The 60948-nt window shown below is 42.7% G+C and overlaps 1 protein-coding gene across 2 annotated transcripts; it reads left to right on the forward strand.

The window, feature by feature from the left end:
- The first annotated feature begins 13854 nt into the window (after positions 1-13854).
- CCK (cholecystokinin) lies at positions 13855-49504 on the forward strand. 2 transcript variants are annotated; one of them, XM_063924878.1, is made up of 3 exons: positions 13855-14162; positions 17184-17438; positions 49293-49504. In XM_063924878.1, exons 2-3 carry the CDS (start codon positions 17186-17188, stop codon positions 49430-49432), a joined length of 393 nt encoding a protein of 130 aa, XP_063780948.1. In that variant the 5' UTR covers positions 13855-14162; positions 17184-17185; the 3' UTR covers positions 49433-49504. The 2 variants fall into 2 exon arrangements, with proteins under 2 accessions (XP_063780948.1, XP_063780947.1); XM_063924877.1 differs by having other exon boundaries at positions 13869-14162; positions 49290-49504.
- Positions 49505-60948: the final 11444 nt, after the last annotated feature.

Raw genomic sequence — 60948 nt, forward strand, 5'->3', positions numbered from 1 at the left:
GTATATATGCATTTTTACAAAACTGTGTAATTACACTGCCAGGAACATTGGGAGTGCAATTACCGAATGAGGATCGGAGAGTGTGCAAAGAGTGGGCAGAGTTTCAGCCAGCTGCAGGGACTGATTGGCCGATACCCCCCTGTCTCTGCAATTTTCATATGAAATAAGGATCTTTCTTCATATAACAGCAATCTGAGATGGCATTATATAAAGTAAGCTTTTACACATTTTTGTTACATTTTCCTGCTACAGTACATGAATACAGTTGCAGAGTGCTGTAGAGAGCAATGGCTTGCTCTCTACAGTGCGATATCGTAGGAGCGATGTACTATATTAATGGAGAAGAGCTTCTCCGTTAACTGTTTGCTAATTAGCGGGGATACTTACATTATGTGGAAACACTAATTTCTGCATTATTTCAGTAGAGATTTGTTTGCTGAATACAGTCCTCTGTGTGATCTCACATACAAGATAGTACAATTAGATATGCAAGTATTAATTGTAATCATATGAAGAATAGTTCCTCTCTTCCAAACCACGGGCCTGATTTATAGATGTACACTAATTCTGCAACAGATGTTTTGACTCAGAGGCAGGGCCGGCCCGAGCTTAATTTTTTTGGTAAGCAAGTTTAGACTTTGGCGCCCCTTGATGGGATCAAATTTTAAAAGGGGTGTGGTCTCACAAGAAAGGGGTTTGGCCTCACAATAGTACCCCCAAGGGTACAGGGAGTTAGTGTGTGAGTGGGGAGGCATAGGTGATGGAGATAGTCGGTGACTGAGGAGGCTGCCATGAGAGGGAGATAGTGGGTGACTGGGGTGGCTGGAGTGACAGGGAGATAGAGTCAGGAAGCTCTGTCTCAGTGCTTTCCCTCCCCTGCTCCCAGGTGCACACTGACACACACACACGTTACAGGGACCAGGGACACATACACACAGTGTACAGGGACCAGGGGCACACTGACACACACATACACTGTACAGGGAACCCCCCTCCCCAGGACGAAAAGTACGTCTGGTGTCGTGGAGTGTAACCTGCATGCGGTCAGTGGGGTTTGTGACCCAGCCAAATGCAGTACTATCACTGACCTGATTGGAAAGTGTTGTGGACTCGGGGCTTCTTCCGGTGACCGGGAAGAGGAACCGCTACTGGGTCGCAGTAGAGATGGCCGGATGTAGGTCTTCCTCATACAGGATTAAGACGGCAGGCAGGAGGCACGGAGGAATGCTTGAAGGTCTCCTGGAAGACAAGACTTGTAAAGATGCTGAATGCTGAGGCACTGAGATGCTGGAGGCACAGGTATTGAGGCACGGAAGTGCCGGAGGCACAGCGATGCTGAGTGCTGAGGTGCTGGAGGCACTGAGGTGCTGGGGGAACAGGTATTGAGGCACAGAGGTGCCGGAGGCACAGGTATTTAGGCACAGCGATGCTGAGTGCTGGAGGCACAGGTATTGAGGCACGGAGGTGCCGGAGGCACAGCGATGCTGAGTGCTGAGGCACAGAGGTGCCGGAGGCACAGGTATTGAGGCACGGAGGTGCGTGGAGGCGCTTGGGCGCTTGGAAGCACGGAGGTGCTTGGAGGCATGGAGGTGCTTGGAGGCACGGAAGTGCTTGGAGGCACGGAGGTGCTTGGAGGCACGGAGGTGCTTGGAGGCACGGAGATGCTTGGAAGCACGGAAGTGCTTGGAGGCACGGAGGTGCTTGGAGGCACGGAGGTGCTTGGAGGCACGGAGACCGCAGGAACGTGGGAGCTCTGGAGATCACAGCTTCTGACAGCAGAATTGATGATACTCAGGCACCGGAGCTCTGCCCGGCGTCTGAATTTAAACTTCCCACCTCTCTCCGATTGGCGGAGAGCGCCGATGACGTCACCCGCCCATCTGACCCCGGGGACGCCAGGCGCACCCGCGACGCCCATTCCCCGGACATCCGCCGGGACCAGCGCCGACAGAGCAACAGGAGCCGGGGACCAACAGCGGGGACGGCCGCCAGGAAGCCCAGCGCACCCGGAGGGGTAAGCGCAGCGGCCGCGGCGGCATGACAGTACCCCCTCCTCTAGGAGTGACCTCAGGACACTTTCCTGGTTTAGTTGGGTGTCTGGAATGAAAGATCCGAATTAGTCGGGGAGCGGTGACCTCAGAAGCCTTTATCCAACTTCTTTCTTCAGGTCCATAACCCTTCCATTCCACCAAATATTGTAAACCCTTGTGATAGTAACGAAAGTCTAGAATAGTTTTGATCTCGAAGTCTGTCCCTGTTTCAGTCTCCATTGAGGTGGGGCTAGAGGCCTTTGAATGAAAACGATTAAGGACAAGAGGACGAAGAGGAGAAACATGGAAGGCATTAGGTATACGTAGGTGAGAAGGCAAACCCAGCTTACAGACCACAGGATTCAGGACTTGTAGCACAGGGTAAGGACCGATGAATCTTGGAGCAAACTTCATATTGGGCACCCTCAACCGGAGATTATGTGTGGACAGCCAAACCCTGTCACCAACCTTGTATTGAGGAGCGGCTCGCCTTTTCTTTTCTGCGAAGAACTTGTACCGGACTGAAACCTTCTTAAGATTAGCATGAATCTTACTCCAAATTTGTTAGAAGTGTCGTAGAGTGGACGTTACAGCTGGAACCTCTTCTGTCGGAAGGCTTGGTAATTCTGGAACACGTGGATGGAACCCGTAGTTGACGAAGAATGGAGATTCCCCAGTGGAAGAATGAAACAAATGGTTATGGGCAAACTCCGCCCAAGGCAACAACTCCACCCAGTTGTCCTGTGAAGGGGAGAGATAAAGACGAAGGAAAGTCTCTAGATCTTGATTGACTCGTTCCATTTGACCATTCGTTTGGGGATGATAAGCGGATGAAAACTTAAGTTTAATCTGTAGGTTCGAACAGAGGGCTTTCCAAAACCTTGCGGTGAACTGTACCCCACGGTCAGAGACTATTTCTTGTGGCAGCCCATGCAACCGAAAATGCTCTTGGATGAACAGTAGAGCTAGTTTCGGAGCTGTCGGTAGACCAGTCAAAGGCACGAAGTGTGCCATCTTCGAAAAATGGTCAACGATTACCCAGACGGTGTTGCAACCCTTGGAAGAGGGCAAGTCAGTGATGAAGTCCATGGAAATGTGAGTCCAGGGTCTCACAGGGATAGGCAAAGGACGAAGTAACCCAGCAGGAGGCAGGCGAGGAGATTTATGTTGTGTACACTGTGGACAAGAATTAACGTAATCCTGTACATCCTTCCTCATGGTGTTCCACCAGCAAGACCTTTGCAGAAACTTGTACATCTTCTGGGCACCGAGATGACCGGAAGACTTGGAGTTATGGACCCACTGTAATATTCTTGGCCGGAATCTAGCTGGTACGGACATTCTTCCAGGAGGAGGAGCTGGAGTAGTTAAAGCAGCGGAGACAGAAACTGGATTTAGAATTAAACTCCGCTCAAAAGATTCGTCCTCGTCTGTGGAAACTTGTGAACGGGACAGCGCATCTGCTTTAATATTGAGAGTCCCGGCCCGGCACTTGATAACAAAAGAAAATCGAGTAAAGAAAAGTGCCCATCTCGCTTGGCGAGGATTCAAGCATTGTGCAGATTTGATGTACAGCAAATTTTTGTGATCCGTGTAAATGGTAAACACATGTTTAGCCCCTTCCAAGAGGTATCTCCACTCTTCCAAGGCGGATTTAATTGCCAAAAGTTCCTGGTCTCCAATAGTGTAATTTCGTTCGGCCGGAGAGAATTTACAAGAGTGGAAGCCACACGGATGTAACTTCTTATCAGAGGAGTACTGAGAGAGAACGGCCCCAACCCCGACTGAAGATGCGTCAACCTCTAGGAAGAAAGGTTCATCGAAATTTGGTTGTTGGAGAACTGGAGCGGCCATGAAAGCTAACTTCAAGTGGGAAAATGCCTCAATGGCTTCGGGAGGCCACAAACTCGGATTAGAGCCCTTTCTTGTCAGGGCAGTAATGGGCGCGACAATGGTGGAGAAACCTCTAACGAATTTCCTGTAGTAATTCGCAAAGCCCAGGAACCTTTGTATTGCTTTCAAAGAGAGAGGCTGAGTCCAGTCACGAATGGCAGAAAGCTTTTCCGGATCCATGCGAAGCTCCGTCCCCGAGATGATATAACCGAGGAACGGAATTGATGTTACTTCAAAGGTACATTTGGAAAGCTTAGCATAGAGATGATTCTCTCGTAAACGGTGGAGCACTTCTTTGACTTGAGTCCTGTGTTCAAAAAGATTCTTGGAAAAAATCAGTATGTCGTCCAAATATACCACAACACTCTAATATAACATGTCTCGGAAGATTTCGTTGACGAATCCCTGGAAAACAGCTGGAGCATTACTAAGACCGAACGGCATCACCAAGTATTCGTAATGCCCATCTCAGGTATTGAAGGCAGTCTTCCATTCATCCCCTTCTCGGATGCGTATAAGATTATAAGCTCCCCTCAAGTCGAGTTTGGAGAAAACGCGGGCACCACAAACCCTATCAAATAACTCTGTGATTAGTGGCAAGGGGTATTTATTCTTGATAGTGATATCGTTTAAGCCGCGGTAGTCGATACATGGTCTCAACCCCCCGTCCTTCTTCTTCACGAAAAAGAAGCCCGCTCCAGCAGGGGAGGAAGAGGGGCGAATAAATCCCTTGAGCAGATTGGACTTAATATATTCTGACATAGCTTGAGTCTCGGGAAGTGATAGGGGATATGTGCGACCACGAAGTGGCGTCTTCCCTGGGACAAGGTCAATAGGGCAGTCCCAAGGCCTATGAGGTGGTAACAGATCAGCTGCTTGTTCCAAAAACACATCCTTGTACCCTTGATACGCCTCCGGAATATGCTCTTCATCCGTCTTGGAAGAGACACGGAGCAGACAAACAGGAGTGAGACAATTAGCGTGACAAAAGGAACTCCAGGACAGAATTTGTGAAGACTTCCAGTCAATGTGAGGATTATGAATTTTTAGCCAAGGCATTCCAAGGACCAGATCATGGTGCATTTCTGGGATCATAAAGAGTTCCAGACTTTCTTGATGTAGAGCCCCGACCTGCAGCTTAACTGGCTCCGTGCGCCACATTATGAGACCCTTGGAAATTCTAGTCCCGTTGATAGCCGTCAACGAAATAGGGTGCTCGATAGGCCGTAACTTTAAACCCATGCTTTGGACACAGGAGGAAGAAACAAAGTTCCCCGCAGCCCTGGAATCCAACAGGGCTTCACAAGACTTGGAGGCTGATTCGGTGACTAGATTTACAGGAAGCAAACAGTCCAAAATTGGAGAAGATTTTGTCGTAACCCCCAGCTTGACTCCTCCGGAACAAGCTAGGCCTGCCCGTTTCCTGGACGGGATTTACAAAACTTGAGAAAGTGATCTGCGGCTCCACAGTAAAGGCAAAGTTTACCCTCACGACGACGCTGTCGTTCTTCCGGAGACAGTCGGGATCGGTTAATTTGCATGGGCTCGTCCGAGCTAGGCATAGCCACCGGTCTAGGAGTAGGATTCCGGAACCTGGAATGATCTGAACGGCTACGTCCTCTTCCACGCTCCTGCATCCGAAGATCCACCTTGACGCAAAGGGAAATCAACTCTTCTAATGGATTCGGCAGATCCCTTGTAACCAGCTCATCTTTCAGCCGATCGGAGAGACCGTTCCAGAAGGCAGCTCTCAGGGCATCATTATTCCAGCGTAATTCAGAGGCAATGGTCTGGAAATGAACCACGTACTGACCCACGGAACGGGAGCCCTGACGAACACGGAGCAAATCGGAAAAAGCAGTGGTCATCCTGCCGGGTTCGTCGAAGATTCTTCGAAAGGACGTGATGAAGTTGGTGTAGTTGGAAACCACGGGGTCAGATCGTTCCCACAATGGAGACACCCAATCCAACGCTGATCCCTCAAGAAGGGAAATGATATACGCTACCTTAGAGCGATCCATAGGGAAGTTATGAGCGAGCAGCTCGAAGTGCACCTCGCACTGATTTAAAAAACCACGGCAATTCTTTGGGTTCCCATTGTAGCGGGAAGGAGTAGGAAGCTGAAGACGTGACCTGGTACCGGCCGGAGGTTGGACATTACTGGAAACAGCAACTGGAGCAGTTACGGAAGCTGGAGCCGGAATTGCGGAGGCTAAGGATGCTTGGATTTGATCCAATCGGCCGGACAGTTCCTGGAGATATTGCATCACCTGACCTTGTGTCGCCTCTTGAGACTGAACTCGGGAAGCCAAACTTTGGATGGCGCTCGACTCTGTGTTCCGATTCCCCGGGTCCATGTGGCCTGAGTATACTATCACTGACCTGATTGGAAAGTGTTGTGGACTCGGGGCTTCTTCCGGTGACCGGGAAGAGGAACCGCTACTGGGTCGCAGTAGAGATGGCCGAATGTAGGTCTTCCTCATACAGGATTAAGACGGCAGGCAGGAGGCACGGAGGAATGCTTGAAGGTCTCCTGAAAGACAAGACTTGTAAAGATGCTGAATGCTGAGGCACTGAGATGCTGGAGGCACAGGTATTGAGGCACGGAAGTGCCGGAGGCACAGCAATGCTGAGTGCTGAGGCACAGAGGTGCTGGAGGCACTGAGGTGCTGGGGGCACAGGTATTGAGGCACGGAGGTGCCGGAGGCACAGGTATTGAGGCACGGAAGTGCCGGAGGCACAGCGATGCTGTGTGCTGAGGCACAGAGGTGCTGGAGGCACAGGTATTGAGACACGGAGGTGCCGGAGGCACAGGTATTGAGGCACGGAGGTGCCGGAGGCACAGCGATGCTGAGTGCTGAGGCACAGAGGTGCTGGAGGCACTGAGGTGCTGGGGGCACAGGTATTGAGGCACGGAGGTGCGTGGAGGCGCTTGGGCGCTTGGAGGCACGGAGGTGCTTGGAGGCACGGAGGTGCTTGGAGGCACGGAGATGCTTGGCAGCACGGAAGTGCTTGGAGGCACGGAGGTGCTTGGAGGCATGGAGGTGCTTGGAGGCACGGAGACCGCAGGAACGTGGGAGCTCTGGAGATCACAGCTTCTGACAGCAGAATTGATGATACTCAGGCACCGGAGCTCTGCCCGGCGTCTGAATTTAAACTTCCCGCCTCTCTCCGATTGGCGGAGAGCGCCGATGACGTCACCCACCCATCTGACCCCCGGGGACGCCAGGCGCACCCGCGACGCCCGTTCCCCGGACATCCGCCGGGACCAGCGCAGACAGAGCAACAGGAGCCGGGGACGGCCGCCAGGAAGCCCAGCGCACCCGGAGGGGTAAGCGCAGCGGCCGCGGCGGCATGACAAGTACATGGTGCTCTTGCCAACCTGGCACCCTATGCGAATGCATACTTTGCCTAATAGGCCAGCCGGATCTGATTGTTATTACGCATAGAAGACCTGCTCTGCCTCCTGAGTCCTGACACTGCTGCCTACTGAGACCTGACCCCACTACCCCTTGACACCTAGCCAGTGGCGTAAGTTTGTACCAGTTGCCCGGAGGCAAGAAAATATTGGTGCCCCCCCATATATCATCCAATAAAATGTCGTTTTCAGATCCGAGTAAAACTGAACCCGCTCATCTCTAATTCTAACTATATGAAGCTTCTACAAAACCGTTGCAACTAGGCAGATCTATGTAGGGTTCCAGCCACACACTACATAGATCTACTCAGATAATTAATTTGCAAGTGTCATATACAGGATTAGAACCCACAACCTATTACACTGGAAGCATGCTCTTTACTGATGGAGATATCTGCTCTTGTATAGGGAGTATGAGAATTCTAACTATATGAAGTTACTTGTAATTGTCAGAGAAATAACTTCATATAGTTAGAATTCTCATGCTTCCTTTATAGGAGCAAATAGCTTCATAAGTAAGGTATCTGCTACCAGTGTATCTATAATAAAGGGGGTGTGATTTGTAAGGTGTAGTTACTAGTGGGGAAGTCGGCTACGGAAGAGATAACGGCTGCTGTCAGTTAAATTGATTAATGTCGCTGAACACCCGGAACAGGAGGAGAGGTGCCCCCTTCAAAGCAGGAGCCCGGCGGCAGCTGACTCCATTGCCTCCCAGAGTTCTGCCTCTGCACCTAGCACTGCTGCCCCCAAGACCTGACACTACTACCTGAGACCTAGCACTGCTGCCCCTGAGACATTAAACTACTACCCCCTGAGACCTAGCACTGCTGCCCCTGAGACCTTAAACAACTTCCCCATGAAACCTGCCACTGCTGCCCCGAGACCTTAAACTACTAACCTCTGACACCTGGCACTGCTGCCCCCTGAGACCTGACACTAGCAGGTCCAAGCTCCAAGCAGCAGCAAGAGAGTCCGGGGCAGCAGAAGGAGAATCACGGAGGTCAGCGCGGTGCCCGCACATCTGCAGGCTCTCGTCTTCCCAGCTCCACAAGTGAGATGTCCAAGCTGGGGCACAGAATGCAGCGGCAGCGGCAATAGGTGCTCCCGTGCACTTTCCAAGCTCTGATCATGACAGCCGTGCACTCTGCCTGCCTCCTCCTGCTGTCACAACTATGCCCTGTCACATGGGGGGCTGCCTGTCACTCGTCGTCACACACTCCCTATCACCAACTGGAGCTCCTCACGCTGGCCCCTGGCAGGAGCCGCCACTGCCAGAGCTGGCGGTATGCAGCATGGGCTCTTGGGTAGGCTGGGGCTGTGATCCACTCCAGGCTGCCAGAGTCCTCCTCACTGTGGCTCCTAACTCAGCCGCGTACCCCGTGTAACGGGCTGGCCCTGCTAAGAGGATGTGCAAAAGACATGCTAATGCTGGGATCTCTATAGAGACGCCCACCGGAACTCTCGCAGCTGCCCACAACTGCATACACATTCACAGCATTGGTGCAGATTCATAAAACATGGAATCCTCATGTACTGTAATTCTATGGTCACTCAGAATGGCCACCACAACAGAGACACCAGAGAATTGATTCTGAATACAGGATTGTAGTCAGTGGCTGAAACTGTCCTGACACGCCCAGATACTTGCCACCACTCCCCATTACCTCTCACAAAATGGCTGCTTCCTGTCAATTATTTGCAAATAAATCCTCACTGCAAGCATAATCGCAAATCAATCCCTTTGCATGCACATTGCGTGCATAGTTTATCAATAATTGCTCAATGGCAAAAGCATCTGCATCGTGACCAACTCTGAATAAGGCCCCATATGTGCTACGAGAATTCACAGCATTGCACTGAGTTTTGGTCCTTAGTCAGACCCTGTCACAGCTGATGCGATCGCACACACGCGCATCGGCTGTAGAGTGTGTGCGCAACCAGTCATTATGCGATCACATCCCAGGAAGATCCAATTGCATCATGATTGACAGTCTGCGGGCTTCCTGGGGTGGCGACATGGTGTCATGGGAAACGCAGACGTGCTTTGGCCATTTTCAGGGCTGGCTGATGACTTTTCCTGTGATTGGAAACATGGCAGCAGTGCCCCTGCATACACAGCCATGCTTGCCTAGGCAGGGGTCAACCTCTGTTTGAGGTTTCTGTGATGTGATCGCAATTGAATTGGTGGCCCCCAGCATGTGATTTTAGTAGTCGCAGATATCGCTAAAATTGCAATTTCTGCAAACAACTCTAAATATCCCCCTTTGTGTACTAATCAACGGAACTTAGCTTTGTGTATCAATATCTATTTCCCTATGAATGGTAAGTTTGGGAGCAGGGCCCTCTTACCTCTGTGATGGTCTGTTATTCCTCAATCTTTTTTCTTACTGTTTCGTTCCCAATTGCAATGAATAATGGCCCTCATTCCGAGTTGTTCGCTCGCAAGCTGCTTTTAGCAGCTTTACACACGCTAAGCCGCTGCCTACTGGGAGTGAATCTTAGCTTCTTAAAATTGCGAACGAAAGATTCTCAAAATTGCGACCACACACCTCTTAGCAGTTTCTGAGTAGCTCCAGACTTACTCGGCATCTGCGATCAGTTCCGTGCTTGTCGTTCCTGGTTTGACGTCACAAACACACCCAGCGTTCGCCCAGACACTCCTCCGTTTCTTCAGCCACTCCCGCGTTTTTCCCAGAAACGGTAGCGTTTTTTCGCACACACCCATAAAACGGCCTGTTTCCGCTCAGAAACACCCACTTCCTGTCAATCACATTACGATCACCAGAACGAAGAACAAACCGTGAGTAAAATTCCTAACTGCATAGCAAATTTACTTGGCGCAGTCGCACTGCGGACATTGCGCATGCGCACTAAGCGGAAAATCGCTGCGATGCAAAAAAATTTACCGAGCGAACAACTCGGAATGACCCCCAATAATAATAAAAATATAATTAGTAACTAAGAATAGCTGCAATTTCCTTTCAGCACCACAGACAGCTCCCAGGTAAGGACTTGGGGGGTAATTCTGAGTTGATCGCAGCAGGAATTTTGGCCCTCATTCCGAGTTGTTCGCTCGTTATTTTCCTTCGCATTGGTACGATTTTCCGCTAACTGCGCATGCGCAATGTTCGCACTGCGGCTGCGCCAAGTAAATTTGCTAAGAAGTTTGGTATTTTACTCACAGCATTACGAGGTTTTTTCTTCGTTCTGGTGATCGGAGTGTGATTGACAGGAAGTGGGTGTTTCTGGGCGGAAACTGTCCGTTTTATGGGAGTGTGTGAAAAAACGCTGCCGTTTCTGGGAAAAACGCGGGAGTGGCTGGAGAAACGGGGGAGTGTCTGGGTGAACGCTGGGTGTGTTTGTGACGTCAAACCAGGAACGAAACTGACTGAACTGATCGCAATGGCTGAGTAAGTCTCGAGCTACTCAGAAACTGCTAAGAAATTTCTATTCGCAATTTTGCTAATCTTTCGTTCGCAATTCTGCTAAGCTAAGATTCACTCCCAGATGGCGGCGGCTTAGCGTGTGCACTGCTGCGAAAAGCGGCTAGCGAGCGAACAACTCAGAATGAGGGCCTTTGTTAGCAGTTGGGCAAAACCATGTGCACTGCAGGGGAGGCAGATATAACATGTGTAGAGAGCGTTAGATTTGGGTGGGTTATTTTGTTTCTGTGCAGGGTAAATACTGACTGCTTTCTTTTTACACTGCAATTTAGATTGCAGATTGAACACACTCCACCCAAATCTAACTCTCTCTGCACATGTTATATCTGCCTCCCCTGCAGTGCACATGGTTTTGCCCAACTGCTAACAAAGTTCCTGCTGCGATCAACTTAGAATTACCCCCAACGTGCACTACTAGTCAGAAGTGACAGATACAGTACTACAAGGAAGATGCGGGTCTGCATTCTGCATCCAGTGCTAAAGCAGATTGAAGACGGAGATGTTTATCCCGCTGACACCGTTAATTCATTGGCAAGCACTAGATACACCTAGGCATTTGCTATTAGGTTAGGAGGACTGTCATTTAACATACATATTCATGAAATAGAGCATAGTGAGAAACAATAGTCTAGGTTATGTGTACAATTTGAGCTGTGATGGCCTGATAACTTCAACATTATTATGACGATGATATTACACAAATCGCCTTATAAAAGACACCTGTTAATGATAGCGCTTTCCCTGATCGATGTGCACAGATGCAATAGACAGACAGACAGCAATTTGTGTCTTGGGCAGAGGAGAGATGGAGAGCGTATAAATGGATTACACATCAGGAAAGAGGCTGCTCGTTATGTCAACACTATAGATCTTACAAAGCGGTGTAAATGATAATGTCATGTTTGGTGAAGGGATTTAAACTGACTCTTAAGAGCATCCACAGCTAACAATGACTGGGCTTATTGCTCTATGATCCTTCTGGGCAGCGATTAAAAGGAAGCAAAGAGCTGCAACTGTGTATAGATTTCCTGCGGCTTAACCCAGGCAGGTACCAGGTTGCTGAAACCATGGCATGCAGCAGCAAGAGTCAGGAACAATGCTTTACATGATGCTTAAATTATATTTACTATCACAGAACTATAACAACAACTGCAAGCATAACAATCTGTAATATTGATCCTGCTGTTGTGTAGTAGGATGCAATTTAATGTAGCAGCCCGCAGAGTTTACTTCAGAAGTATTTGGGCCGGGGTTTACATTGATTTAACGCAATGTACATTAAAAAGCATTCAAACAGAAACAGATAATGGTCCTTTGAGTTATTTATTGTATAAATGCAATCCCTTATGCTGCCATGTGGGTTTGTGTAAGATATGTGAGTCTTATTTTTCTTTAAAACTGGTTCTTAAGAATAATATGCGTAATTAGGACAGCCTGTAATATATGCAAAACTACTGTATATACACAAAAGGCTTATATCTGACAAAAAGGCATTAGGTATAACTTGCAAAGACACAACTGGTATAGTTACAGTAATATACATGCAGACTTCCCAGTTCACTCTCCGATTGAAATGTTTGCGTTTTAGCACCCTTTGGTAACTTACCCATATAGCAGCAAAATGTGTTCCATACACAATTCTGGAATTAACACACGACAAATCCAGTTACAGCACACAGAGCCCAAACTAAGTCATGAATTCCTAGTAAAGTGATAATACATGAGACACTTTCAGTGGGGCTTTATGAGACAGAAATGGATGGACATAAGGAAGAAAGAAGAAGAAGAAGAAGAAGAAGAAGAAGAAGAAGAAGAAGAAGAAGAAGAAGAAGAAGAAGAAGAAGAAGAAGAAGAAGAAGAAGAAGAAGAAGAAGAAGAAGAAGAAGAAGAAGAAGAAGAAGAAGAAGAAGAAGAAGAAGAAGAAGAATGTATGGTGTGAGAGTGTGAAAGCTGGCTAGAGAGATAATGAAGAACTATTTATATACAGAGAGGAAAGATCCCCACATAGACTGCATATAAAACAAATTACATTATTATAATTAAACGTTTCGTAACCTGTTATAGTTATGAGTGGAATATACAAACTAAAAGCCAAAACTACAAGAGAACAGCCTTGTTGAATGGCACGTGCGCATCAGATACTATCCACAACCAGTATTGGGCAGAGGGCTGACTGAGAAGCAAGTGATTGCGAGACAAGGATGATAATGTGCGTTTTTTAGGGATAAACTGTTATCCAAGCGGGATCTGTGTCTTATGGACTGTTACCGCGCCATGAACGTATCAGGTAGACTAGGTAAATACGTATCTATCGTTTATGATCACTTTTTGCAAAGATGTCTCCATCTCCCCAGAATAACAATTAAGAAGGGAAAATGGGTTAATTGCACATTACATCCTCCGTTCAAACAAAGAGGTCACTGGATGTTACTGGTACTAATATCTTTGCTCTATTTGTCTAACGTCTCAGCTTCACATCACCTAGAGAAAGGTATTGGCAACTCTTGCTAATTACTTCCAGTGGGACAAACAGTATTGGAGACACGTTGTTAGCATGATATTAATCGGTTTCAGAGGTCAGCCTGCTAGACTAGTTAAAGTAACAAGTTTAGATTGCAAAGCATCAATCTTATTGTGTAGATAGATAGATCAAGTAGTGTGTATGTGTACACTTATCTACATATACTGTATGTGACATAGACAGATAGATAGATAGATAGATAGATAGATAGATAGATAGATAGATAGATAGATAGATAGATAGATAGATAGATAGATAATACTTTACGATACCTGCAACATTTTAGCTGCCACGTTACAGTTATTGACCATACACTGTGAAATGTTAGGGGAAAGTAGCATATCTGTGTAATTTTCTGTACCCCAGTATACTGTTCTGTCCGTCTAGTACAGTAAATCGGAATTTCAATGAAGTAACATAAGAAATAATGCATGATACGAGAGTGCTCTCCCTGTTCTCTGAAGCAATGTGACCTACAGTAGAGTATGTGCAGGGAGCTGTCAGTCAGCAGTAATGATGAAGAGGATGATTAGCAGTGGCATCACTTCTGGGTCTGGGGCTGCACAATACAAGGCAAACATGGATATTGTTTGTAAGTAGTGGTAGAAAATAAAATGAGATATGAATGAAAACATGGGGTCCATTGGACTCCTTTTCGCCTGGAGTGAAATGTGTTCTGACCTTATGACATGCACTTGAGCATGCGGTGATTACTTGTTTGCGTCAGCCTGTGCAAACAGATGACAGTGTGGGGCAGTATATAAGCGGCTTGCATTGCTGCCAGGAGCACAGTCACTGCTGGGTGCTGAGCACTGTCTTCTCCTGACTGATCTGGAAAAGCAGATACTCACTGAAAGGTAAGCGTTCCTTCCTCCTCAGCACAGGCACTGGCATTATACACATTGCACCCTTACTTTATCTCTCTAATAAGGAAATTATATTCCTACATAGTGCACACTGTACAAGTACTATCCAGGTGCTACAACTTCTGTAACTTGAAACTAATGCAGGATATACTGCAATAAAACAGGGATGCTCAGAGTGGAAAGAACATTGACAGCATACACTGTAATATGCTTGAAGTTGATGGGAAGTTTGAGGTTGAGGTCTGTTTACATGACATGTCCTTTCTGAACTTAGTGGGCTTTGTATCTTTCTTCCCTTCTCTGAACATCTCTGGTCTGGCATGTTCCGTGCTGTTACTGTATGGGTGTGGCTGTGGAATAATCAGTTAGACTCAGTCTGTGGTTTATTACACTAAACAATGAAGTTGTGGAAATTAGGTTTGCAGAAGGTGTCCGCTACGGGGTATATATAATATGAACATAAGTGTTGGGACTTACACGTCATTTACAGTTAGACTTAACTTTTTCAGTTTTACAGACAATTCTGATGATGTTCTGAACTGCCGATAGAGTTACAGTAGCTGCCTATAAAGTCACAGTAGCTGCCTATAGAGTCACAGTAGCTGCCTATAGAGTCACAGTAGCTGCCTATAGAGTTACAGTAGCTGCCTATAGAGTCACAGTTGTTACAGAAGCTGCCGATAGAGTTACAGAAGCTGGCCGATAGAGTCACAGTAGCTGCCTCTAGAGTAACAGTAGCTGCCGATAGAGTCACAGTAGCTGCCGATAGAGTTACGGAAGCTGCCGATAGAGTTACAGAAGCTGCCGATAGAGTCACAGTAGCTGCCTCTAGAGTAACAGTAGCTGCCGATAGAGTCACAGTAGCTGCCGATAAAGTTACGGAAGCTGCCGATAGAGTTACAGAAGCTGCCGATAGAGTCACAGTAGCTGCCTCTAGAGTAACAGTAGCTGCCGATAGAGTCACAGTAGCTGCCGATAGTTACAGTAGCTGCCTATAGTAACAGTAGCTGTCGATAGAGTCACAGTAGCTGCCGATAGTTACAGTAGCTGCTTATAGTAACAGTAGCTGCCGATAGAGTCACAGTAGCTGCCGATAGTTACAGTAGCTGCCTATAGAGTCACAGTAGCTGCCGATAGAGTCACAGTAGCTGCCGATAGAGTTACGTTCATACATATCACATCTACCTAATTTGCCTAAATGGAAAATATAATATTAATTCAATGACATACAGAAACGCATAGCAGTATAATAATTTTATAACTGGCAAAGCTCTCTGTTAGCTGAATTCTGTTAGATCATCCTGAATTCTGTTAGATCATCCTGCATCATTATGGAAGTTACTAAGACAGTGGCAAATTTGGAACACCTGTCAAACCATAGTGCAAGTGTGCTAAGGCAGCTCAGGGAGGACCGAAACCAGCCCTGGAGCAGGAGGGTTATTATATAAAACCAGATGCTCTAACATTTTTCAGATATGAACCCAGTTTTATCTAAGCATACATTATTTCACAATGTTTGGTTACTTTTATACCATAATAGGTTGTAGGTATTGAAATGTATGCAGTTATTCAGATTGTTTGGAAATGTATGCAGTTATTCAGATTGTTTGGAAATGTATGCAGTTACTCAGATTGTTTGGTTCTGTGTTAATGCAGATATCAAAAATATAATTGCTAGAAATAAAATATCCTGGCACAGTTAGCATAAGATCTATGAGCTCACAGTTATCATACTGTATTGCGGTCAGTGAGCAGCAGAGAGCTGACTCCAGGATATCCATGCTTCTCTATTGATTTGATATATATTTGCACTACTGTGGATCCAAATTTTCCATCAAGAAATTGATTTATAGCTATCTTAAAAGCCTCTAAATGATCCCTTATGGGTACCATATTAAACAATAGCTAAAGCAATGTTATGTTAATAGTTCTATTTATTTTGAGATAGCGATACATTAGATTTACTCAGCATAACTATATAAATCCAGAAGAGCAACAATGTATTTTATATTATCTATTTATTAATAGCAGGATAACTTTTATGGGTGACATATATCTATGATGCTGTTGTCTGAGCATCATATACCAAATTAAAGGTCTTGGTCTGTAGATTTGAAGAAAAGTATTGGTGTTGTAATTGGTTGCTTTTTTTCAGAGTTATGTGGCAAAATGTCCACCTGCCATATACAATGCATCACCATTGTGCTCTGGAAAATGTGACAGTTGGTGAACTCTCCCTGTGCACCTGCTGGGTGCCCTGGAACATGTGACCTGCTGGGTGGTCTGGAAACTGGGACAGTTATTTGCAGCCTACCACTAAGCAGGGATTTTTCAAAAATTGACTCCTAAGGGGGTGAAAAGGAATAAAATGTCCCACCAAGCAAACCTTTGCCTGAATCAAACCAGGCACATAAGGTTGTTGTTGTTGTTGTTGTTGTTGTTGTTGTTGTTTTTATTATTAGTGCCACTATTGTGTTGAGTAGTTATAGTTCATTTAGCATATAAAGTGGCCACCACCATCAGCTTTACTGTGCTGATTTTAAGGTTTTTGTAAGTTATAATAACATTGGAAAAGAAATGGCCAGTATTCCAGTAGCATTACAAAGCGCAATATCTATGTGACTGTTTCATGATAACAGCCATACAACCACTGGAATCAGTGCTACTGTATATTAATGACAAATGGAGAGATAGTATCAGTACATGTTCTGGCTTACAGGTATATAAACTCACTACATAACAATAAAAAGAAATTGGATTTAAAAAGTAAACATTTTTTATTAAGCGAATAATTGAACTTGCATAACATATCCATGTTTTATGTTATTGTCTTGCTAATATTATTTGATGATCCTAATATGTTTTGGTGCCTGAGCACCACTGTTGTGATACGTGTGATGTAAGAATTGGGCTCCAATGCAAAATATTCATGGAAAAGATTTGTAACAATGTTTTTGTTTAAAACAGATCAATTATTAAAATGTATAATACTACTGTGTTCCTTTCCCTCAGCTATGTACAGTGGAATATGCATCTGCGTATTACTTGCTGTGCTGTCTACAAGCTCAACAGGGCAGCAAACTATGGGTTCTATGAACGAAGACCCAGGGGCCCGAGAAATAGAACAGCAGAACCTATTGCAGCACCCCCGACATATACGTGCCTCTTCTTCTGGCCAGTTAAAGACCTTCCAACGCATTGATGGTAATGGAGACCAAAAGGCAAACTTTGGTGCAATGCTGGCTAAATACCTGCAGAGCAGGAAAGGTAAGACCTTAGAAATTTGTCAAGATTTCAACATCTGATCATACAGTATCACATACATTTTCAGAAATATTTAATTGCTATATAACCAGAAGCATAATGGTAAAATACCCCACATCAGCAACTTGCATGAGTAGCATTATTAGGTTAGCCCAATAAATGGAGAGGATAATTGACACATAATAACAAAAATCTGGTATTGCCTGAGACATAGTAATAATTCATTACACTGTGTAGGCACAATTCCCTTGTTTTCAACAAGCTTTAGCCTGTAGCCGGGAATGCATATTTCTAAACATATGGATAAAATTGTGACCAGCTTATAAACTTTAACCACCATAAGCTTCATCCTAAAGTAACACCAACCTTATTTTTCTTTACATCATTCTACATGTATACCTACTACTGCTATAAAATAATGTCATGAATTCAATTTGTGCCGGTTCTTGATAATAAGGAAATAGTGTCAAAGTGCACGAGAGAACAGAAACAGTGAATGAAGGATGAAATGGTAGAAATAAAGATCAGAATAGTGAAATGGTAGAAGATCACAAGAAAAGAGAGGAATACAAGAGTAACAGAAAAAGCAAAGACACATAAATGAGTTGGGACAGGCAAAGTTAAATGAGCTGGGAAAAGAAAAATAAATTATGTAGGTCTGATATTATATACAAGAGACAGTAACCGATAGCAACCAATTATACATTTTCTTTTCTTAGTAAGCAAAACTAGATTATTTAATACAAAGTGCTACAACAGCCCTGAGGTTGCAGTAACTGAATCATTTCTTTCAAAGTGAAGCCTTCTGCTCAATCTTGGATCATTTTATAGACAGCACTCTTTAATAGGTAATGCCAATGTAATAGATAGCTCAATATAATTATACAATCCACTTAATGTTATGAATTATATAACATATAAATGTGTCTAACGGGCAGTATTTTGGATTGGAAAAAAAAGACAATTTAAAGAAATGAAAGGGGCTAGTCCATAGGGTGTAGGAGGCAACAACTGTGAGGGGATGTTTTTAATTTTGCAGATGTGTATGTTTTCATCATAGAGGACACTTATGCTAAAAGCATCTGCTTAAATGTAATATGCAAATGGGGAACCATATTTTTTCCCTGTGTAGTGGAATAGACAGGGCCGGCTCTACCATTAGGCAGCTTTAGGCGGCTGCCTAGGGGCGCCGTCTTCTGGAGGGCGCCACTGAATTCATCTAACAAAAAACTGAAGGATATGAATGTGGCCTCCTCCTTTTACACTGCCCTGGCTGCTGCTGCAGGTCTAATCAGGTGCAGCCGCTGCTATCAGGCTGTACCACATAGTGTCTCAGCGTTTCCTCTCTGCTGACGCATGTAACATCAAGTCATGTGAAGGCACATAGGGGCGGATGTAACTGTGGATCCGGGAGGGGGGTGCCCCTACAGTACGTCCGCTTCTCATAGCCCTGATGAACCTCCTCCAGGCCCCTGTAACCCGGCTCTCCAGCAGCAAGTAGCACCTGACTACATGTCGGTTCCCAGCAGCGTCGTTGTAATGCTGCTGCCGCCTGTAAGGGGAGCCAATTACCAGGGAAAACAAGGAAACAAATTTTAGGTAAGTAACCCATGGGGGTTCTGCGGCGCCACAGACCTTACAGCCTGATGGGTGGTTTGCACTTGTAAACAGCGTAATACGGATAACACAGACACAGGGGCACAATACAGTACATGTGGAGGTAGGGGGGGCAGTAATGAACTTACAGATGGGGGAATGGAATACAATAAGGAGCAAACAACTATATGTATGTTTGTGTATATATGTATGTATATACACATATAATTAAATATCCCCACCAGACTCCATATGCAGAATTGCAGATGCATATCTCGGCAATCAGTGTACTATACAATCCCAAACATGCCGGCTAGTGTGTATACATAGGCAGAAAGATTGGTCGCCACTCAAGGATTTGAAAGTGAAAGTTTACTGCGAACAAAGTCACAAAATGTAGTGACTTTGTTTACAATATACTTTTTCACCTTAAAAGTCCTTGAGTGTTGTCCCTTTTCTCTGTATGTGTATAATGATGCAATTCACCCCAGGCCACCTAGTGGCCACCTGCATCTCCCCTCCGACAGGTGGTGGTGGTGATGGGTGTTTTTCAGGTTAGGGGGCGCCAGGTTGAAGCTTTGCCTAGGGTGCAGAGAGACCTTGCACCGGCCCTGGGAATAGATCTTTTGAAATGTAGGGGGTAATTCTGAGTTGATCGCAGCAGCAAGATTGTTAGCAATTGGGCAAAACCATGTGCACTGCAGGTGGAGCAGATGTAACATGTGCAGAGAGAGTTAGATTTGGGTGGGTTATTTTGTTTCTGTGCAGGGTAAATACTGGCTGCTTTATTTTTACACTGCAATTTAGATTTCAGTTTGAATACACCCCACCCAAATCTAACTTTCTCTGCACATGTTATATCTGCCCCTCCTGCAGTGCAAATGGTTTTGCCCAACTGCTAACAAAGTTATAAAGTGGTAAAAATAACAACCTGGCAAAAACCTGCATGAAGAATATCCAGAAGAAAAGCAGTAATTCAAATTTGCCAAAATATTGGCAGCTTCATCTGCTAAAAGTACAGCGAGAAATAGAACTAATAATGAATTAAGAGAAGTAGAAAATGACACATTAAAAGTGAAAATGGTGAATGTGTCTGTTTCTGGAGCTGTTGATAGTAACTGAGATGTCTGGAATGCCATGAGCATTTTGTGGAGGAAATAATGCCAGTTCTGGTTTTAATAGATTTGTAAATGATGTATTGCTAAAGTGGCATAAAGTATATGCAGGATAAGGAGGAAACTAGGGATCTGAGATTAGAATATCATTTGTGATGTCAGCAGTATATGCAAAATGTTGATACTTATGTTGATACTTAATACACATCAGACAAAATGCCTCCATGCAAGGGCGTAACCAGCACTTTGTGAGAAGAGCCGGATTCATACCTCATGGGGCCCTAAACATAGCATTTCTATAAAGGGTGCAGTGTGTGCAGTGCATATGGGCCCCTGGGTCCAAGAGGGCCCACACTGCACACCTTGCACCCATATATTACACTTACCCCTATGGAGTCCTGTGGTGGCAGCCCTGCAGTGCGGACACAAGTCACTTGGAAAATGGCTGCCACTGCCATTTCTGAGTGATTTGCGCATATGTACAGGAGATGTCCCCGGGAACAAGGCACAGGTGCCATGTTCCCAGAGACTTGTGCATGAACAGTAGACTCTGGCATTAAGCCAGAGTCTACTTGCTGCCGGAGAGGAGGGGACCCGCGACGGAGGCTGCACGCGGGTCCCCTCCTCTCTTAAAACGCCCGTGTCCTAAGGCAATATATGTTTGGGGCCCCCTCCGTCAAACAATCCAAAGCCCTATATTTTTGTTCCTGATTGCAGGTGGGAAAGCTAGAGCACTTTATCGCTAAATGCTCAGTTGTGTAAACATCAGCATTGCATACAAATCTGAATCAGGCCCTAGGTCTTTTGAAAGTAAACTTAATATCTGTGTCACATTTAAACTGACTGCCCACATACAGTGGATAAAACCATTTTGTATGTCCAAACATTTCTCACCCTATCAAAGAACATCGCTTAACAACATTGTAACTAGTCCCTAGTAGGTCTATAGGCTGCGTTCTGATGATTATTGGTTCAGGACCTTGTATTTTTTGGCATGGACAAGATCTCTAGGTGTTTAGATGAGTGTGTAAAAAAGACTGCAATTCTATCTTACACAGCATTTGAAAACTGTATAGCCTGGGCCTGAATCTACACAAAGATATTTAGATCAGTAAATTAAGGACACATAGCATCCCTACCTTAATCCTGACCGTAACTCAATCCAAACCCCAAATCTCATCCTAACCATAGCCCCAACTGCTAAACCCTACGCCAACCCTAATACCCTATCCCCAATACCCTAACCTAACCCTAATTCCCTAATCCAATCCACTACACCAACCATAATACCCTATCCATAATACCCTAACCTAACCCTAATACCCTAATCCAATCCATTACACCATCCCTAATACACCATCCCTAATACCCTATCCCTAATACCCTAATCCAATACACTACAGCAACCCTAATACCCTATCCTTAATACCCTAACCCAAACCCCTAAACTAACCCTAATACACTAACCCTACATTTTTCACTCTTAGTACTATAAAGAAGTCGATCAGGAGGTCCTGCAAGGTGGCATCTGCAGTGGGTGCTTAGGTGTGGACACAAAGAGCTGGTGGTGTGCGAGGTTAGGGTGGCTAAGGGTACATGCACAGTAATGTGTGTGACTGTGCCCAGTTCAGTGGCACAATATGTAACGGTGGTGAGTCATCACCACAGACAATGGTGGGGTTATCTCTCCTGGGCTGCCTGGCACAGGGCATTCATTTGCATTTTCATACTGAAAGCATTGGCTGCCTGGCTAATGTAACAGTGACATTACTAGGATGCCAGGGTAATTTTACAAGCTAGTTAGTGTATGTACTGTATGTATGAATGTGTTTGGTGTGTGTGTGTGTGTGTGTGTGTGTGTGTGTGTGTGTGTGTGTGTGTGTGCGTGTGTGTGTGTGTGTGTGTGTGTATAGATAGTATAACCTACAGTATGCACATTTTGCTCTATTACAATCAAAACCGTAGGGCAAAACATTCTTGGAAGTTGATATTTTATGACTGCTCTTGTAATGGTCTTCATGTGGCTCCAATGCTGGGCTGGCAATCCTGTACTCTCACGCGAGGTAGTAGCCTGAGCCTTTTCTTTATTGCCCTTATTGCACATCAGCAGTGATCCTCTGCATTGTGGTAATACTTACCCACAGAGGATAGAGGATTGAAAGGGGAGATAAATTACCTTCTGTGTAACCCTATGGCTGCACACACTTGCCGACGGAATAGAGACGCCATACTGATTTCATACAGGTTCACAGTCGCAGGCAGTTACACTCCCCCTCCACCCCCAGAACAGTCACGACATGCCTGTGTTCTACTAGCCATCCCCACTTTACTGCCCACAAACAGTGCCTGACTGTCAATCACTTTGCAAATAATCTTCACTGCAACCGTCATCGCAAGACCATTGCCACACATGTGCAGTGCAACTTCGGTGAATGCACATTGGCAAATCACTCCACTGCGCACAACACCAGCATTGCCTCCATCTCTGAATCAGGCCCACAGTTCCATGCCCAGTCATGCTTATTAGATGGGGTGCAAATTATCACAAGAAGTTTCCAATGGTTTGCCAACCAGAGTGTCCAGCAAAGTGTACAATGTAGCAGTAAACACCATTTGTTTATTCAGTATACAGATTTCATCTGGACTTAAAATTTTATGGTGAATTTAAAAAATAAGTGGAGACAAAATGATTAATGGTTATTTCAGTATATCACTTCTCTCTTCAGTATACCTCTATTGACACTATGATGCTTTAAGTGAGTATTTTATTATATATTGTACAAACTGCTCATCCAGGACCATGCATGCTGTATCTTTTCCATATATAGATATACTACTACCATATATAGTAGCTATTACTAAATAAGACAGGTACATAGGTAGTGTAGTGATTGTTTCTGCTGAAAAAGAGTGATAGCATTGTGCCATAATTTTTTCTAAATGTTTAATACACTACTGTATATTGCTTTTTTTTGGGGGAAAAAACATCTAAGTCAGTATACAGTAACAGAGATATTACACAATCTACCCAGAGTCGGATTAAGGTTTCTGGGGTCCCAGGGCAACTTGCTTTGTGGAGGCCCCTACCAATAAAACTTTTTGAAACACATAACATAAATATTGATTTTTTTTTTAACATCGACTGCTGAAATTTTCGACCATCAATGATGAAATTGCTTTACATTTCCCCGGTGGCTCCTCCTCTTTGCAGCCAACTGGTATGGGGTGCCACCAGGCTGTCCAATCAGCAGTGAACAGCTGCGCAGTCGGCACTGGAGGAGAGAACAAGGATGCATAAGATCCGGGAGGTCCCCCTGAGATTGGTGGCTGTTGGAAAGAAAATTTCTGGCAGCAGCCCACTGGTTGCTAGTGCGACCATGTCAGGCAAGTGGTTTAAAAGTGTAATGTGCGAATACTCCCAGCTCCACACTATAGTGTTCCCAGTTCACATTATGCCACAGTGACAGCTTCACTGGTTATATATTGCAGGGACCTAACCAGCTGCCCTGTTAATCAGGCACTAAAAATAATTGCTTACGTAGACACTTATGGGGTCATTCCGAGTTGATCGCTAGCTGCATTCGTTCACTGTGCAGCAATGAGGCAAAAAAAGGCACTTCTGTGCATGCATATGCGGCACAATGCGCACGCATGACGTACTATTACAACGGTCTATGTAGTTTCACACAGGGTCTAGCGAAGCTTTTCAGTCACACTGCTGGCCGCAGAGTGATTGACATGAAGTAGGCGTTTCTGGGTGGCAACTGACCGTTTTCAGGGAGTGTGCATAAAAACGCAGGCATGCCAGGAAAAACGCAGGCGTGGCTGGGCGAACGCAGGGCGTGTTTGTGACATCAAAACAGGAACTGAACAGTCTGAAGTGATCGTAAGCGCTGAGTAGGTCTGAAGCTACTCAGAAACTGCACAAAAATATTTTGTAGCCGCTCTGCGATCCTTTCGTTCGCACTTCTGCTAAGCTAAAATACACTCCCAGTGGGAGGCGACATAGCGTTTGCACGGCTGCTAAAAACTGCTAGCGAGCGATCATCTCGGAATGAACACCTTAGATACTTAAAATACTTAATTCAGCTATGTCTTTAATTTTTGTGAAACTGCAATTGCGGGCTGGTGCTACAAGATAATTATCAGTGAAATTATTTTTTCACTATGCACAGAGCATTGTAAACTATGGAAATGGATGTATTTCACAAACAAAACTCAAACAAAAATGCCAAACGTACTGTTTAGAGCTGTAATGATATGCCTTTAAGTATCTAGTAGAAAGCCTGTTTGGAAAATTGTTTTTAGTTTTGGTAAACATCCAGTATCAAGGCGTGGAGATGTAAGATGTAAGAAACTGAGTGATTATTTATTTACTTTAAAATGCCCTTGGGTAGAAACTTGGCATTAAAATATGATGACATTTGATAGAAGTTACAGTTTTCATGATTTATTTGTGCTCGATAACTTAGTGAAAAGTTATCACTGGAGAAGCTTACTGGATTATAAAAATGCATGCCATTATAAAAATGCATGCCTTCATTACCATTTATTATTATCAACCAAGATGCACTGCTTCTTGCTTTACTTAAGGTGCTCTGGCTGTCTTACCCAAGTCATCGCATGAGGAGGTTGTTTTGTCTCACTCTGTATCCATCATAATGCCTGACTACATAATCCAACACTTTAAAACAGTTTAGAACATTTTATGCTGGTACTTACTTAGAAATTGGAATACACCAAAGGATGATTGCACAAATGTGCACATTTGCTCCACTCTTATTTCACTGGTGTAATGTGTGATTGTCCCTTCTGATAAATCCAGTGGGTGGATATATCCTGTCCGGCATTCAGGTTCAAGGTCACCTGGAGCAAGGTATTATCGTAAAGATCCACCACCAGCTACTTTCCAATAACTATATAACACATTAAAGTTAACACAGACAGGCTTCCATCTTCCCAACCTCTAATTAATTCTGGTTTTCCTCAGGCTAAATCGGTAAAGAGCTCACTATTATGTAAATAATTGAATGGTTAGAGTGATGTGTTAAGATCTCTAAAAATGTAGTTGTGTTTATGTGAATTAGTGTGTTTTTAGATTAGACCATTTTCTTCAATATGCAGACAGTCCAAACACGTATTGGTTTCAGAGCTACATTGGTCTCTCCTGGATAAAAAGTATGTTACAAATGCTTCTTTTTGGCAAACACTAATGTTACTCTAATCCCCTTTCCCCTGACTTAATACACTGCTCAAAAAATAAAGGGAACACTAAAATAACACATCCTAGATCTGAATGAATGAAATATTCTTATTAAATACTTTGTTCTTTACATAGTTGAATGTGCTGACAACAAAATCACACAAAAATTATCAATGGAAATCAAATTTATTAACCCATGGAGGTCTGGATTTGGAGTCACACTCAAAAATAAGAATTTACTCACCGGTAATTCTATTTCTCGTAGTCCGTAGTGGATGCTGGGTACTCCGTAAGGACCATGGGGTATAGACGGGCTCCACAGGAGACTAGGCACTCTTAAAAGAAAGATTAGGTACTATATCTGGTGTGCACTGGCTCCTCCCTCTATGCCCCTCCTCCAGACCTCAGTTAGGGAAACTGTGCCCGGAAGAGCTGACATTACTAGGAAAGGATTTGGAATCCAGGGTAAGACTCATACCAGCCACACCAATCACACTGTACAACTCGTGATAACTATACCCAGTTAACAGTATGAACAATAACTGAGCCTCTCTCAACAGATGGCTCATACAATAACCCTTTAGTTAAGCAATAACTATATACATGTATTGCAGAGAGTCCGCACTTGGGACGGGCTCCCAGCATCCACTACGGACTACGAGAAATAGAATTACCGGTGAGTAAATTCTTATTTTCTCTGACGTCCTAGTGGATGCTGGGTACTCCGTAAGGACCATGGGGATTATACCAAAGCTCCCAAACGGGCGGGAGAGTGCGGATGACTCTGCAGCACCGAATGAGCAAACTCAAGGTCCTCCTCAGCCAGGGTATCAAACTTGTAGAATTTTGCAAAAGTGTTTGAACCCGACCAAGTAGCAGCTCGGCAAAGTTGTAAAGCCGAGACCCCTCGGGCAGCCGCCCAAGAGGAGCCCCCTTCCTCGTGGAATGGGCTTTTACTGATTTAGGATGCGGCAGTCCAGCCGCAGAATGTGCAAGCTGAATGGTGCTACAGATCCAGCGAGCAATAGTCTGCTTTGAAGCAGGAGCACCCAGCTTGTTGGGTGCATGCAGGATAAATAGCGAGTCAGTTTTTCTGACTCTAGCCGTCCTGGAAACATAAAGTTTCAGGGCCCGGACTACATCCAGCAACTTGGAATCCTCCAAGTCCCTAGTAGCCGCAGGAACCACAATAGGTTGGTTCAAATGAAACGATGATACCACCTTAGGGAGAAATTGGGGACGAGTCCTCCATTCTGCCCTTTCCATATGGAAGATCGGATATGGGCTTTTACATGACAAAGCCGCCAATTCTGACACACGCCTAGTCCAAGCTAAGGCCAAAAGCATGACCACTTTCCACGTGAGATATTTTAGCTCCACGGTCTTAAGTGGCTGAAACCAGTGGGATTTTATGAATCCAACACACGTTAAGATGCCAAGGTGCCACTGGAGGAACAAAAGGGGCTGAATATGCAGCATCCCTGTAACAACGTCCGAACTTCAGGCAGTGAAGCCAGTTCTTTTTTGAGAGAAAAAGGGATAGGGCCGAAATCTTGGCCTTTATGGATCCTAATTTTAGGCCCATAGTCACTCCTGACTGTAGGAAGTGCAGGAATCGACCCCCCTGGAATTCCTCTGTAGGGCCTTCCCGGCCACACACCAAGCAACCTATTTTCGCCATATACAGTGAAAAAGTCTTGCTGTCACGTCTTTCCTAGCCTTTATCAGCGTAGGAATAACTGCATCCGGAATGCCCTTTTCCGCTAGGATCCGGCGTTCAACCGCCATGCCGTCCAATGCAGCCGCGGTAAGTCTTGGATCAGACAGGGTCCCTGTTGCAACATGTCCTGACTGAGAGGCAGAGGCCATGGGTCCTCTGAGAGCATTTCTTGCAGTTCCGGGTACCGAGTCCTTCTTGGCCAATCTGGAGCAAAGAATATTGTTCACACTCCTCCGTTTATTACAATTCTCAGCCCTTGGGTCTGAGAGGAAGAGGAGGGAATATATAGACCGACTGGAACACCCACGGTGTTACTAGTGCAACCACAGCTATCGCCTGAGAGTCCCTTGACCCAGCGTAAAACCTTTTTTTTTTTTTTTTTTTTTTTGAGGTGGGACACCATGTAGTCCACCTGAGGCAGTTTCCATCAATTTGCAAAACTGCGTGAAGACTTCCTGATGAAGTCACCACTTTCCCGGGTGGAGGTCGTGTCCACTCCTGGAATGAACACTGCTGACAGTGCGCTTACTTGATTCTCCGCCCAGCGAAGAATTCTGGTGGCTTCTACCCTCGCCACCCTGCTCCTTGTGCCGCCCTGGCGGTTTACATGAGCCCCTGCGGTCTGACTGGATCAGAACCGGTTGGTCGCGAAGCAGGAACTCCGCTTGACTTAGGGCATTGTATATGGCCCTTAGTTCCAGGATATTGATGTGAAGGCAAGTCTGTTGGCTTGACCACAAACCTTGGAATTTTCTTCCCTGTGTAACTGCCCCCCACCCTCGGAGGCTTGCATCCGTGGTCACCAGGACCCAGTCCTGAATGCCGAATCTGCGGCCCTTGAGCACTCCGCAGCCACCACAGGAGAGACACCCTGGCCCTGGGGAATAGGGTGATTAACCGATGCATCTGAAGATGTGATCCGGACCACTTGTCCAGTAAATTCCATTGTCCTTGCATGGAACCAGCCGAAGGGGATGGCCTCGTATGATGCCATCATCCTTCCCAGGACTCGAGTGCAGTGATGCACTGACACCTGTTTTGGTTTTCAATGGATTCCTGACCAGTGTCATGAGCTCCTGAGCTCTCTCTATCGGGAGATAAACCCTCTTCTGGTCTGTGTCTAGGATCATGCCTAGGCGAGGCAGATGAGCTGTAGGAACCAACTGCGACTTTGGAATATATAGAATCCAGTCGTGTTGCCGTTTCACTTCCAGAGAAGGTGATACGCTGTCCAGCAACTGCTCTCTTGATCTCGCTTTTATGAGGAGATCATCCAAGTATGTGATAATAGTGACACCTTGCTTCCGCAGGAGCACCATCATATCCGCCATTACCTTGGTGAAATTGGTAATGACAATCTCGTACCGCAATTCTGAGTTACGCCTGATGAGGTGGATAAATGGGGACACGAAGGTATGCATCCCTTATGTCCTGATTCATTTCAGGCATGCAATGACCGCTCTTAGCGATTCCATCTTGAACCTGAACCTTTTCAGGTATATGTTCAGGGATTTTAATTCAATATGGGTCTAACCGAACCGTCTGGTTTCGGGATTATAACATGGTCGAATAACAACACCCTCTTGTTGAAGGAGGGGACCCTTGACCACCACCTGTTGAAGATACAATTTACGAATTGCAGTTAACACTGGCTCCCTCTCTTGGGGGGAAGCCCGCCGGGTCCTCGGTGAGGGGGCATCTTCTCACAGTCCAGCCTGTATCCCTGCGATACAATTTCTATTGCCCAGGGATCTAACAGGGAGTGAACCCACTTGTGGCTGAATTTACGAAGGCGTGTCCCCACCGGGCCTAGCTCCGCCTGTGGAGCCCCAGCGACATGTGACGGATTTTTGTAGAGGCCGGGGAGGACTTCAGTTCCTGGGGACTAGCTGTGTTGTACAGCTTCTTTCCTCTGCCCCCGGCTCTGACAAGAAAGGATGCACCTCAGACTTTCTTGTTTCTTTATTCGAAAAGCTGCATTTAATAATGTTGTGCTTTCCTAGGCTGTGCAGGAATATAAGGCAAAATATCATAATTACCAGCTATAACTTTGGAGACCAGGCCCGAGAACCTTTCTCCACACAATCCTCAGCCTTCCATATGCCTCTTAAGTCGGCATCATCTGTCCAATGTATATTCTACAGGACACGTCAAGCAGAAATCGACATAGCTTTTGTCTCTAGGACCCAGTATACTCATGTCCCTTTGGGCATGCTTTATAATTATATATCTATCATTTAAGACAGCATCTTAAAATATTTATATGCATACTAGGGTCTCAATCTCTGCTGATAAGGTACCTGTCCACGCTGCCACAGCGCTATAAACCCATGCCGACACAATCGCCGGTCTGGGTAGTATACTAGAATGTGCACGCTATCTGCAGGATCCCTGAGAATAGCTAGTGCAAACAGGACACCCAAGGGGAAGATTCTCAACACATCCTGGCCCTAGTGGGGAAAGGATACAGCCTGAGAATTCTCTTGTGGGAAGCTGCCGTCTCTTGTCTGGAGATTCCCGCTCTTTTTCCTCATGAGAGGAGGGAAATTTACCTCAGCATTCTTCCCCTTAACATGTGTACTCTCGTGTCAGGGACAGATGAGTCATCAGTGATATGCAAATCATCTTTTATTCCAATAATCATATATTGAATATCTTTTAGCCCTCTTGGCTGTAACTTTGCATTATCGTAGTCGACAGTGGAGTTAAACTCCGTGTCGATACTTTGTTATTTTGGATAGTGAACATAGAGAGACTCTGAAGGACTCTGTGACATAGGGACAGACCAGGGTAGATTTCCTTTCTGTTCCCTAACCTTTTGTGCAATCATTTTACCTCAGCACTTACACATATCCAAACAGGTGTCGGCGTTGTTGACGGAGACACCCTCCCACACACTTATCTGCTCTATCACCTCCTTAGAGGAGCCTTTTACCTCAGACATGTCGACACACGCGTACCGACACACCACACACACAGGGGATGCTCTATTTGAAGACAGTTCCCCCACCAGGCCCTTTGGAGAGACAGAGAGAGAGTATGCCAGCACACACCACAGCGCTATATAATACAGGGATGTACACTATACTGAGTGATTTTTTCCCTATAGCAGCTTATATACACAGTTTTGCGCCTAAATTTATGTGCCCCCCCTCTCTTTTTTACCCTTTGTGTACCAGGATACTGCACGGGAGAGCCTGGGGAGCTTCCTTCCAGCTGAGCTGTGAAGAGAAAATGGCGCCGGTGTGCTGAGGAAGAAGGCCCGGCCCCCTCAGCGGCGGGCTTCTGTCCTTTTATGTACTTTAATGGCGGGGGTTAATGCACATATACAGTTTATCAGACTGTATTATGTGCTTTTCGCCAAGTAAGGTAATCTAATTGCTGCCCAGGGCGCCCCCCCCAGCGCCCTGCACCCGTCAGTGACCGGAGTGTGTGGTGTGCTAAGGGAGCAATGGCGCACAGCTGCAGTGCTGTGCGCTACCTTAATGAAGACCGGAGTCTTCAGCCGCCGATTTTCAACTTCTCTTCGTTCTTCTGGCTCTGCAAGGGGGACGGCGGCGCGGCTCCGGGACCGGACGACCGAGGACTGGGCCTGTGTTCGATCCCTCTGGAGCTAATGGTGTCCAGTAGCCTTAGAAGCCCAAGCTAGCTGCAAGCAGGTAGGTTCGCTTCTCTCCCCTCAGTCCCACGTAGCAGTGAGTCTGTTGCCAGCAGATCTCACTGAAAATAAAAAACCTAACAAATACTTTCTTTTCTAGGAAGCTCAGGAGAGCCCCTAGGGTGCATCCAGCTCTGGCCGGGCACAGATACTAACTGAGGTCTGGAGGAGGGGCATAGAGGGAGGAGCCAGTGCACACCAGATATAGTACCTAATCTTTCTTTTAAGAGTGCCCAGTCTCCTGCGGAGCCCGTCTATACCCCATGGTCCTTACGGAGTACCCAGCATCCACTAGGACGTCAGAGAAATTAAAGTGTAAAAACACACTACAGGCTGATCCAACTTTGATGTAATGTCCTTAAAACATGTCAAAATGAGGCTCAGTAATGTGTGGCCTCAACGTGCCTGTATGAACTCCCTACAATGCCTGGGCATGCTCCTGATGAGGTGGCGGATGGTCTCCTGAGGGATCTCCTCCCAGACCTGGACTAAAGCATCTGCCAACTCCTGGACAGTCTGTGGTGCAACGTGGCGTTGGTGGATGGAGCGAGACATGATGTCCCAGATGTGCTCAAATAAATTCAGGTCTGGGGAACGGGCGGGCCAGTCCATAGCATCAATGCCTTCGTCTTGCAGGAACTGCTGACACACTCCAGCCACATGAGGTCTAGAATTGTCTTGCATTAGGAGGAACCCAGGGCCAACCGCACCAGCATATGGTCTCACAAGGGGTCTGAGGATCTCATCTCGGTACCTAATGGCAGTCAGGCTACCTCTGGTGAGCACATGGAGGGCTGTGCGGCCCCCCAAAGAAATGCCACCCCACACCATTACTGACCCACTGCCAATCCGGTCATGCTGGAGGATGTTGCAGGCAGCAGAATGTTCTCTTTGGAGTCTCCAGACTCTGTCACATCTGTCACATGTGCTCAGTGAGAACCTGCTTTCATCTGTGAAGAGCACAGGGCACCAGTGGCGAATTTGCCAATCTTGGTGTTCTCTGGCAAATGCCAAACGTCCTGCACGGTGTTGGGCTGTAAGCACAACCCCCACCTGTGGACGTCGGGCCCTCATACCACCCTCATGGAGTCTGTTTCTGATCATTTGATTAGACACATGCACATTTGGAGGTCATTTTGCAGGGCTCTGGCAATGCTCCTTCTGCTCCTCCTTGCACAAAGAGGAGGTTGCGGCCATGCTGCTGGGTTGTTGCCCTCCTACAGCCTCCTCCACGTCTCCTGATGTACTGGCCTGTCTCCTGGTAGCGCCTCCATGCTCTGGACACTACGCTGACAGACACAGCAAACCTTCTTGCCACAGCTCGCATTGATGTGCCATCCTGGATGAGCTGCACTACCTGAGCCACTTGTGTGGGTTGTAGACTCCGTCTCATGCTACCACTAGAGTGAAAGCACCGCCAGCTTTCAAAAGTGACCAAAACATCAGCCAGAAAGCATAGGAGCTGAGAAGTGGTCTGTGGTCACCACCTGCAGAACAACTCCTTTATTGGGGGTGTCTTGCTAATTGCCTATAATTCCCACCTGTTGTCTATTCCATTTGCACAACAGCATGTGAAATTGATTGTCAATCAGTGTTGCTTCCTAAGTGGACAGTTTGATTTCACAGAAGTGTGATTGACTTGGAGTTACATTGTGTTGTTTAAGTGTTCCCTTTATTTTTTTGAGCAAATAATCCACTAGCTGTAACAGACAAAGTTATCTTACGGGAGCAGTGCAACTTTTTCACGGAAGCTTTCCATCCTGGAAGACACGAGCCATCCATAGGATTCAAATATATAGAATTTAAATATATAGGTTAGCAATAAGGAAATTAATGCAATAATCTTATTGGACAGGAATCACAGTCATGTGATCAGTTTCCACTGTAATTTACATTCCCATTATTCCTATATTGTCGTATTTAATTTCAAGGACCTGCCCTATTCCCAGTGTTGAATATTTCAGGCTTGCTTTCTGCAAAATTATAGTATACATATGGTAACATTGGAGATTACTTATGTGGGTTCCTATCTGTCTACTTAATTAAAGGGTCAAAACAATGAGATCGAAGAAGTTAGTCTCAGATTAAAATAACAATAACATTTGGGATGACTCTCTGGGATTGGCATTTCATAAATATGACTGAGTGTTAAAAATTGGATAAACCTGTAGAGATGTACATTTGAGATGTCTTAATGTAAGTAAATATTAATCCATGGTTCTAAGCGTTACTCAAGGAGCACCCGTACCATATGGTAAAAAATGACAGGACCATTTTTTGCACTGGTGGTGCTATCGATAGTTGGACCCGATTGTCCGTTTGGACGTTATCGTTTATGCAACGCAAGCCACGCATCGGTAATTATGTCATTATGTCAACCCCCTTTTTATCCCCTTAGGGGAGGTTAATTAAAATTTCAATTACATAGGTTTCCTATTTCCCACATAAAGAATACTTATGTTACTTTTCAGCTTTCTAAAATATCGGGAAGTAAGAGAATTAGTGATCAGACAGTCAATCACTGAGTGAGGGCTTTCCCATATATATATATATATATATATATATATATATATATATATTGATGAAGTCGGCCAGACGAGACGCGTTGGTTGTACCTCACTGACTCCATATACTAAGATAAGCTGAAAACTCTAATTTTTAGATTATACTGATTTTTAGTATTGTAAAGGTCTTATATGTTTTCATATATCTTATGTCCCATAAAAATGGTCCAATATGCATCTTTTTTATGGTCTATAAACTTTTTTTAATGTGTCTATCTATTTAAATTAAAATACTGTTACTATTTTTTACCTAAAAAACTGGGTTTGCTTTTACCTACATAGAATATCCCCCATCTTTTATTAATATTTTATTCCCCGAACCCTTTTGCCTTCTAATTCAGAATATAGCAGCTTAAACACCGTTGGTCGCTTTTATCCCTATCCTTATACCGATATAGATAGATAGATAGATAGATAGATAGATAGATAGATAGATAGATAGATAGATAGATAGATAGATAGATAGATAGATAGATAGATACAACAAAGGCATGGCACTCCGGCATCTCTTTTTATTTTTTTATTTTACCTTGCTTGAGAGCCCCGGATGTAGATATGGAAAAGAGGGTGGCCGACTTCTTTTCCATATCTATACATTTTTCTCTCTATATATATATATATCTATAGACATATACATTATATATATATATATATATATATATAACATCTCTCACTAGTCTGTTGCTTACATTAACCTAGAAAAAATTAATGTGGGCGCACAGAGAAAATTTAAATTGTATCAGCTGCTGGTTTAATAGTACAATAGTACATTTATTAAAAAACATATATATGTTATATTATATTATATTATATTATTAATGGTCTGCATGCAATGCTGTCAGTTAGCAGCAACAATATTTGTGAATCCACAGTCTGTTAGTAAGAGCACAGTCTTTGATGAATAAGATATATAGTTAATACTTCACCCTCCGCTGGAGTTTAAAATGTAGATGGTTTCCTTTTAGCTGCCAAATACTCTTAATTAAAAGGTGCAGGTAAATTCACAGCCCTTTTTAAAGTCACCGGTTTGTTGCTTAATTAATGTTAATATCAGCCTGATGGATTCAGCAGGGCTGAGTGGATCATGCAGTCAGTGTATTTCCAACACTCAGTCCATAGAGGCAATGCTTACCCCACTGAATCTCTCGCACAGCAGTGGTTTGGTGTGTCCAGCTGTGCTGTAGCACGCAACTAGTGTGGGGGGGGAGGCAGGGAGCGCTTGCTTGGTTGCGTACTGCGACTTCCGGTTTTTGGAGCTTCCGGCTTCAAGTGTGTTCCACCTGCATTCCACCTAACGTTTCTGGTCACCTGACGCCTTTCTCCGCCTAAGTGGGTGGTGGTTTCCTCAGAGGTTTGTGTGTCAGTCATCACAGTCTCTATTTATCCCCGTGGAAGCTCCTGATTGGGTGCAGCTTTTATCCATTAGTAAACAATACCTGGTTTGTAGCCTGGACTTAATTAAAATGACCGGACCAGCAGTTTATATCTAAAACCAATTTCAATTATGACAATCCACTTGCAGACATAATGAGTCTTATAAACATGATATACACATATATAGAAAACTTTATTTTCATTGAAAATATTAAGTTTGACTACATTGAGGTGCCTACTCAGAACTTAAAGTATCTTCTATCATAAATAATTCAAAATATTATATAGTGGCTTCTTATTTGTTGAAACAATTAATAATTGAGTTCCACAAAGAACCTTTATGAACCTTTATTCCTTATTTAGATAGAAATCTAAAGTACTTCATATATACATAGATACTGGTGAGGAAATATAAAGTTTTATACTATATGAGTATAATAGGCTTATTAAGTTCTAAGCCTATATTAATATATGGAAGCATATATACATAGATATAAGTGAGGGAATAGAGTATAGGAGGGACCCCCTAAAAGGTTAACAATTAATATAGCCTGTAGATTATTTTATTACTGAATTTCTCTTTTAACCTGTACCTCTCATACAAATATGTATCTGGAAACATTGTATAAGCATGTACAAGTTATAGGGTACAGTACCAAGCCCATAATTGAGATTGACATGTACAGAGACGACTCACAGAAATTCTTAAAAATAATATAAATACAACTGATATATAAAACAGATACATAGATTGAGAAATCTCATAGAATGGTTATTAAGTATAACGGTATGACCTTAAATATTATTGAGTTCTATATTCTCATTTAAGCCCAGTGGTTCTAAGGTTTTTAGGCGGAAAATCCAGAAGGCTTCCCTTCTGCATAAAACGTTAAATGGATCACCTCCTCTTTCCATTAACTCAATCTGTCCCAGGGCTTTTACTCTAATATTAATGATGTTACCTTGTTTACACTGGTTTGTGTGTCGTGATACACTATGTAAAGAACTCCTGTTTATAATGTTTCTTCTTTGCTCTGTTTATAGTGTTTCTTCTGCTTACATTAACCAATAAGAATAATTTTTTTTTGCATATGACAAAAAAAATACGTTAAGGGTGGACATTAAGCTCAAGACAATCTCCTCATATGTAGGCAGCTGGAATTTCTGTCCTTTGGAGAGCATAGAGTTGGCAGTAGTGTCCTATACAATGCTTTATAGATGACATTGGGCCTAATTCAGACCTGATCGTAGCAGCAGATTTGTTAGCAGATGGGAAAAACCATGTGCACTGCAGGAAGGGGGGGCAGATATAACATGTGCAGAGAGAGTTAGATTTGGGAGGGGTGTGTTCAAACTGAAATCTAAATTGCAGTGTAAAAATAAAGCAGCCAGTATTTACCCTGCACAGAAACAATATAACCCACCTAAATCTATCTCTCTCTGCACATGTTATATCTGCCCCCCTCCCTGCAGTGCACATGGTTTTGCCCATCTGCTAACAACATTGCTGCTATGATCTGGTCTGAATTAGGCCCATAGTACAGTACTGTATGTATCACAATTAAAATGACATATTGATATTTTTAAGAAGAATGCAGCCTGCAGCAAATGGTGGAGCTTTGTTGTTTTGGAATCTCATGTTGGAAGTGATGGGTTGAATCTTGCTGCCAGATATTGTTCACTGCTAGATAAGCCCTCAGTGCTATGATAGTTATGGTTGATGACAATAGTGATGACTGATAGTGAAGATTATTATTGTCAATGATAAATATGGTTAATAATAACACTAACATTGGCACTTTTATTTTAAATGTGTTTTATTGATTCAGAAACATTCTGAACAAAAAAAATCAAAAATGTACAATGTTATGGATAAGAACATAAAGATACAAAGAAAACATGAGCATATCCTGCAGTTGTATCATGTAATAACATGTGTCAAGGGAAACAATTAAATGTGCCAAACACAGAACTAGTCCAGAAATAAAATTCCCAAAGTAAAATGAGTAGAAAACATCAAATAAACATGATAAGAACCTTGCAGGCTAGGAGACCCCCAAAAATGATCTAGGAGGGTCATTATTATGAGCACCATGTGGTAAATAAAAAGCAATGGATAAGCAGCCATTGTGTCTGCAGCAGAAGTAGAACTACTGTATGTAACTTTCCCAGACATTAAAAAAAATTGGTTACTCTAGAGCAGTGCTTCCCAACCGCGGTCCTCAAGGCACACTAACAGTCCTGGTTTTAGTGATATCCAGACTTGAACACAGGTGACTTAATTAGTACCTCAGTTATTTTGATTTAACCATCTGTGCTGCAGCCTGGATATCACTAAAACCTGCACTGTTGGTGTGCCTTGAGGACCGTGGTTGGGAATGCCTGCTCTAGAGTCTTTAGCCAAAGAAGCCTCTAGCCAATCCTAAACAAATAAAATATTTATTCCTTAAAAAGAGAGAAACTAGCTATCCTGGCTGAATTCATTCAAGCAGTATGGTCTTGTTAGCGGCTGCACTCCCAGGCAACATTGGCACTTTTAATTGCATACGTTGCCTTAGTGGTAATATTAGGAGAAAGTCTTATGTTACTTTCTCTTCTGTATGTTGGAAGGGTTTTTTTAAATATATTTTTTATTGTGTCTTGAGAAACAGGTAAGAATATTAACAGATAGAAAAATATGCCATACTGCTCCGTTGAGTTGCGGTCCGGTCTGTAATCTACAGCAGTGGTTCTCAACCTCGGTCCTCAAGTACCCCAAACAGTTCATGTTTTCCAGGTCATCTAGCAGTTGAACAGGTGTATTCATTACTCACTGACACATTATAAAAGACCCACAGGTGGAGCCAATTATTTCACTTGCAATCCTGTGAGGAGACCTGGAAAACATGAACTGTTGGGGGTACTTGAGGACCGAAGTTGAGAACCACTGATCTACAGTATGGCCACACACAGACAAAGTTATGGAAAGTCCTGTGTTAAGCCATTTTTAATTTTATAACTTTTATCAGTATACTAGATATACAACTGTTGGTGACTAATGGTCATTACCTTATGCCAGGATAAGTAGAAATAAACCAGATAAAAACTATTGCAGCAAAAAAAAGCAAATAGAAAGTCATATACTGTAAAGACAAATGGTAGAAAATTTCACCAACAATGATCATTATAATATCGGCTCACCTAGCAAAAACGCGAGACCGCGATCGATCCATCCATGGAAGAGGCCAGCTGAACAGTGTATTGCTGTGCAGTGAAAGAAAGAGTGGAGATAATGATCTGGGAGAACCAGCAGTAAAATAAATCTATGTACACAACGCAGATATAAGTCCAATTCAGCCGGCACTCACATATACAGATCAAGTGCTCTGGTGTCCAGTTCAGGTAAAAACCATACCACACCAAGAAAGAACGGCACTCAGAGACTGTAGATAGTTTCAAAGCTATATTAAGTCGAACATTTTTGGAGGCATAGCCCCTTCCTCAGGACCACAGACAGCAATAAGTAACAAATAAACAAATACACACTTAAATGCCGTTACCGCTACTCACCTGTCCGCGTACACTCATCAGGAAACCCGGCGCCAGCTAGCCGCGATGACGCGCTTCCCCTTGGAACCGGAACCATGGTGACCGCTATTGTGCGTTCCTCCTGGCCGGGATGCCTGCTGCCAGGTATGTCTCAGAACACGCATGTCCAGCAGCTCGGTACCTGAACAGAGTACAATAGGGATAGTAGTACACATTAAATACAGAAACAGACATACAATCTGAAACAGATAAATCGATACATATAAGAAAATTAGCACCTGATAAAGAAGACATTTACACATATGGAATTAGCACTTAATACAAAAAGGAACCTACTTGTAAAGTGTTCCAATTAATCTTTTCATTGAGACCCATGGGATAAATAGTCCCAAGTCTCATAATCCATTGTGATTCCTTGTCTAAAAGATTACTTGACTAAAAGATTCTTAGATTGGTTCCCACACCTTAAGGAGATGGGAATATGATCTATCATGAAATATTTTAAAGATGATAGGGAATGGCCCATCTCCTTAAAATGCTTGGCCACTGGCTGGTTAACATGCCTGCCCTCCAGAGTAAGTCGAATGGTGGAACGATGTGCCGCCATTCTCTTGCTAAATTTATGAGTAGTCTGTCCAATATAGTAAAGACCGCATGGACAGACTATTACGTACACAACAAAAGAAGAGCTTCAGGTAAGGATATGCCTAATGTCATAAGATTTGTTATTATGTGGATGTCTGAAAGACTTACATGCTATTAAATGACTACAAGTGACACAATTTACACATCTGTAACACCCTGGGGGTTTTGTATATACAGTACGCTGGTTTGTTTAGGTATCCCATACCCTTTTATGTCTGCATGTACGAGGCGATCACAAAGATTACTGCCTCTTTTAAATACAGCCATGGGTCTTACTACCCTGAAAACAGGTAACTCAGGGTCAGATTTAACAATTGGACAAAAAGCTTGGGTCACTCTTCTAATGATGGGACTCACCACAGTGTAATCAGTTACCATTGGTAAGATGTTCTACTTATCTTTATGCTGGGGGCACGTGACATACCCAAAACCTTCAACTTCTGTTTATTTAGGGTTTTAATGTCATAGCCCTATCCACAAATTTGACAAATGAGGTTATCAATATGACCAGATACTTTATCTGGATCACTCATGATCCTAGCACTTCTCATCATCTGAGATAACGGGAGACCACATTTTAAGGGATTCAGGGTAATGGCTAGAAGCTTTTAGAAATGTATTTCTATCTGTAGACTTATAATGCATCTCGGTTTCAAATTTATTGTTTCTTATAAAAATCTTAACATCTAAAAAGATGGATTCAGTGAAACTATGTACAGTACATACAGTATGTTAATTTGATCAAGGATTCTGCACCATTAATATCAGATAGTAGCTTTTCCAGACCAATAACCCCTCCCGTACACAACATAAATATGTTGTCTATGTACCTGGTATACCATAACACATTTTGACTGACATTAGTATCCTCCAGGAATAGGGCATCCTCAAAATTAAACATAAAACATTAGCAAACGAGGGGGCCACAGGTGACCCCATGACACACCCTCTCAGCTGGAAATAATAGTTATGATCAAACAAAAAATAATTTTGATGTAATGTCAATTCCAGGAGGTTCAAAAACAAATCATGATTGAATTCTCTGTTATCAAGGAAAACATTAAGAAACTGACGCATTGCAAGTAATCCTCCCTCATGGGGGATAGAAGTATATAAGCTTGCAACATCCATACAAACCATAAATGTTCCAGATGGTATATTATCAAATTTAGAAAGCTCTATAAGAAACAAAGTCATGTCTTTACGAAACAACTGTTTTTTGGGCAATAGAGGTTGCAAATCTAACAGTTGGGCGACAGGTTGATATAAAGAATCCCGTGCAGAAAGGATAGGATGGCCCGGAGGTCTCATCCTATCCTTATGCAACTAAGGCAGTGTGTATTAGGCATGGATCTTAGAATGTTGTACCCACAATTTATTAAAGATTTTAGTAAAGATTAACTGATCATTCATCACAAGCTTTTTTAAGAATGCATTTAATTCTGTCTGATATTGTTCAGTAGGATCTCTAGGAAACCTGGAATAAAACTTGGTGTCTGATAATTGTGACATTATCTCCACTCTGTAGTCTCCTATATCTTGGATGATGATGGCCCCGCCTTTATCGGCTGGTCTAATAATAGTGTCATCATAACTAGCAAGATCTTGTAATGCTTTCATCTCCTGCCTGGTTAAGTTATGCTGAACTGCACCAGGAGCTGATGTGAATTTTGAGACTGCTTCATCCAATAATTGTCCAAAGATCTTCAATGAAGCATTATTAGAGACCGGATCATACTTAGAGCCAGATGATAATTTCAAAAAAGGATCCAGAATGGTAACATCTGATGGTTCTTGCTTGTATTGATAATGTTCCTTCAGCCTTAATTTCCTAGAGAATTTGTGAGCATCTCTTTTCCAGTTACATTCATTGTGTCTATTAGTGGGCACAAAACTTAAGCCTTTATTTAACACTTGCAATTCCAGAGGATTAAGAGATCTATGCGACAAATTAAAAATTAAGTCTTCTTGTTCTCCTGTTTCCCCCCCCCCCTGATTTTGGCCCCCCTGGTGGGTGGGAGGATGACTTGTGGATCTGTACCACCTCTGATACCTCTGCCAAAAGGGATACTGGCTGAACAAGTGGTGTCGTCAGTTTCAGAAACATTAAAGTCACTATCACTATTAGATGTCTGAATGTCCTTTGTAACACCAGGAGTACTTTTTTGCCAAGGGCCTCTCCTGTATGAATTCTTGCGGCTCTGATTGCCATTTTCTCCTCCAGACAGCCATTTGTAAACGTGATTATCATAATAGTCACCATCCACTGTACACTTCTTCTGCTTTATAAACTTGATTAAATTATTTTTGTACTCCTTATGCTGGGTTTCAAGCTTATTAAGCCAATCCTGGCTAGATTCAGATTCTAATGTATGTAAATGATATTTCTCAAAAAGTGCAATTTTCTGTTAGGTGATTTAATTCCCTATTGGACTCTTCGATGACAGCAACACAGATATAGAAAGCTCACCAGCTAGAAGTTGGGTGGAATACCATGATCTACTGTATATTCAAAACATTTATTGGATGCTTGTTCAGTATTTAATGGAAGAGTATGAACATACTTTTGTGATGTTGGAAAAGAGCTGATGGAAAATGCTAAAAATAAATAGCTCCTAAGGTGCAAACTATTACGGATCCTTATCGCCACATATTACGGCAAGAAGGAATCTTTTTTTTTTCTTTTTTCTTGGGTGGGGGGGAGTGTATTAATATAACAGACAGGCTACAATAAGAGCCTGTCCCAGAAAGTACTGTAGCAAGAAGTAAAGTGAATGCATATGTGATCACTTCACTTCCAGGTTCAAGCTGTACAACTGTGCATGCTTAGCTATTAAACTGCGTATGTGCAATGGAAAAATCTCATGATTGACATTAGGACCAACCCCAGCCCACCAGAGAGGAATTTGTAGATTAATGCCATCTGAAGATTGTATTAGCGCATGCATGTGAGATCTGAAAAGCAACACTTTGCGGCTTTTGTCCCAATACTGTCACCATAGTTTTCTAGGCTGCTACGAGGAATAGTGAAGATAGTGAAAAAAGCAGGATGGCAATGAAAGCAGGAGATCTCTCCTGATTTTTTGCATGTTAGATTTTAGCGATACGTACTTTTGCTCTTAAACATGTGGAAAGAGCAGTTTCCATATATAGTATTTTAAGGACAGAATTGCTTGATAAATTAGCCCCTAAGTGATAAATTGAAACCTTTATACAGCGTCTCCTGCCCTGTCTAGTTGTTGAAATTGTATCAAGGACACAATACACCTTTATGTTTTAAACATATATAAGTATTGTGGGCCATACATCTATGGTCCGATAACCTGATGCCCCAACGCCTATTTGATCCAGTGAGATCCGTTCAGCTGATGATTGAAGATTTGTTGGGGGATTAGAAAAATACAGGATCCCGGACTTGCCAATTCCAATCATTTTTTAGTTGGAATTGGAGAATTGAGAATTTCCAATGTATTGGAAGTTGCCAATCCCCAGACCCATGCACCAGGAGAATGGTTAATTGACCCGGTACATTCATGATGTTTGGGTCCCCTAACACTGTGCACTCAATTGTAAGAAGACATGTAACTAGAGAAGCAAAAGTTAACAACATTTTCAATAAAATCTCAAAGTATAGATAGACTAAAAAAAAGCTAAATACAAGTAAGCCAAACAAGTTCGACCATGCCTATATCTATTGTACATTAATTTAATGGTTTTATATGCATAAAGCAAACTCAAGCTAATGATCATTGTTTGAATTAAATGAAAATAGAAATAATTAAACTTGTAAAAAGTAGCCAACTGCAACCTACTAATTTTAAAATGTGAAATCACCCATGGCATTCTAAAGTAAACTGAACAAAATGTCAATAATTCAAGCATCTCCATATATAATATTAGAAGGTAACCTGAATCCTAAATGTTGCTAGATGCTGTCAGAAGATGACTGCTAAGAGCCTCTGTGTATGGCCATATTATGGCTAGTTTAATGGACCACAAAAGTTATCTGGAAACTCAGCCTGGAGTCCTGAAAACTTGTATCTTGTCCAGTTTGGCTACCAATGTACAGTATGGAAAGGTTGGTATGGATGTATCACTCACCAATCTATCAGAATGGCATATCAGCACATGTGCTGCAGGCTTAAAGCAAAGTTATAGCCTTGATACATTTTTACCAAGTGGCACTAGGTATGCCATGGTATAGATCCAGGGGCATCACTGATTTGGTGAGTGTTATTTCCTTTGTCTATCCAGTGAGTCCAATGGGTAAGTGAGACATTTGGTTTGCAGATACTATCACTGCCATGTTTGTTTGTTTCATTAAGAAAACCTCTTTACAAGTAATTATCTAACCAGACCTTGATCTTCATTACAAAAACTGTGAGCTCTCTTATAACATTCTTCATTTTCATATGAAAATACTGTTGTTAAAAACCTGTCAGTGACTATGCACGTCAAATGCGATTGAGTCTGACACACAGCGTAACCAAGGCTTGTGCCAAGAATATGGGTATGAGTGGATGGCACTTGTGACTGTAAGTGAATAGAACAGACAGCAGACAGCAAATGCTGGTGCAAAACTCCTCCTAAGCAGCTACAGGTGGAAGTAGATATTGGATCATTGGAAATAGGTATCCATATTAGGGGTGAGCCCCTGCCCATTTTTCGCGTTTTGTGTTTTAGTTTTGAATCTGGATCTCCTTCATGTTTTAGATCTGATTCAGTTTTGCCAAAACCGCCCTTGCATGTTTTTGTTTTTGTTTTGGATCTGTATTTAAACAAAAAAATAATAATCATAAAAACAGCTAAAATAACAGGATTTGGGGGTGTTTTTGTTTCTACAGTATTATTAACCTCAATAACATAAATTTCCACTCATTTCCAGTCTATTCTGAACACCTCACAGCTCACAATATTGTTTTTATCAAGTTTAGGCCAGAAGGTTGCACTGAGGTAGTAGGGATGGAGCAGCATCAGCCCTTGGATGTATATACTGGGAGGACAAAAGATTTTTTTTTAAAAGAATGTATTTAAAAAAAATTATGCATTTGGCAAGGCTCAAGATTTCAGTTCCCATTAAGTTAATTAAGGCAAAGAATAAAAAAAGAAAATATTTTAGATTTAATTATTTTCATTTAATTTATTTTGGATCAAATTCTTAATTTCCTCAAATACATATTTGATATGCAGAAGGTGAGGAAAAAAAGGTGTTTATGGCAAAGAATAAAAAAGACATTATTTTAGATTTCATTTATTTAATTTGATTTATTTTGGATCAAATTCTTAATTTCCTCAAAGACATATTCGATATGCAGAAGGTGAGAAAAAAGATGATTAAGGCAAAAATAAAGACAATATTTTAGATTTAATTTATTTAATTTATTTTGGATCAAATTCTTAATTTCCTCAAAGACATATTTGATATGCAGAAGGTTCGCTATACAAGTGTGGAGAGTTTATTTATATTAATTTAATTTAAATGTAGTTAATTTATTATTATTATTATTATTATTATTATTATTATTATTATTATTATCAATATTATTAATAATAATAATAATATTAATTGGAATGAATCACAATGTGGTGATAAGAAGAATTATGAAAATGGGACAATAAGTATAACATAAGAATATGAGCTATGGACACAGTACCCTGAAATGGACAGAGCATGCCTGGATGTATACTGGGAGGATACAGCACAAAATATATTATAAATCTTATTTTGGGTGGACTGACAGAACACCCCTAGATGGGTGGAGCAGCTGCAGTCCCTGGTGTATACTGGGATGACACAGCACAAAATATTAATGTAAATCAAAATATATATATATTAATTTTATATCACACACCGGCAGTTACAGTGTCGCACAAATGAATCAGAAATATATATATAATAGTTACACACTGCAGTTGACTGCACCGACAGTGTTTCACAAATGAGTCAAACATACGTAGAAGTATTTTTTATATTACACACCGGCAGTTACAGTGTCACACAAATTAACCAGAAATATATATATAATAATTACACACTGCGGTTGACAGCACTGACAGTGTCGCACAAATGAGTAAAAAATATGTACAAGTATTTTTTATACCACACACTGGCAGTTACAGTGTCACACAAATGAGTCAAAAGTATGTAGAAGTATTTTTATATCACACACCAGCAGTTACAGTGTCGCACAATTGAGTCAGAAATATATATAATAATTAGACACTGTGGTTGACTTTGCCAACAGCATCGCACAATGCATTTAAGAGTAGGAAATAAAATACTGTGGTCTGACCGGTAGTGTCACAGAGCACCCTGGACTTATACGGCAGTCAGGGCACCCCTGGACTGATAAGGCAGGCTTAGCAGCACCCCTGGACTTATATAGCAGACAGGGCACTGCTGGACTGATACAGCAGACAGTGTACCCCTAGACATATATAGCAGACAGGGCACCCCTGGACTGATACAGCAGACAGGGCACCCCAAGACTTATACAGCAGACAGGATACCCCTGGACTGATACAGCAGACAGGGCACCCCAGGACTTATACAGCAGACAGGTTACCCCTAGACTTATACAACAGACAGAGCACCCCTGGACTTATACAGCAGACAGGGAACCTCTGGACTTATACAGCAGACAGGGAACCCCTGGACTGATACAGCAGACAGGGCACCACTGGACTTATACAGCAGACAGGGCACCCCAGGATTTATACAGCAAACAGGGCACCCCTGGACTGATACAGCAGAGAGAGCACCCACCCCACACCACACCACCCAGTACTGCATATGGACACGTCCGTCCAATACACTCTCTAATGCCGGAGTAAAGATAGCGCCGATCACCAGGGACTTATATAGAATCCAAAACCCATGAGAATCTGACAGTGGGATGATAACGTTTTGCCTCATTTTGGGATTCGAGGAAGGTGGGAAGTCCCAAGCCGGACTCGGATCCCAGCTCGGATCACAAAATTTGGTGGGGTGGGGGGAGGGTCATTTCCTCGGGAACCAAACCCGCTCATCCCTAATCCATATCCAGTTACATACTATTACTGGCAGTAAGAAAAGTTTTTAAAGCATATTTTTTATTGTCAGTTAGTACATTAACTGGCTTTAATAAGAATTACCATTTACCTGTTTCTAAATGTAACTCACTGCATTACAAACAAATTTCACAGTGATGTCCAATTAAACTGCAGCTAAAAACTACATTTTATAGGTAATACAAAAATACCCTTTCACAAAAATAAGCGGTGTCCAACCTGAGTTATTGAACACAGTTTCAAGCTATGTCCAGCAGCAGGAAACAGTGTTCGCAGTGCAGGTCGGACTGAAGTTATTGCCAGGTCATCCCTTTGCCGGCACTTGGAGATGGCATCATCTCCAGGTGCCAGTTATGGCTTTCTGAATACTTTTAGCGTGACCCAGATTGAATTGTCCAGGTCATGCTTTCACTATGGATGTTCTTGGGTTCAACCCTGGTCATGACGTAGGTTGAATTCCCAGGGCACCGAACCCGGGTGGTCCCTTTTACACCAAGCCAGGACCGGAGTTGCCCTGGCAATATATCAAGTCAGGGGCTCAGTGTGAAATGGGTATTAGAGAGCTTACCTCAACCATGTGACACACTTTTTACGGTGGCATCACATGACAGCATTTCTACCGTCTGTTACATCTTTTACAGTAGCATCAGATGACAACTTTTCTATTGCATATTTTTTTTTCTGTGTCAATACTAGCTTTATTTCCAAAAATAACCCACCAATATGAATATAGCATTTGTGGTTAGTAAGAGTTTACATGGCCATCACCCAGTCTTAAACTACCTCAGGTTGATGCACTCCTAAGCAACATAAAGCAGAGAGATTGGCAAAAAGCATTCTGAGTGGATTTCATTATTTGATATAGATAGTTATAATAATTTCAATTATATTATTGTGCAGTGTACTAAGTGAACTTTTATGTGCAGAAAGGTTTCCTTTCTCTTTGTGTATAATGCACTATATCTCTAGTTTGTTAATGAAAATGTTAAAAGAAATTTAAGACAGTGCTTTTTTATGATGGACACATTTAATATTACATTATGAAACATAAATATTTAGCTTTTAAACAAGTTGTTAAATTTACTTTCACTGTATATGGTTATCCATTACAGAAAGTATCCTGAGTGCTCACTGATATGTTTAGCTTAAATGTGATATTGTTACAGTATTTATATAGAATATATAACAGCAAATTACATAGTAACATACAGTAGCTGGTGAGGTTGAAAAAAGACCAGTAGCCCATCGAGTTCAACCTGAAACCTGAAATATATTATATTCCCTATTCTATTCTGGTTAAAAGCTATATACTCAGATATTTTTTTCTGTTAGAAATATATCTAACCAATTTTTAAACACATTGACTGAGTCCACCATTACAACCTTCTTCGGCAGTGATTTCCATATTCGTATTGCCCTTACAGTGAAGAATCCCTTCATGCACTGAGTAGGAAATTTCTTCTCCTCAAGCCTCAGTGGTTGTCTGCGCTTTTTCTGTAGAGATCTCTTAATAAACAAATCACCAGATAGCTCCACATATTGACCCTTCATATATTTGTAAATATTAATCATATCTCCTCTTAGTTGTCTCATTTCTAGTGTAAACATATCTAACCTAGAAAGCCTCTCCTCATAGTCCAGTGTCTCCAACCACTCAATCAATTTGGTAGCTCGCCTCTGAACCTTTCCAAGTTCTAACATGTCTCTTTTATAGTGTGGTGCCCAGAACTGTACACAATACTCAAGATGCGGTCGCACCAATGATTTGTACAGTGGCAGGATTACACTCTCTTCCCTTGTCTCAATTCCTCTTTTAATGCATGCTAACACCTTATTTGCCTTTGTTGCTGCACTTGACATTGTGTACTGCTGGTAAGTCTACTATCAATGAACACCCCCAAATCCTTTTCTAATACAGTTTCCCCTATTTTTCCCATTTATTTGGTAATTTGCGTGTTTATTCTTAGTCCTAAAGTGCATAACTTTACATTTTTCCACATTAAACCTCATACTCCATTTCGTTGCCCAAACTTCCAGATTAAAAAAATCGCTCTGAAGAGACTCCACATTTTAGATAAATGAGAAAGCTGTATTTTTTGCAATTACATATTTTTAGCATTACATTTTGTGGTTTAGAAAAACTGTTCATGACAACTGGTAGAAATTATTATTATTATTATCATTATCATTATTATTATTATTATTATTATTATTATTATTTATGTATTTATTATTATTATTATTATTATTATTATTATTATATATTTTTAATTAAAATAATAATCTGAGTAAAGGTGCCCATACATCAGACTGTGCAATGTCCCGAATCCCCAACCTGTCGGAAGTGCCGATCAGATTAGCCGATCGGGGGATTGGGGAAATTAAACATTAAAAATGCAAGATTCCCTGACCACCTCCGAATAGGGTTGGAATCGGGGATCGGGATATTTAAACATGTTTAATATTTCCGATCCCCCAACGTGACCTTCGCAGGACCAGGGCATTGCCACAATCCATCACTGGTGTATGAGGGTCATAAGATATCAATGGTAATAATTTGAAGAATTCCCTACAGAAGTAACAATAAAATTTCACAAATAGACATTACAAGGGGAATTCAGTTAGCCGTGGTATATTTCCGCAGGTTAATTGATCACTCCAGGGGTTTTCCAATTAGCCATGAAGCAAGGAGTTAATGGGGATTATTTTTTTTAATATTGTACATTATTTTTACATTCAGATATCTTCATCTGATATTTAATATTAATATGTAATAAACATATAGCATGTTTCTTTTTATTTAGTATGATTTGAGCCCTGGCTGTAATGATCATATAAATTGGTTACAGTTACTTCTCCCCAACTTTAACCCTTCTAAATCTACTTGATTAAATTCCCTTATTATAAGTAGCAGTATTTTTTAATTTCATTTCATTGCTTAACATTTTGCACTTACAATTTTGTGTGTTTTTGTTGTTGTACTGTATTCAAGTGTTGAGTATTATGCTTTATACTGTAAGTGTATTAGAGCGGTATCCAATTAGCTGCACATATTTACAGTGGCTAAATGGTTCACAGAGGGCTATCCAATTAGCCCCAATAAGCCGTAGCTTATCCCAGATGGCAGAATTTATTGCAGCTTTTCGCAAGACCTAATTAGATAGCGTGATTTTAATAAAAACACGAAAAGCACCCATTTTTACCCCTGTAGCACTGTTGCGTTTGTTTGGATTCTCTCCTTAATGTGAACAGTGAGCCAGATTCAGATAGAGACAAATCCTGGGAGAGTCTAACAATTGAGTGGCCAATCAGACTTTAACTCAAGAAATGGGTGTGAGCATGAGACTAATATTCACTTATGCATATTTTCACTTAGAATAAACATATTTTTTATATATTAGCAGGATCTTCTACTGGACGGTATGCAGTTCTACCAAACAGACCCGCCATCATTGACCCCACCCATCGGATAAATGACCGAGATTACATGGGATGGATGGATTTTGGCCGTCGTAGTGCTGAAGAATACGAATATTCTTCTTAAAATACTCAACCCTTTAAAAACATACTCCAGTTTCTGTACAGATTAAATAAATGAATTCATTGTCTTTACAAATCAGTGTTCTAAACATATATTTATTATGTACTTGTTGTAAATTTGTTTGTAAAATGATACAATGCAATATACATATGCAGAATTTTCCAGAAAACATTAATTATTATTCTTTATTTTGACTTTTTTTATGTTTTTAATTTCTTACCATATGCTACTATTATACCATATTAAAAACTATTTCGTTTATCACCTCTTGTCAATCCAAGTAGCTGGGTATTACATAATAAACTGTAGATAAAAATCTGCCAAATGTTCTACTAAACATAAACACATCAACTTTCATTAACAAATGTTTAAAGTAGCCTATTGATGATCTTCCATCACACTGAAAAATGCAAGCAAGACTCAAATGAGTGGCCAGCTGTCAGGATCCCGGCGCCCAGCATACTGGCGCCGGGATCCTGTCAGCCGGCCAATGCCGGCAGCGGGGCAAGCGCAAAAGAGCCTCTTGCGGGCTTGCTGTGGGCACGGTAGCATACTACGTGCACCACACTATTTATTCTCCCTCCAGGGGTGTCATGGACTCCCCAAGATGAAGAATAGTTATCAGTATCCCAGCAGTAGGGATACCGGCGCCGGTACGCTGAGCGCCGAGATCCCGACAGCCGGTATATTGAGGTCCACCCATGGTCAAAGTATAATTAATGTACTGTACTTAAGTAATAACATTAAGGGGCATAGTTAGCAAATAATATTTGTGGGATATTCCCTCAAAACAGCTATTTTCGGGGGATACCTAAAAACATTAAGTATCTCCCGAATGTACCATGGAGGGACATCTCCATATTTGCCGCAGTCCCTTCATTCCGATAGCAGCTGCAGCCCCCTTCCTTTTCTATAGTGGCTGCGAAGGTGACATTAGCCTGTTGCAGCCAATGGGCTATATTTCGCAAACATTACCAGGAGAAAGGGCTCCCCCCTCCTCCGGGACCCTCCTAAACAATGGCTACTGCACATGCATGTTCAGTAGGCCGCACAAGTGCAGGAGTCCTGGTAAAGGAGTAGACAAAGTCCCAATAGAGGAGCGGAGAAACCACTAGTGCGGTCATGTTACTTTGAACACATTGCAGGGATGGGCTCCTTTCATACCCCTGTACCTGCAGGGTATTTTGATACATTCAGGTGGTATTTCATTTCATATAGCTGCGAGATGCTGCACAAAGAAATTGTCTAAACCAGATAATTGATACATTTGCCCCTAAGCATATATTTGTTTTTTAGTTATAAATAATCCATACCCTTTATTAGATCTATTGTTTTGGCCAAAACTGTCTGTGAGCAACCTTTAGCCAAAGATTGAATCTTTTCATGTTATAACATGCAACATAAATCATAAACAGACAGCTTAAGTTAAGACCCCACATACATCTAGCTGCAGGTTTCCTTGATTCTCCAAACCAACCTTAACCGTTGATCAGAAGCAGATTTATGGGCACCATTACTCTAGGCCAGGCATTCCCAACTGCGGTCCTCAAGGCACACCAACAATGCAGGTTTTAGTGATATCCAGGCTTCAGCACAGATAGTTAAATCAAAATAACTGAGGTACTAATTAAGTCACCTGTGCTGAAGCCTGGATAACACTAAAACCAGGACTGTTAGTGTGCCTTGAGGACCGAGGTTGGGAATGCCTGCTCTAGGCTTTTGCATATGGATGCTGAGTCCTATTGGGATAATGAGGGAACAGGCTTATTTTATCAGCAGTTAAAGTGATGGAAAAAGTTACATCAACTAATGTGTTTATCTGAAAAGGGAATGGTGCCATGGTGTTTGTAGATGGGGCAAGGATAATGCCACCAATATTTACACATTGAGGAACAGTTCTGAAAACGAATTCACAGAAATAAGGTGCAGTGATCTACAGCAGCCAGATTCCAGATGTACAGGTAAGAAACTTGGGGGTCTATGTAACATTTGGTGGCATGAGCCCTGCCCTACCCACATGGCCCTGCACTGGTCACTTCCAGTCTCATGCGCCAATGGTGATCACTTTTGCGTTCCATGGTGGTTTCAGCACTTTCGTGTTCCATACAAACAAAATACACTGCTGAATGGTGACACCTACATGAAAAACTGGGTAGTCAAGGAGCCACATGCTTAGGTAAGGCATACCTACTTAAGAACTTACAATGTAAACCTGTAAGGAGCCAGAATTACATAAATATAGAAAAAATATAATATAATAATAATAATAATAATAACAACATTATGAGAGTGTTAAGGGCCCCATACACTAGAACGATAATGCCCGATTTCAGCCCAATTCGGGCATTCGGGCCGATATATTGGGTGAAATTGGGCATTTTCATTGTGCTTTACAGCCGATCCGATGTGTGTTGGGTTCCGAATGACACACCTACCGGAAGAATGCAGACAGCAAAAAGACCGACAACAGAAGACAGACAGACACCAGTCAGACAGTGGTGAAACACTGACAGATAAAACTCAGACAAAGGTAATATATAGACAATGGAAACACTGACAAGGCCAACAGCCCTACAGAACAAAGACCGACAGTTCATAGGTCAGACAACAGTCACATCGACAACCCCAAAACCGACAGTGCATACATCGACAACAAAACAGACCGACATGTCATCCACCAGACAAGAATGATACCGAACCACAACAGATCGACAGCATATACACAGACACATAAAAGACCGACAGAACACACATCAGACGTGCATTAGACCGACATGCAAAAGACCGACAGTGCATACATAGACAGTAAAAGAGACCGAAATGTCATTTACCAGACATTAATTAAATAGACAATCCCAAAATGCAGACAGCACATACATAGAGAGCTAAATGACCGACAATACATATAACAGACTCCAATAAGACCGACACGTAAAAGACCGACAGCCCATACATAGACAGCTAAATGACCGACAATACATACATATAACAGAATCAAATAAAACCGACATGCAAAGACCGACAGATTATTAGGACAGGGGCCAATATATCGATTTCATAGACTTCTGAGATTTTCATTTCTCCAACACTACCCTCCTACACACAGACATGTTGCCGCGTACACACCTGCACCCTTAGCTCCAAATAGCTATTGCGGGTGACGGGGGTCCCAGCGTCCAGTTCTGTATGGCCCTCTACCGCTGGCATGAGCTACCACCATAGCTCATTGTCACCCCAGCAACCCCCTGCGATACTCTCATCCGTGGAACTACAGGTCCCAGCCAGACCTGTCAGCAGTCCTACTAGCAAGCCCAACTCATACAGGCTAAAGTCATGCTCCCCCCCTCCCCCCCCCCACACACACACAAGCCTCTCCCCAGTCCCTGCAGCGCACCCCTTCCCCTCAGTTACCCCTATCCCGTCCCCCCGCTATTTCTGGGCGCCCTGTCCTGGACGCCTCCATTGTCACCCCAGCAATAGTATGCCGTCTAAGCTAAGACGTGCCTACGCTAATAGCGTTACCCCCGGCGCTACTTTCATCCGTGGAACTACAGGTCCAAGCCAGACCTGTCAGCATTCTAACTAGCAAGCCCAACTCATACAGGCGCGCAATGCCCTCCCCCCCCCCCCCACCTGCCCCCAGTCCCTGCAGCTCACCCCTTCCCCTCAGTCACCCCTCCCCTCTCATGTCCCCCCGGGCGCATGGCTTTAGTTGTGTACTCCAGGGCGGGGTGAAACCCCCCTTCCCCGACACCCCTCCGTAGCTATTGCAGGTGATAGCGGGCCATCCACGATGAGACGCTATGAGTTCCATCCACCCGCAATAGCTATTGAGAGCGTTGCGTCCAGGTATGGACACGACGCCGTGACTGAGTGTACAGGGGTGGTGTAGGAGAACTACAAGTCTCAGGACTGAAGATATGGCCCTGTTTCTGAGTAAGAATACCTGTCTAATAACTGTCTTTTATGTGTCTGTTATGTGTAATATTATATTTTGGCAATGAATGTGTGTCGGTCTTATTAATATCTTACATATGTTCTGTCAGACTTTTAACTGTCTCTATATGAGTTGTCTGTCTTTTGTGTGTTGGTCTTTTTAAGTCCTGTCGGACTTTTAGTGTGTCGGTCTAATCAGTGGTGTAAGTTCGTCACAGTCGCCTGGAGGCAAGATAAATATTGGTGCCCCCCTATTTCCTATATTAAGATAAATATATGGATGTATGTGCGCGTGTGTGTGTATATGTATATATATATATAGAGAGAGAGAGAAAGAGAGAGAGTGTTCTGAAAAAAATTATATACTGTATTTACACATTTAATTGTCTTTTATTTTAAATCACACAATTCTTAGCAGTCATACCCAGGATTAGAACCCACGACCTGTTACACTGACAGCAGACACTTTACTGATGGAGCTATTTATTCCTGTAGAGGAAGCTTGAGAATTCTAACTATATGAAGTTACGTGTAATTGTCAGAGAAGTATCTTCATATAGTTAAATTTCTCATATTTCCTATACAGGAGCAAACAGCTTCATCAGTAAGGTGTCTGCTTCCAGTGTAATAGGTTGTGGTTTCTAATCCTGGGTATGACACTTGTAAAATTAGTATATTCAGTATAATAGAGAGGGTGTGATTTGTAAAGTGCAGGGACCAGTGAGGAAGTCGGCCACTGAAAAGACAGCAACAGCTATCAATTAACTTAATTCAATGGTGTCACAGAATGGGAGCAGAGGTGCCCCCCTTCAGAGCAGGAGCCCGGCGGCAGATGACTCCGTTGCCTCCCAGAGTTCTGCCTCTGGGTCTAATTGATGTCTGAATGAGGACATTTCTGTCTCTTTATTTGTCCATGGATTCGCCGTCGGTCTATTAACTGTCTATGTATGCGCTGTCTATCTCTTAAATGTCTATGTATTCGTTGACGGTGTTATGTTTGTGTAAATCTACTTGTTGTCTCATAAATGCCCTGTCGGAATTTCAGGTGTCTATGTATTCAATGTCGGTCTTCAACAGTGTCTATATAACACGTATCTAACTATTATTTGACGGGAAGCCTCCAGTGTCTGACAAGCACTGTCGGACTAATGAATGTCGGTAAAATAACAATAGGACCGCTATACCACACCCTGTGTGTTCCCTTAAGCATCGGATCGGATCACCCTAGATCCGACATATCACGAGTGCTGCACTTGTGATATGTCGGATCCCGCAGGAATGGATGGGATAGTAAAAGATACATCATATGCAAAAGGACAGCATACTATCCTGCCGCCCAGGAGGCTGCCGGGAGATTGAAGGGAAATCCTAGACGACATGATGGACCGTCATGTCATCTTAGTGTAGTGGGGCCCTTTAGGCTGGACAATGTGACACTGTTCTTTTCCAAACAAGTGGCAAAAGAACTGAATAGGGTCAGCTTACAATATTGTTTTTATCTAGCTTAGGCCAAAAGGTTACACTGAGGTAGCTGGATGACTACTCTAAGCGACAGCAGTGGGCGGCACAAACTTGTGGCACTTAAACTTCCAACATGGCACATCTAGGAAACAAAAGGACACTGCAGTGGTAGACAGGGTGGCAGTTTAATAAACTGTTTGTCGTCTACACAAGAAGAGAGTCAGCAATGTCCAAATAGCGCATAATGCAAAGAAAAGAGGTGCAAGAAGGAATCATCCTTGGGCCCTCCCATCCACCCTTAAGTTGTATATATTAAACAGGACATGCACAGTTTAACAAACCCATCACTTCAGCGACAGGGACTGCCACTTGTGGCTGAAATGATTGGTTTGTTTGGGTCCTCACAAAACAAGCTGCAATGCTGGCAATGATCTCTATGCACACAAACTTGCTTTACATAGGCAAGATGACATCATCATCACAATCATCTGATTCCTCATTCCCATCAGTGTGTACATCATCTTATTCACACGATATTAATTTGTCCCCACTGGAATCCACCACTACAGATGGCTATATTTTTTGGACGTAATTGCTGGTAAAGGTCTTCCTCATGGAATTGGTAAATCATTTTGATGATCATCATCTTTTCCACATTTTGGGGAAGTAACCTCCTATGCCGATCGCTGACAAGGTTTCCGGCTGTGCTGAAAACTCTTTCTGAGTACTCACTGGAGGGTGGGCACCTTAAGTAAAGCTAAACCAATTTGTGCAAGGGCCCCCAAATTGCCTTTTTTCCTGCCAGTAGTGAAATGGACTGTCTGACATGTCTATTTAGATGCTATCACTGAAATAATCATCAACCATTCTTTGAATGGTGATCGAATAAGATGGAGTCACGGTAGACACATCACTAATTGTAGGCAGTTTTTTTTTTAGGTCTGACCAGATGCCATAAGGTTTTACTGACTAATCTGCATCACCACCAGTGAAATAAAAAAAAATTATAAAAAATGTTTTTTCTCCTGGCAGCAGCAGTTGCCGGAGAAACTGAAAAAGGAGATGTTGCCGTGACATGTGCTAATTGCACTGACAATTTGTTCATCAACAGCTCTTTGCATATCTTCAGATTTGTGTCCATTGGAAAGAAAGATACAATGTACAGTTTGACTTAAACCTAGGATCAAGTATGGTCGCCAAAATATAGTGATCTGATTTCAAGAGATTGATGACCCTTGGATCCTGGTGAAGCAATGAAGAACTTGATCTACAAGTCCGACATGCTTAGCATACTCACTTTGTTTCTGCTCCTTCTTCAGTATCTCCAACTGCTTTTCCAAGAGCTCAAGCTAGCAGAGTCTGAATTAACTTCACCTGTGGCAACTTGCTTGCTTTTCTAATGAAATGCAATCTAGATGGGATTTGGTAGCAGGAACACATAACCTTTATTTTCTAAAACCCAGTGCATTAATGGTGGATACTGGACGTACTGTAGATCTAATACCAGCATAGCTGTTATGGCATCAGTAATCCATTGTGCAACTGGGTGACTGCTGTCATACTTGCTCCCCCTTGCAAAGGATTGTTTAACAGTCAATTGTGTTGTTAAACCACTACAAGTACTCTTCCTGGTCCCCTTCTGGGATGAAGATTCAATCACAATTGCAGCAGCAGCAACAGGCGTAGCACTCAAGTATTCTTCCGAGAAAGCTTGGATAGGAGAGGAGTCAGTCATGCTTATGAAATTGAATGCAGGATATTGAGGATATTGGATTGAGGATATTAACGATGAAGGTGTTGGTGGGGGAGATTGCAGGAGCTTGGATCTAACAGAGAGAAGGGAGCTAGGTCACACTGGACTGGTTGGTATTAAGTTTTTAGCCAAAGTTTCTGACTCTTTTAAAAACTTTTTATGAATGTGCTGCAACTGATGTAACAGGGAGGATGGTTAAGGCCCCTACCTCTATTTACTATGGTTTTACAAAGGCTACAGATGGCTTGACACTTGTTGTCCGGATTTGGGTAGGAATAATTCCACACTGAAGAGGTGGATTTCTTTGTCTTTTGCTCAGGCATGCCAATGAGCTTTTTCCTATCATGGGCAACAACTGTTTCCACTGGTGCCTGATTTACACAAACAACATCCTCATCATCAACATCCTTAATAGTGCCAGCTACACAAATATACTTCTCATCCTGGTGCACTTCCACAGAAGCATCCCCAATTTCCATGTCAGCAAGTTTGATGTGTGCAGCCTATCCCCACATTTTCAGAGGGCACACAAATTGTGAAAGGAGCCTCCTCTTCAAGAACAGTATTGGATAGATCAGGCTCACACATGGCACCTGTGGACAGACTTGGACTCTTCTGAGGGCTTTGTAATCTTTCTGAGCACAGAGTTGGTTGCTGTGCCTTAAGGAGTTTCATTTTTTTTGACACTTCTACAGAGAGAAGGGCTTACATCATTATCTCCCACTTGACACTGCCCGTTTTAATTGTAGATGGCAGCCGCATGACACCCCTCAACCCAGTACTTTTACTGGTACCTCTCAAATATTGGGGGGGGGGGGGCTAGCCACCTCCTTGCTTCCCCTGTTCCTGCACCTATGCCAATGAGTATAAAATAAACCATACTACATGAGTTAAAAGGTAGTGGGGGAAAATTGATCATTGACTATCCTAATGCGGTTTTGCAAATTTTACCCCTCGCACAGGTAGTTTGCTGTCACACAGCGTTGGAAGAAGTTGTGTTTTTTCTGTGGATCATAAAAATGCTTAGTTCAAAAGTAGATATACAGTAAGCTTTAACATAAACTTTTTAGTGAAATTTAACAAAATGCTCACCAAATCTTTCCATATGCTAACAGACGCTTACGGGGAAGAATTTATGTCATGTGCAGGTGTGTTTGAGTGGCACAAAAGATTTAGGGGCAGAAGTACTAAGCCTTGGAGATTTATAAAGTGGATAGAGATAAACTACTAACCAATCAGCTCCTGTTATATTTTAAACTTAGACTATAACATGATAGTAAGGAGCTGATTGGGTGGTACTTTATCTCTCTCCACCTTATCACTCTCCAAGGCTTAGTACATCTCTCCCGTAGTGACGTTTGTGAGGATGTTGAAGGTGATGAACAGCCCAGAAGGCCTTGCACATCAAAAATGTAAATGTCATAAGTGCTGGTTACATGGCGGCTGGGGCCCAGAAGAAGTCTCAAGAGTCGCTGTAGCTCCTACGACTAGGTAAGTACTCTCTGGGCTACCAGGGACATTAGGTCAACATTCTATCATGATGCTTGTCAATCTGACATAACACACCCCTGAGTTCCTGCCTACAGTAGTAAAATGTATTCAAACTCCTTAGGACATATGTAATTAACTTGTCATATTGTCTTGCAATTGCAAGTCTCTCCACCAATAGACTCCACATAACAGAACACTAACCATAGTGAACTTCACATGGTAATAAAATAATAAAACTACGGTATAAATTATCAACTTAACCTGAGCAAACTAACCTAAAAAAACGGGAGGACAGGGAAGCGGCTGATATTCTCACTATACATCTATTACTGTACATCTGTAAATCTATTACCTCTACACATCTATAATTTTATGTATATATTGTATGGTGACAGCATTCTGGACATACTAAAGTGTGCTGGGGGAATTCTGTGTTTTTCTTGTCTACGTTAGCCCCTCTCATGCTAGCACTAGTAATGGACCAATTAATTGATTTAAGCAACTTGCCAGTTTCGTGTATCACTATTCTGAGAGGCACATATGGGATCAGCATTTTGGGGGCATGCTGGTCCTTGTAGTGCCATTCGGGTGCCTCCGGGTGAGTTAACTCTCAGTTTAGAAATATAGAAATGTATGTGCTATTATCATGTAGCAATACACAAATGAATGACCTAAACAGGGTACTATTATCAGGTAGTGTTAGGACCACCATATCAGAGACACCGTGAAGTGGCTGGTGGTATAACTATATATTTTCAAATATATGTAACAGAGAATTCTGCATTACTATTATAATATAACATATAAATCTTATTTACTGGTCCATTATAGTGTGCTGGGGAAATTCTGTGTTTTCTCTTGTTAATAGTATTGGCTTGTAAGGTTTGGCTATCTGGCACCTACAAAGAAAAAGTGAAGAAGTTGCCTATGGCAACCAATCAGCATCAAAGCAACATTTATCAAGTAAATTCTATAAAATTTAATTCAGCAACTGATTAGTTGCCATGGGCAACTTCTCCACTGGCTCACTTCTCCACTCTTTTCACTGCTTCATGAATAGACCCCCATGAAGAAGTGTTCCTCGGGGATATTATTTGTTCCTGTAGGGTTCAATATACTTTAGGAGGCGGAAGCTGTGTGCATATACCAGGTATCCTGGCAGCTGAGCTGAAAAAGTCAAAACCTGAAGAAACTTATCTGATATGAAGACTTATATGACTTTTTATTGGGGGATATTGGATTAGCAACCGTGCGATCAACAAAAGCAAACCTGCCCATTATATTGCAGCATTAATTCAGCCAGTCTGACTTATCCAGTGTTATTTCCTTGAAAGTTGGCTGTTCAAAAATTCCTTTGTGGCACTTTGAAGGGATTTATTTCCTGTGACAAAGGCAGGAGTATGTGTTAATAAAGCTGACAGGCTCTGAACTTGGGCATGGAAATAAAAAAGCATGCATTTAAATAACATTAAATCAAATGCATAGAGAATTGAGAATGAGGAATGAAGCACAAGACAGCACTAGGGGATGATACAATTATTAGATTGCTCTTTTAACAATTTTGTTTTCCACTGAGAGTGAAATCCGTTCAGAACAGATTAGGTTGAAACAATTGAATAATGTGTATAGTCACTTCTCTCCGTAGTATGCATACATAATACAGATACAAAAAAAGGACATGTAGAACTTGCTGGAAAATAAATCTGTAATTAGGTGTTACTGGTTGCAGTTGAATATGTAATACAGTGTCCTCTAAATCATATATAAGCCTACCATAAAAATGTTGTATCTCCCTGGAGGTTTGTATGCTGCACAGCACAGGGTCAGGTGTGCATTGCTGGAACCTGAAGGCACACAATGTTTGCTGATCTAAACAATGCCCCATGCATCTCTTTTATACAAAGTATTCTGTAGCTTTGACATCCATGTAAGAGAGCAGCACAATGGGGCTAATTCAGACTGGATCGCTACACTTGACACCCGACAGATTACACCGTATATACCCACACACCTCAGCTCAATGCTGGCGTGGTTGTGGCATGGTAGGCACCTTTTTTCATGTCTGGTGGGAATGCCCAGTGATCCAACAGTTCCAGAATATGGTGGTAACGTTTATGGCAACTGTCATCTCCTGCTCTGTGCCTCTGAACCCAGCGGTATTCCTTCTCCACATACCCCTTCGTTCTACGTCAAAATCAGAGAACAAACTGATCTTTCACATGTCAATGCTTCGAACCTCCCCATTGCCAAATTATGGAAATCCCCTGTACCTCCAACCAAGAGCCCTTTAACTAATAGATTGTTGTACGTTTCCTCCATGGAATATATCACCCCCTTCTCAACAATACTGTACCCATGTACCATCAGGTCTGGGATCCATGGTACACCTTTCACTCCTCTCCTCTGTCTGGCATCCCATCTAAATCCCTTTCCTCCTCCTACCTCTACCCCCCCCCCCCCCCATCCCCTTCCTTCCCCCTCCTCTATTTTACTGGTTTACTCTTCCAGGTCTTATTTTGTTTTTTGTTTTTCTTCTTTCATCTTTACTTGTCTTTCTTTTTTCTGTTATAATTATTGTTTCTTATAATCTGTCTACTGTTTCTCTAGCCTCTCTTTTTGCTGCACTGTATCGTCAAAGCGACAGCACTTAATACATTTGACTATATTATTATACTGTTGTATTGTTCAGTGTTTTCAACAGCTGATTTCTGTGACTGAATGTACTTTACACCTTGTGAACTAATTTCATTGTTGACTTTCTGTACCAGTCATGTAATATTCTTTTTAATACCGTAAAATAAAATAAATTGTTTAAAAATAAAAAAAGCTTACCGAGTATTTTACTAATGGATCAGATGGATCAGAGGCTATCTAACCT

The sequence above is a fragment of the Pseudophryne corroboree genome, chromosome 5 (assembly GCF_028390025.1).
Source record: "Pseudophryne corroboree isolate aPseCor3 chromosome 5, aPseCor3.hap2, whole genome shotgun sequence".
NCBI lineage: Eukaryota > Metazoa > Chordata > Amphibia > Anura > Myobatrachidae > Pseudophryne > Pseudophryne corroboree.

Excerpts from the sequence above, each read along its gene's own strand:
- CCK (XM_063924877.1), top strand. The coding sequence starts at position 17,186 with ATGTACAGTGGAATATGCATCTGCGTATTACTTGCTGTGCTGTCTACA. Across the intron at positions 17,439-49,289 it reads ATACCTGCAGAGCAGGAAAG|CAGGATCTTCTACTGGACGG; the intron begins GTAAGACCTTAG and ends TTTATATATTAG.